This window comes from Tachypleus tridentatus, chromosome 2 (assembly GCF_004210375.1).
Source record: "Tachypleus tridentatus isolate NWPU-2018 chromosome 2, ASM421037v1, whole genome shotgun sequence".
Taxonomy (NCBI): domain Eukaryota; kingdom Metazoa; phylum Arthropoda; class Merostomata; order Xiphosura; family Limulidae; genus Tachypleus; species Tachypleus tridentatus.
In genome coordinates, this window is record NC_134826.1 from 150,794,359 (window position 1) to 150,855,859 (window position 61,501).

Genomic DNA, 61,501 nt, shown 5'->3' on the forward strand with positions numbered 1-61,501 from the left:
TGAGTAGCAGTGTATATATGTATTACTACTGTTTACTTGTAAATGTTATTATTATTCGTCAGAGAACGCAGAACAGTATATGAACAAATATATTTAGAAATAATAATTCCTAAAACTTAAACAATTTAACAAAATTCATTTGTAATTTCATTTCATACATGCTAAGCCTTGTTTATTTTTTTTTATGGGCAGGAAGAGAAATTAATTTTTGAATGTTTCAATGTGTGTGTTTTCTTCGAGTAAAGCCGCATCGGGCTATCTGCTGAGCCCACCGAGGGAAATCGAACCCCTGATTTTAGCGTTGTAAATCCGTAGACATACCGCTGTACTAGCAGGGGGCTGAATGTTTCAAAGACGCATTCCAAAAAAAAATTAAAGTTTTATGAATTTGCAACACAAATAAAATTAAACAACTTGATTTTTTATCATTTTATAACTACGCTACACGTAAGTTTTAAAAAATCTGTTCGGGTCAACGAGTGAGTCAACAAACTCAAACATTTCCGGTAAGGCTGTAGTTTTCTCCTTGAAACCAATGATTATTAGATTTATGTATTATGGGCTATGTAAACATGTATTTAAGAGAAACGGGCGTGAGAAGACAAAATGTTTATATAAAATGGAATAGTGGGTGGAGATAATTTGAATTTTTCATTTATTGACCACTATAGATATTGTATGTAGGCATAATAGTGTACGGACAATGTCTCACCGAAATGTTTTTAATATAGTCTTCCATTTTATTCATTTTTTTATTATTTCTTTGATGACGTCTTGATTGTTTATTAGTTTATAATTGTATGTTTCGTTTTTCAAAGTGAAAATCTAATGAAGTAGGTAATTTGGTAATTATAGCTTGTAATTTTCAATTATTACAAACAATTCTGCACTTTGTTGCATAAAATTGGCGTTTCATTAGAAAGACATTTTCAAACAATTTCCAGTTCAATGTACGAGACTAAAAATGATTGTTTTTTTTTTTAAATATATATTTTGTATCTTCCAGTTTTGTCTGAAACAAATTATGGAATATGTTGATTCACAGCAACTTTGAGAAACTGAAACATCATTCAAAAAACTTGAATATTTATGAAAATTGGAGAAATTCTGGTGGTCGACTTCACTTGATTACCGCATTCAAGTCTTATAGTTGCATACTTCGTCAAAGTAACATCAAATTTGTGCATAACTGTATTTATGAATAGCAATGCAACATTAAAAGTTAGTTTGTTTTAACGCGAGAATCGGTTATCACAGAGGTTACCTTTGTCCTGGATCCAGGCATAATATAATGTAAGCAGGTTAATAAAACAGGTGGACATGCAGTATGGCCCAAAGAAAAGGGCATGTAACATATTATATTTAATATTTTCTTATGAACTAAGGAATTGAAATGTATATAATTTTAAATTTTGATGGTAAGGTTGATTAATTAAATTTTGAAAATACTAAAATATTATGTATGCTCTTTGACCTGTCCTTTATGAACGGATTAATCTTGGAGCATGTGCTGTTTAAATAAGTTATATGACTCATTTCAGTTTGATAATTTCATACTGATACCAATTTTTCACAGCTTAATGAAGTAAATTATATTATGAGCTCAATATATTATTGTCAGTCTCTACTTAGGTGATAATGTTGTATAACAACTTCTAGTCCTTCAAACTTATCTTTATTCACTTCAGGAAATACAACTACACACAAATTACAACATTCTAATCACAACATTTTTCATTCCAAAAACATTAGTAGCTCTACCAGGTCTACCACTTTCAAAAGTTTATGGTCTTTTTCATAACAACAAATGTGTTAAAGATTATTTGAATGTGATGCAATTTTTGCACTTGATCTGTCACACCTAGCTCATGGCACCAATTAAAGAAAAATTTTGATTGAAAGCCTCCAGAAACTGGATTCAATACCTGTGGTGATTAGAGCACAGATAGCCACTGTTATAGCTTTGTGCTTAATTCCACACAAACAGACAAATACATGCAGAGGTAATAAAAATTCAAAAATCGATCAAACTCAGAGGTTTGAATTTTTTGATTGTGCTTATATCCTTGGTAAAAATGGTGACACTTATAGCAACTGATGTGTATAAATGATCATTTTGTCTTTAAAAAACTCGCAACATCATTTATGAATACACATTGCTGTAAAACTTTAAACATAATTGATAACTGCAAGCTTGACTAACAGGAAACCGGTTAAGCCCAGTCAGCTAAAAATATTATGTGGACTACCTGTTAGTTATAACTGTTCTTTTAGTTAAAAGAAAATTTTTGTAGGTAGTTAACTGTAAAATTAACCTTCATTAAACTGATTACTAGGCTGAGAATCAAAGTATGTAAAAATAGTTTTTTAATGTTGTATGAGACATTTAATTCCAAAATCTTATGTGTTTATTACACTAGTCTATGAAACATCACTGTCATTTAACCATGTTGTGATAACAGTTAAGCTTGATTAAATAATCGTAAAAATGTACGAGACTAATTACAGTTTCACAAGTTGAGATTTGTTTAATTTATACAAAGATAAATAAGTCATGAAATAAAGACTTCATTTGTCTGCAAGAGTTTCTGTCTTCATCAACACTACCTAAGAAGCAAGCCCACTTTTGGTTATACTGAATTTTGTTTTTAATGTGCCTTTACATTCTATCCAGCAATTTGTTATTAATGTGTTCAGAAACAAGGCTTAGTACAGTAGTAAGTAAAGAATAATAACTAAAACACATTTATAAAGTCAACATTTCATGGATCGAGAGATTATATTATTAAGGTCTGGAAAAACTATGTCTTAACTCATAACAATGTTTCATATTGTATGAAATGTTAATATTATACATCAAAAGTCTGTAAGCAACTTGAAAGTGGAAAGTGCAGGAAACTATTTTCTTCCATAATTTCTGGATGAAGATATGATTTTCCTATTACTTAGTCAACAACTCATGAGGTGAGCAAAAAAACCATGGACTGGAATAAGTGATGGTTAAGTGTACGTGAACCCTACATAAAGATTAAATACTGATCAGGTTTAAACCAAGATCCCCTAGATATTGGATATTCGTATCTTCAACATTGAAGAATCAAAGACTCTGTGATAGGTAACACATGGCTAGCTTACAGTGAGGTTAAATAAAGTGGGAGGTATCTAACTGGTGTTGTTTTTAGTAGTTATACAGACAGAACATACAAGTGTATTTGTTCTGATACTTTACTCTAATTGCAGCAAATCAAGTAAGTTTTAAAAACCTTTAGGAAAAAAGGTACCGATAAGGTACCATTGAAAAAGTATTAATTCAAAAAAGAAGTTTGAAGATCCTTCACTGAAAATACTTGTCCAACTCAGATGTAAGGCACAGACAAATGTGACCTCTGGTCTACACAGTAGGTGCTGCTGTTCTCTGTGCTAGACAAGAAATAAATGAGCAACTGGTTTTGTTGCTTCTCATGATTCTGACAAAAGTAATTTTATGTTCATATTATGTAAATATCTCATGTCTGGTCCATCAATTACTGTTTTCATACAAGCATTCAAAATGAAGTTACTAAAATCTGTGATTACTTACTCAGGTAATTCTTTTGAGCACTTAGAAATATGTTATTCTCAATGGTGGGATATATACTGGATGGATGGAACACAGAAATATTCACAGTATGTGTATTAGACTCTTGGAACTAAAGAGCTGTAAGCTAGAAAGCATGTGATGTTGTTGAAATTTGCACCTCTGGTTTGCCTAACTGGTTATGCAACTACTGAAACAGTCAGAACCAATTTGAAAAATATGGAATAAACATTTTTAAATTTCAAGGGGCAGGCATATGATGTGATAGCGTACATCAGTTCTGTGAACAATGGATAAGATGAAATCAAAAAATTGTTCACTTTACTCAGTTTTAAATATATTTGTATTATTTTAACTTGCCATTTGTGACACTTCACTTTGTCTGTCAAAAACACACTAGATACTTGTCAAGAACTGTATTTACAAAACTTAAGTCAGTGGTAAGAACCCTGTCCTACAGACAATGAGTTACAAACTGAAAGACTATGCTACAGTACTTATGACACCTTCAATAGTATGTTTTTCTTTGCTTTTTGTGCTGGAAGAAGTGTGCATGTGACTTGTGAAGTTTCTAATAAAATTTCATTCTTAGAGGGAAATAAAGAAAGAAATGTCAAAGCTCCTGCTTTATACTGATGAGTTTTCAACATCTTGATCCAGTGAGAAATACTCAAACCAGTTGAACCTTTGACTATTCTCTCCAAGAGGAAACGTTAAGTCTATCTTGTCGTTAAAAACATAGAAAATTTCATAATCAACAATTACAAAACATACAGAAAGAATATGCATAACAGTTATAATCAACTGGTGAATTCTGTCAAAGTTAGATTCAACAGTTTAAGCCAATAAAAATGATCCAGTATCCAAATTAAAATACAATTCATGAAATCAAGTATGCTTATGATAAGTTGTGCAGCCATATTAAAGAACCATAACTGAAATGTAAAGGAAGTGTAAGAAATATTACAAAGAAACAGCAGCATATCTTCCTAACCCTGCTGCCTTTGTGAGTGAACTAAGATGTTTGAAATGTTAGTGTCAGTATCTTAATGTAAGCTTTGTCCTTGTTTGTGGAACATTGTCTCTTCTCAAATATCAGGAACTTCTTTACAATTTGCTGTTTCTTTTTGTTAATGAGACTTCTGGCTGAGACAAACACTGACAATTGACCACCTAAGAAATCTTTGTGTCATCATGCAGTATTTCCATATGAGATATTTAAAACATTTGTACAGGTATATCCTCAATGAAGGACCTTTTAAAATGGAAAGTGTGTCAGAACTGTTTGCAGTTAAACATTTTTATCTGATCCCAATGTGACTTGACTTTTATTTTGCCAAGTAAAGATAACGGATACCAAGAACCTAGTAAATATGTGTACTGGTTCCCACCTATTAAAACTTCCTGGTAGAGCGCCTAAAATATTATCAATAATAAGATATTTCAACTTCAAATGCACTTTAAAACCATTTGCTTACATTTTCCTATTTCATATTAATATTGAAATGTTTTCATATTAATGAAAGATACCACAAGAAATTAATAAAATAATTAATAATAGCTAAATATTAAATCCCAAATAAGAAAATTATTGTGATATTTTGTTTCTTTCAACTTTGTACCTAATTAATTCTATTTAGTTTTCCTAAGTTAAATTAATCTAGAAATTTGGATTCAATCAGTTGATGCTTGAACGTGATAATTAAAATTTAGCAACTGTAAAAACAATTAATTTTAGTCTTGATTTATTGTTTGAGGATTAACATCACAGATTAAAATTTGCTTGTATTACTAAAATATTGGTAATTAGATTCATCATTAATCTATACTGCACTTTATCCAAGGTAATGATTTACATTAATTATTTGGATCTTTAAAACACATTCCATGAATAATGATAATGTTTCATAATTTTATTCTAATTTTTTTTATTACTTAAACACAACCTTTATTCTGTACTAATTTACAGTTTATTTGGTGAAAAACTTAGCTTTATCAAAATACATAGCAAACAGCAATAACCAAGGCAAATGCCTGTTAATTAACAAAAATTCAAACACTGTCAATAAGACATTGCAGTTAATCACAGTAATCACAATAAATATAAAATAACTAAAAATCTTGCATGTAATAACTCTCTAGCTTCTGAAAACTATCACTACATATTAGTTGAAATTAACAGCAGTACTGGATAGGTGAATATATCCACCCTTCTCAAAGTTGCAGGACACAAGTTAAATGTCATAAACGTGTGAGAAGAAATTGAACACCACAGCACGGCACAGCAGCAGGTGCAACTGGAGTTTAATCCACACAAACATCATTGTTTTCTTTCTGCAGAAGACAGAACCATAATAATTATTTTTAGCGTATTACAAGAAAGTTTTATGTAATTGGCACCATCAATCTCACTGAATTTTTTAAAATTAAAAAATGTATTTACCTCAGCATGTAAGTGTGTTTGTTTGTTTACAAATAAGGACAAAGCTACAGAATGAGTTATCTGTGCTGTGCCAAGGACAGGTATTGAAATTCGGTTTCTAGCAGTATGAGTCTGAAGACATACTGTTGTGCCACTGGGAGGCTCTCTGCATGTAATAAAGGTCAAAAGGATATTGCTACTGGTTTTTGTAGTAAAAGATATCAAAAGAAGGGATACATACAAGCAATAGTTCAAAGCTTCAAAATCTAACTAGTTTAAACCTACTTAAAGAGACAGAAAAATCTGATGGTGTAGATGAAATGGAAGCTATGAAAATTATAGTGAAGAAAGTGACTCCTACAAATTTTAGAAAATAGCGAGTTAATCAAAAACAGATGTAACCAATCAGCACATGGTAAAATATTGTACTGATCTAACAGACCAAAACAACAAACCTAACAATAATAATAATATTGTACTTTACCAAAGATGATTTTACTTCACATTCCTTATTATCATTCTTAATGGATTTTTAATCAAAGAAGTAATGAAATAACATTTCAGTTTTATCACTTGCATGAGGGATTTCAGAAAATAACAAAGATTATTAAGGTTATGATTTGGGATGTGACTGGAAATACCAACTTTTATTGGTTACATCATCAACATATCAATTATCATTGTAAAATTGGCAGTGTTAAAACTTGTTACTGTATTTCCATCCTTGTATTAAAACAATACAAAACACGTTTCACATCTTTTTTTTTGTGAGATCTGGAAGAAATTAAGAACTGTATATTCTTTAATTATGAAGCGGTTTCAAACTAACTGACTTTACCATTCACATAATATTTAAAATTTATTTGAAGTTCTGACAGTTTTATCACTTAATGTACTGAAAACAATTTCATGACATATAATATTTACAATAAAAGTAAATATAATAATACAACAGGCTAAAGAGTTGCCAAGTATCAGTTAATCGAATCAGAATATTGTCATTGACATCTCTGGATTAACTTGAAATGTGAATAAAAAAATCATAAGAGTTTATGAATACTCACTCATTCCAAAAATAAAATGCACAGTGTGATTCAGTATAAACATCCTGAATACAGTTATAATGCAACAAAGCATATGAAGACATGAAACAAAAATCTCACTTTATGTACTTTTAATTGTGTGTAGAAAAAACACAAAAACACTTTACCTCATTAGTTAATGGACAGGTAGCAGGAACAACTTTGCTAAAAGAAAAAAAAAATTACTACAACCTTATGTGAAACATGCTGTGTTATACAACATGACAGGATAAAACGTTTTTAATAATGTACTTAAACATTCGTAGGCAATAATTACATCATTTTTATAAAATGTATTTATCAGTTAACTTTACAACTACCAAGGAATGATGAATAAACTATTTAAACATATTCTAATGTAAGATGGATTTTCACTAAGTTATTTATTGCTTGTGTTGCAGAATTGTTAGTTAGACATAGTTCAATGGGCAAAAAATTTAAGTTCAAGTGGATGTAGACATACAAACTTTAAGCTGAGTAAAGTTGAATGGATGGTAACTAACTTGTAGAAACCCTAGCACAGAGGATGACATTTCAAAAGTGTTCCATCTTGGTCTTTTGGTTAGTATGTATAAGATGTTACAGGATTCTCTAGTGTACTGGGAGATTGTGGAGGATATTTGTAATTGGTTTGTTTATTTCTCATTCTGGTTGGTGGAAAGACTACATGAGGTTTCAACCAATGATGAACATAGACTGTTCATCTCTATTAATGTTTAGTGAAGACTTTATAGGGTTAATGAAGTGTTTCCCACCAATCAGAACCAAGGATAAGCAAACCAATCACCACACATATCTAACAAACATTGACTCACAGATGAAAACAGAAGACTTTCAAACTGTCATCATTTACATTGACATTTCTACAACAAAGAGTTGTCATCCATTCCAGTTTACACAATCAACACTCTACCAAAACAATATATCAAAGAAAACTTTAACCTACTGGCAACTTTAGATTTATTTCCTAAATTTATATGATGGTTATGAGGTTGGCTGAATCAAATGATCTCATACACAGTTATGGTAGAGAAAAATACGATAAAATATAAAGTTTTCCGAAAGAAAACAAAAAACATTTGCAGTTTTATACAAGATGTTTTAGAGCCTTTGGAAATGAAAATTAAATATTTTCAAATGAAGAAATGTATTTTTAATCTTAATATGAATAATATAAAATCAATTTAACTTCATACAATTATAAACAAATTTTTAGTGAAAATACTTACTTGAAATTTTATCATTTACTGAAAGTTTGTCAAATTTCCTAAAACTGTATTAACTACTTTCACAATTATTATACTTATAACTTGATAGTTACATGATGGTTACAAGGCCATGTAAAATATATGAACCTGTTGAGAAAGTGCTTACAGTATGTTGTAAATTACAAGTTATCGACCATGGTTATCCATGACAACAGTGTGGTTCAAACCTACAATTGTATCAGATACATTTTAAATCAGTCAGTGTATCAATGGGTACAAAATAAATCCCTCACATACAATCTGTATGTCCATTTTTATTGATTTCCTCACCATAACTCAGCAGTCACCAAAACAACCACATGTAATCACAGCCAACAGAGGCTTATGTCTACTTCTGCCTCTTCAGACAAAACAAAAACTTCCATCATGTCTGGATGATATATTTTCAATAAAATATCATGAAATTACACTCTGTACTACAAGATGAACTACTATCACAGACTGAGTTGACTTGGATGTTATACCTTGTACTGCTAGATGAACTTCTATCATAGATTGAGTTGACTTGGATGTTATACCTTGTTCTGCTGGATGAACTTCTATCATAGATTGAGTTGACTTGGATGTTATACCTTGTACTGCTAGATGAACTTCTATCATAGATTGAGTTGACTTGGATGTTATACCTTGTACTGTTAGATGAACTTCTATCATAGATTGAGTTGACTTGGATGTTATACCTTGTACTGTTAGATGAACTTCTATCATAGATTGAGTTGACTTGGATGATTGAGTAGATGAACTATGGATGATTATACCTTGTATCTGCTAGATGAACTTCTATCACAGATTGAGTTGACTTGGATGTTATACCTTGTTCTGCTCTATCATAGACAGAGTTGATGAACCTTGTTCTGCTAGATGAACTCATCATAGATTGAGTTGACTTGGATGTTATACCTTGTACTGCTAGATGAACTTCTATCACAGACAGAGTTGACTTGGATGTTATACCTTGTACTGCTAGATGAACTTCTATCATGTTAGATTGAGTTGACTGGATGTTATACCTTGTACTGTTAGATGAACTTCTATCATAGATTGAGTTGACTTGGATGTTATACCTTGTACTGTTAGATGAACTTCTATCATAGATTGAGTTGACTTGGATGTTATACCTTGTACTGCTAGATGAACTTCTATCACAGACAGAGTTGACATGGATTTATACCTTGACTAGATGAACTTCTATCACAGACAGATGTTATATACCTTGTACTGCTAGATGAACTTCTATCACAGACAGAGTTGACATGGATGTTATACCTTGTACTGCTAGATGAACTTCTATCACAGACAGAGTTGACATGGATGTTATACCTTGTACTGTTAGATGAACTTCTATCACAGATTGAGTTGACTTGGATGTTATACCTTGTTCTGCTGGATGAACTTCCATCACAGATTGAGTTGACTTGGATGTTATACCTTGTACTGTTAGATGAACTTCTATCATAGATTGAGTTGACTTGGATGTTATACCTTGTTCTGCTAGATGAACTTCTATCACAGATTGAGTTGACTTGGATGTTATACCTTGTTCTGCTGGATGAACTTCTATCATAGATTGAGTTGACTTGGATGTTATACCTTGTACTGCTAGATGAACTTCTATCATAGACTGAGTTGACTTGGATGTTATACCTTGTACTGCTAGATGAACTTCTATCACAGACAGAGTTGACTTGGATGTTATACCTTGTTCTGCTGGATGAACTTCTATCACAGATTGAGTTGACTTGGATGTTATACCTTGTACTGCTAGATGAACTTCCATCACAGATTGAGTTGACTTGGATGTTATACCTTGTTCTGCTGGATGAACTTCCATCACAGATTGAGTTGACTTGGATGTTATACCTTGTTCTGCTGGATGAACTTCTATCACAGATTGAGTTGACTTGGAAGTATCAATCTTAACCTTTGCAATAAAATATTATGATTCTTGACCACTGGTTATTTTATTTTAAATTATTAACCACTGGATTAAATCTGACTACTCCCACATATTGAGACTGAATTATTCAACTGAGGCCTTTAATGAAGTATTTGTTGGTCCAATTGCAAATGTGTATCCAGACAATGGAGAAAACATCTACAACTGCCACAGAATCGCAATCATGACAAGGTTTATTAACAAAGATCACCAAGAAAGTAGAGACATCTTCTGAGAAAAGTTATAGAGGTGAAACTGGAAAAAGTGTTGAACATGAAAAAACAACAAAATATGGAAACCAAAATAATGCCATTTTTCTTCCTATGAGAGATTCAGATTTAATTACATTAAAAGACAAAGGATTTTTTGAAACTGAGACACAAAGCCACGAGGCTCAGTAAATAATTACTTTAAAAGACACAAAGGTTTATTTGAAACCTCAATCACAACACCACTTGGCTCAATAAATAACTACTTTAAAAGACCCAAAGGTTTATTTGAAGCCTCAATCACAACACCACTTGGCTCAATAAATAAGTACTTTAAAAGACACAAAGATTTATTTAAAATGATGTCATGGATGTATGTTTCATTTGAAAGGCTGTTTTTCTATGGGTAAAATGTATATACACTTAAGAGGAATATCTTGTTCTACATATATGTTTTGCCATTGCTGTATTTTGAAAAAGTCAACATAGAACACGATTAAACATTGATAATTTATAGTGTACAGATAGTGATCACAAAATAAGTGAACAAACAAGGCTGGAAACAGTTTATTATTATTTAGTTTGATACTTCCATTATAACTTGGATATCAGTTTCATATTTTCTTTATATTTTTATGTTGTCATTTCCAGTCATTCAATATTTCTTTATTTCTGTTTGTTATCGAGTTAGTTTCTGGAGGTTTTGCCTTCATGTATATACCACAGGATCTTGCTTGTCACCTAGAAGAAATAACTATTGCTTCTTATAACTGGTAGTTTAAAATTTGATTCAACTATTGATGTTTAAGGTCTGGGTAACTGAATGTAGGAAACTTACTTGTGGGATGACTGAACATCCTTATTCTTTAACCTTCCACAATTAATGTAGGGTATATCTTTAAAAAGGTATATTCAGTTGTTTCTCTAAACGTTTCATGCAAGTTCAGCACATTTCTTATGACATTCATGTTAAAAGAATGTAAAAAGGTCATAGATTATAGCTGATCTTTTTGCCAAGTTATAGGTTACATACCACAACATTCGTTGATAGAGTTCATGTAAATATGGGCTTATTCTCTGTAAGGTTCCAAATTTCAAGGGGTGTTACAAAAAGCTGTACAGTTGTCATGAGATGGAAATGTATGAATGTTAAATATATTTATTCAGAATAACAGGTCACCTAAGGATTACGTCTGACAACATAAGTAGTATATTCACACAGCTGTCTCTCTTCTCTGAATTTATATTTTATCTTCTAGAAATATTTACAGATTCTTCTGTCCTACCAATAGCAGCCAGTGTAAAGTCACAAAGGTAAACAGAAGCCAATGAACAAAATGAGAAATAGATAATATGTGAATAATGTATTTTCTAGTTTATTTCACTTATTCACAGGCCTCATTTGTTTTCCTTTGCTGTTGGAGTATGAAATTATTGTGTGTGTAAAACTTGGTTTATGATATGTTTTTGACTTATCACAAACTTGTACTTTTATACAATAATTTGGAAGTGGTAACCATCGAGAAAATGACAAAAATTAGGAATGAAATAACAAACTGTTTTTAGAGCAAATACTTCTCTAAACTTTACAGTGAAAATATCTCTATATATGCATTAACACAAGAGAAAATGTGTTTAAAATTAATTAAATGTAACTCTTCAGATTTCACTGGATGTTACTATCTTCAAACTGCTTGTCATTGTTGTAATATAATGTAGGTTATAACCAAAAATGTTAAATAATGATGAGCAATAGGTAGCTTATTACATACAATTAAGATGAGATGTCTCAGAACAATGTATGTGTAACCAAAAATTTTTATTATAATTCCACTAAGGTTACAAACTTTCATTATATATATATATATATATATATATATGTATATATAACAATTTACATCTGCATAATTTTGTACCTTGAAAAATATATAAATATTTTATATACATATAAGTACTTTAAAATAATTTTTACCTTTTTGACCTTTTGTATCTTTTTATCACAACAAACAAGCATATTAGCAAAAGCACTAGTCCACCACATCCACAAGACAAGGCAACAAATGTTCCATCCTTCTTCACATGAGATATTGTTTGTGCTATGAAAACAGAACAGATACAATGTTATTCTCTTTTCTTAACAACTGTAAAACTGAAGTATTAATTTTGCTCCCTTGGGAATCATAAGATAGTTTTCTGAATGAATAAGATAACAAAACATATTACTTATTTATTTTCCTAAAGTAACATTTGTTTAATCAACAAGGATTCAGTGAGATTAGGTAAATTACTGGTTTTAAACAAAAATATATAAGTACCTTGATCTAATGTTGTATTATTTTGGATTATTTGTTGTTAATGGCAAAATTACACAAAGGGCTATCATTGTTGTGTCCACTGTGGGTATCAAAAGCATATTTTTAATGTTATAAGTTCTCAGCCTTACTGTTAAGCCAATGGTACTATATCTCATTGTCATTATTAGTAGACTTCTAAGCCTAGTTTTGGTCATTTGTTGAATTTTGCATTAATGCTAGGTTTTCTCTTGAATTAGAACTTAGCATTTTATGGAATATTTATATTTGTTGAGACTGCTGAGTTTAATTTTGAATTCTAATTTTATATTTTTCTGGTAGGCTATAAAACTGTATCATTGTTCTTATAGCTACATATTTAAGGTAGGCGTTGTGTTATATGATAGGGTGAAAGTTAACATTTTCATAATACTTGCCTCTGCTGACAATTATAGCTATTAATTGACCACCAGTGTTTCTTCTTTGTCTGAGCAACACTTGAGATCCAATGAAAACAAGGTAAGGAATTCTGAAATAAAAATGCTTACCCCTCTGAATAATTGTGCAGAAATAGCTAAGATAGTTAAGCACATGAAGAGACTGCCAGGTAAAGCAAATAATGTGAGATAAAAGTATTGAGGGAGGTCCACATACAAGTCTGCACAGTGACCTCCAGTACACAATATGACCAGGCTGTTAAGGACAAAGAAAACAGAGCTCAAAATAAAGTGCTGGCAACAATATGTTCAAGACCCTCCCTGAATATGAATAAGATCAAAATCTGATTGGACATAGAAAGTAGATGAACTATAGAAAACTGTGGAATCCATTTTTTGTCTCGCAGAGTACTGGATAAGAATAACTGGTGTGAGGACATAGAGAGAATGAGTAAATTGTCTATGAACAAACAGCACAAATCACTCCAACCAGTGATGTCTGCAGTTCAAAAGTTGCAAACAATAAACCTGCAGGTAAATGGGATAAAATAGGTGTATATAAAGAAAACATTACCTAAATCTACCTCTTAGGTAACTGAAATGGTCATTTGAGATCAATGCTCCAAAATGATGTGAAGTATCTGGACACAATAGAATGTAGTTGTGATAATTAAATGGTATTCAATAATGCTACCATAAACACTGGCAACTGTAGAAGTAAAACATCTGTAAAAGAGCCAACTAAAAAAAGATAAGTTATGGTAGACACCACTGATTGAAAAGTGTTTAACTTCCTCACTTCACAACTGGCAACTTCAAAGTAAGCAGAAACAGATACATCTTAACCATAGAAATTAAACCCAAAACGTGTGTGAAAGACAGTAAAACCTCTATTCCACAAGCTTTAGCTTCTGCATAGCTTGGTGCAACATATCCTATCAGGGTTGCCTCCACACAGAAAGCAAAAATGGAGTGGAAGAGTTGGACATATCAGAAGGGACTACAGAAACAGAAACTAGGGTGTAGCCACCAATATGTTACGATGAACAGGATCCTACAGTGGGTTGGAACAAATATTTTGTACCCCAGGTAGCGTATTAAGTGGTGAGAAGCATGAAAATGGTAATTATATCTTGTCCAGATGGAAAGTTTCTATTATCAAGGCCCAAAGATGAGGTACTGGAGACTAAACTGCTGGTAGCTGGGTGATCCAAGGAGAAGAAAGCCCACAAATTGGAGTTGCAACACATATTCTGTGTGGAGAACCTGTTTGGATTGAGACAATCTACTTGCTACTGCAAGCATTACCCATAGAACATGGCAAGTAAGAAAGGTGATAAGACTAATCCCAAGAACCAGAATTAAAAAATGAGGAACCCCAGACCACATGCCTCCTTGATGTGAAATATAAGACACAATCATGCAATAGACAGAGTGAAAACTGAGAATCTACCCTTTATGAAGCTCAAACCATGTTCTCATCTCAAAGACATGAAGGATTTGACTGATACCTGCATTCACAGAAGAGGGAGAACCATCTGTGTAATGGGAGAAAGAAAGGTAAGATATCTTTGCATCCTATTCTGAAGCAAAGAGCACTATGGGAGACAGCCAAGCATGAATAAGAAATGAGATAAAAATATAACAAACCTAGGCTGACAACATATTGAATTGGAGCAAGAAAAATGTTGCAGTCCCAACTGAGAAGCTGCCTAGGTTGTATTTAAAAGTAGAAGCAGGATGAAATAGCTTACAATTGAAGATATGTTGCTAGAAGTAACTAGTCATCCATGGAATGCTGTGGGCACTATAGAGTGGAATAAAGAGGATAAGAAGATCCATATCATGTAACAGAACCAATGTGAAGTACATGGAAGACTGAAGGAAAACCTGGAACTGCAGTTCCTGATCCATGTGCTCCACAAACACTGATAGTGGTTAACTACACTGTTAAGGCAAAGTGCAGATAAGAGCCAACAATAACCAACTTGGACATCTACAATCTCTTTAAAAAATCAACAAAGATTAAAGAATGATTAACTTGTGAACTACACAGAATTTAGGCATTAATACAGACAAGGAAGATTGATAACTGGACACCAATCTTCTGATTTCACAGGTCTAATACTAAAAGGAATAAAAACCTTAAAGAACTAGCCAACTCTCTCACTACCTCCAGACCAACCAGACTCAAATAACCCTACAACTAAGTTCCATATTTCAATGAACTGCAGGAGATGGAAACCCTCCAGGCTGGGTGGACAAATGGACGACTAATTGTGTAAGATTATCAAATGTTCAGAAAATTTTGGAAGCAAACCACTACAGCACTTGAAGGTATACAGTAATCACAGACACTGCTGGTGGTCTGACTAAACAATGGAAACCTGGGATACAGACAGAATCTACTCTGAGTACCAGTGTACTTAGGAGCAGATGTTAGAGATTGGTACTCATGAACGGAGAAGGTACGATGACTTCCCTCTAGGAATCAATGAATGTTTAGACTCTGACAGCAACTGGGAGGAATGTAGAAGCTGAAAACTGAACCAAGGTGCATGTTAACAATGGATGTAACTCATCCTCAATGAAACTGGTGATCCAGAGAGTCTTTTAACAAACAGAATTGAAAAACATAAGAAAATGTTGAAGCTAAATTGGGGACACAGACTCACACAAGTGATATGGGAAGTCCTTCTCAGAATCCTGAAACACAAGGAGCAGAAATTGAGAGAAGAAAACATGCATCAACAAGGTGATGTAAGTAGGAAAAACCATGAAGTGACAGCAATGTGCTGGATGAGGGCTACCTGTTCCTTCATGTGACAAACAAATAAACCTTTCAGCATGAACCACAATTTCCATGTATGTAGAAAACATTCTGCTCCCAGATCTTTCAGCCATCAAGTAAATTACAGGCTCAGAAGCAACTGGAATAAATACCAAAACATCACACACTTGAAGAACCAACAGAAGAAAAACAAATAAAAAATAGCATAACCCAACATATCCCAAGCATATCCTTCCTTTTTATTTAAAAAAGTATGATAATTACCAGTAACTGGAACAGCCAGCATCCTATGAGATAAAGTAAGTGTTTTGTTACAGCAAAGCAACTACAGGCCATCTGCCACATCAATCCTAGAGAACCAAATCCTGGTGCTAAAAGTCCTTAATCTTACTGCTGATCCACTATAGGGATGAAAATCCAACAGACTATCAGAATGCCCCCAAAAAAGTAAAGCTACAGTCTCCACAAAATGTCGATAATTACCCTAAACTGCAGGGTATGAGCCTTTTGAAGAAACACCACAGATCTAAATACATTTCACTACAAATGAGATCACTGACAGTTTCAACCAAGAGTGACCCCATTTCTGATTGTTGTTTAATGCTAGATATCAGAAGTAGAAGAGGAGATACCCAGTTGTCAGATACAATAATCCAGAAATTCAAACCATAATTTGGCTTGCCAATTGGAAGAAGAAAAAAATTATTATTATTACAGAATGAGCTGGATAACAAGATAACATTCAAAGTATATCTTAATTATTGTAAAACTGGGAAACCTGTAAGTGATGCTTTGTCAAAGAAAAGTGATAACATTATCTGAATTAAATGTTTATATACAGTACAAGGATAGAAGGCATGTTGATGTATGTGGAGACTATTATAAGACAAATTTTACAAAGAGCAGTTCAGTGCAGTATAACAGACAAGAACAAGCAAGAAGAAATCTGACTAATGCTGAGATGGACAAACAAGAAACCCTGGTAGTCGATTAGTACCAGTGAGTGTTAATGGAGGTAAATGTGTTTTGGAATTTAAATCTTTACTTAGTACACTTTCTTCAAGTTGTGTTCATGGTTATTTACTTGAATCTGTTATTGTTTCCTCACACACATCTATAGTGTTAAACACAAAGTATTACAATGCATTAAAATGCAACTTAACATCCATTATGTTCAGTTTGAATTGAATTTTTTATATAGATTTGTGGAGATCATGACTCGTTTATTGGTTTACTCAAATAGTATGTGTGTAATGATAACAAAAGAAACAAGGACAAAAAACCTTACTTTAGTATACGTTGTTATAAATTACCTTTGGTATTCTTTATTAAAACAAGGCTGTAAGGCAAAGCCTGTAACGTGTAACCTGCAACATCTGTGAGATTCAGTGTTTCACTATTAACCAGGTCAGACAGAATTCGTACAGCTTCGACTACTGAAGCTTCAAGATTTAAAGAATCGAAGACAGGAAGGATAGTAAACTGAAGTTTCATTGGATCTAGTAAAGAGATATTTGTGTATTAAATATAAGCTTGTAAAAGGTGCCGTATTAAATTAATGTATTTCTACCACAAAATATATGCTTTATATTTCCACAGTACATACATTGATTTCCAATACCATAAGCAATATTCATATAATACTTGAAAACACTGATTAACTACATGCTGAGTATTTCAGACAGTAATATACTTAGAAACTGTGCTATTAAAAAAGAACTACAATATATACACAAAAACAGTTGTATTGAGTCATCACTGAGAGTTGTAGGAAGACATTTGACAATGAAAAATACTTTAAGGATTTTTGTGTAAGTATGATATAGAAAAACTTCTAACTTGAAAGAGTTCAATGAGTTTGAATTTCTCTTGAACAGCTTATAACGATATCACTAAATAAAATACAGCATCATTATTAAATCTTATTCATAAAAGATTCGTTTCTGAAGACACCACTTCAACATGTTTTTGTAATTTTATGCAATACAAAATAACTAAATAAAGTTTATTTTAGCATTACAAATAAACGTAATGCATACATGAACAATTTTCTAAGAATGTTTGTCTGAATATGTGTGCTGTTGTCCATGTGTAACAGATAAAATGATTTTAGTAACAAGGTGGTTCTAAACAGTGTTTTAAATTGCACTTTAGTTCTGATAAACAATATAAGAAGTAGCAAAATAAAACTAACTAGTTAGAAGTGAAGTCAGAATTAAATTCACTATATTATAATATGTTGACAAAAACAACTGTCTGTCATTTATCTTAAATGATGTATGACAACTAATTTAAATAACAGAACACAATATGATGAAACAAGCAGTACAAAGTTATGAATCACTAGTGATAAGATGTTTAGTCTGTAATTATTTGACTATGTTTCATTCTCAATGTGTAACCCATCAGTTCGTGTCTGACTGAAGTTCATATCCATTATAATATTATTTTGTTCTAATATATCGTTTTATTTTATATGTATTACATTGTGTATGCTTTTGCTGTTGACCCTGTATTTAGTTTGAATTATAAAAATGCAAATAAACCATTATCTTGGATCAAAGAAAAGTATCTCTGTAACCTGGAATTTACATTATTTGAAAACGTATGAATCAAACTAACAAACACACAAATAAAAACAAGTGAGTACCATTAATAACATAGATTGCACTGCCCAAAAATCTCTCATTCTAAACTTCATAGATCATGGACTTACTTTTTAGCAGCCTAACATTGTCAATTCTTCTAGCATGTACTCCAATATTTGCTGCAAGCTGAATGTGGATGTGGTTTATAAACCCTTGCTGTTTTCTCATCTGACCATTTAAACTGAACATAGTCATCTGAACTCTAATTGGAGTAGTATCTGGATAATATAAATATGAAATACGTACTTGATAAATTATGGGAAACATAAAAAGTATTATGCTAACATAATGAATTTTATGTTTGTTACCAAAGCACTATGTTATCATAAAAGTGTACTTATCGTACTGAAACAAAAAGACCTTTTAAACTGCTGTAGGTTTTAAAATTGTAGGCTTTGAAAAACATTCCAATACTATGCTACTTAGTTAACTTTTAAAATAACTTATTGAAGAATGCCATGTCATTAGTTGACAGAGTTTTACATATTCAACAAGTCAGATACATAACATTAAGTAACTATTTTTTAAGAAGAATGTTTTGAGAAGTGCCTTTGTGTATTGTTGTTATACATCATGTTTCAAAACACTTCGTCTCCAACATATAATTCAGTATTAACTAATTGGACATCAAAAGTATTGATGTTCTATGGGAAGAGTCATGCCAAATATCCTAATCATTAGTGAAAGTGGAATATTGTTTAAAATGATTTGTATAGTGTCTGCTTTGGTATCAGTAATGAAAATAAAATTTAAAACCTAAAATACAGTTAAACACAGAGCAAATATAGTAAAGAAGTTGATTTTAAATGTCCAGATTTTAGGTGATAATTAAAGTCTTTACACAACAAATCAATTGGTTGGTGTTGATACCTGGATCAGATTTTGATAACTTGCAATCTTCATTGACTTCATAGGTGTGTGTACACCCTATGACAAACCTCGATGCAGTGAAAACAGGAAGGAGAAGATATAACCTGCTAATTACTTTGAACCAGAAATAAAAACACTTTTTGAGTGATGCTTGAATATTCCATGGCAAATAAAGCTGTGTATAAAATCGATTTATATTTGAAAAAAATTTAAGAAACAGTTGATGTATACATTGGGACATGACCTGAAGTGATGGTCACCAATACTTTTTTATTTTTCTGTAAAAATATCCATAACAGTAACACATAACTAAGACTTTTAAATCAAAAGAAAAAGACAACTTACTTTACTGAATTAACTGATCAACTACAAAATAATTTTCCAATTCAAACCAAAACTGAAACATTTACCCAAGTGTAGAATATTGAGTTAAAATGACTTCTTGATAAGTGTCAGATAGAATTACTTACAATAACAACAAAAACTAACCAGGATAAAGATACCATACTTTTGGTGATTAAAGGTATTTGAACTCAATAGTCATTTTGTGGTAAAATAAAAATATTTATTTATAGAAATAACAAAAATAAAAATGGTTGCCTACATGCAATGACAGACCTCACTCCATGTCATGTAAAATTCAGTCAGTAAAGAAAACTACAGTTCTGTATATTCAAATATCCTTTATAGCAGAATACATTACCTAACTAAAGAACAAAGGTTAGGAATACTAGATCAGATATTAACAGATAAGTTGAACAAAATATTCTCATAATGATTGAGGAAGATATGAAAATCAACAAGTTAAAAATACAACAAATGGTAGAGGAAATGATATGTGTGTATAATACACCATTATATGAAAGTGTATAATTAGCTGAAAGTACTTTTTAGATACACCTGACTGTTTCACTTTAAGTTTAATAGGAGCATTTATAATATGAACAGATTATACAGCATGGGTGTCATACTTAGCTATTTCTAGAAGTGAGATATCATGGTTAGTTTTATTTATGTAATCGTTTAAGAATCATACGGTGCGTAGTTCAACTGTTATGAAGTACCAAGTGTTTATAATCGTGAGATTATTGCATTATGTTGCTGAAACTTCCTGAGTTTCTTTTTGGTTTAATTGAAAATTATTGCATCAGAATTTCTAGTATTACACAGAATGGGCTGGACTTTTGCCAGTGTATAAATATGTGTAAAATAACCATCACTGAATTATATTTCCAGACTGTATTGTTTGAGAGTTTAGTTATAAAAAGTGTATGGAAGTAATTTTGAAAGTGAAATTATCATAAATTGTATTGTAATAACATAGTTGAGAACAATAATTTTTCTTATCAATTGTGTCCCAAAGTAATTGAACTGGCCTGTGTGGAAAAAGAGAGAATTATTTAAAGCTCTGGATAAAACTGTGGTAATCATCAGTGTAAAGAACATTTGTTTTATATGCTTGATTTGCTTTTAATATGTTATTTTAAAACAAGTAGATTTAGTGCCAAAAAGCCACAAACACTGACTGTAGAGAATCTGGCTTCACTAAGCCTGATACAATTAAAATACTAGAAATTTATTTAGCTAACAAAAAATATTTTAGTTTTAAAAAAATCCTGCCTTAAATAAAACTATTAAACTTTTTCAACAAAAACTAGGTAACAAATTGAGCCAAAAGAAGGTAAAAGTGTTACTTGATTGAGACATTTAAACTGACAGAAATAATTGTGAAAGTGACATAGAAATACCGACCAATAAGGAAAACTGTACACTTACACATTTTCAAAGCTCAAAAACAAACGTATATATAGATATATTTAAAAAAAAATGATGTCAACCTTCTGCCTACTTAAGAACTATTTTTTTACAAATAAAATTGTAATTTTCAGTCCACAGGAAAAAAAACAAAATTTAACTCAATGTGAAACAAACACATACCATTGTAATGTGTCAGTGTGTTCCAATCTTCTTGGGTAAACTCTTTATTTATACTGCTTTTCTTGTGAGTAAAGATTCTAAGTACATGAAAATGTCCAAAAAACAAAATTATAATTGCTAAAACAATACAAATCTTTAATTATAAAATTAAGGCAATTAACCACAGTTTATAAACATTTATTTGGATATGCTAATATAACAGCATGATATATTGACAAATACACAAGTTTTGATACATTGACAAAGACATTCAACACCTATATATGTATACGGTCCACAATGAATTCACAAATTAAATACAATTTATTGCTGTTGAAGTAACAGTATGGTTAGAAACATATTTATTAGTATTTCTAAAAAAATAACTATTCCAATAATGTATCCTCTTAAATGAGGATGAAAACTTGTATGAAATAAAGTTTTGGGAATATGTGTGAGAAATTCAAACGAATTGTTTAGGTATCTCAATGTAAAAATCAGGGTTATTTTTGTTATTATAATTTCTTTATTTTAAATAAGCAATAGATCCACTTATTTACAAGAAAAATTTTAATACTATGAAATTGTGAACACAAACTGTTCTCATCAACATGGTTCAAGTTAACAAGAACTGCTGGGTTCCATACGTATAAGAATTTGTTGAGACACAAAATTTTACCCCCAATAAATCAAATACACACTATAAAACCCACCATGTGTAAGGCAAGCACAGGTATTTTGCCTTGAACTTTGTACAATAACAGTGTACAGCTTGTACATAACTGTCCACAATCAACTTCTAACAAGTTTCATCGTCAAAGTGCACGTCACAACTTGTCACAGAATTACATATGAAATTTAAACTACTTTGTTATTAACATATGTGAAAAAACTCAGTTTCAGAACATAGATAATCAATGAAAGTTTAGTATTATTTAAATTTTTTAATTTTGTAAGGAAATTTGTTTTTACAAAATCTCAACCTCTCCTGGTATGAGAATTGTGAGTTTCTAATCTATGTCTTCCATCTTCTGTAATTCTTAAACACCCCTTCGAGAAATATAAAATTTAACGTACATTACTCATTATAATGTTTCATTTTGCTGGTAATACATAATTTACACATTCTTCAATCTTGTTTAGTTACAGAACAACAAAATACAAAATCAGAACTACCTTGCTTCCCCACCTGTCACAATGCTCAAAACTTACCAATAAGTCTCTCTGACATTTAATATTATTTATAATCAACAAAAAGTCAAAGTTTTATTTGTCAAATAACATATTATATTGTTTTCTGTTTAGAGAATTGTAAATTTTTTCCACTTTAAACTTTATTTCCACAAAAAAACACATTTATGAGTTTAGTTGAATTTTTAACAATTTTTATTGTACAATAAGAAAATCAACAAAACTGTAAGAGTTGTGCAACACTTTTTTATTTTTGTGAGTTATTATTATTTTTTATGTGATGCATTATTTAATTAAACAGAAATTATTGAATGCAGTATTACAATTAGGGTCAAAGTAGGATTGAGTTTCATTACTAGATGAGAGAAAAAGAAAAAAGACCCAGGTAAATATTTTCTTTCTTGTTTTTCAAGTGTATTTGTTATTTATTGTTACAAAAGTAAAGAAAATGAAAAACTTGACCCATTTTTAATTTAACTAAAGTAAAATATATCAATAATAATGCTTTTCTACAAGGAAAATTCTCATGTAACTCTTGCATTAATGTGATTCAATACCGTAGCATCAGGTACACATTTATTTTGTAATTTGTAATTAATATGATGTGAAAAGAAATTTCACTTGTTTCCAAAGGTAATAAAATTTAAATATAAATATGTGTATGCTGTTATAAGCTTTAGCTACTAAAATAAATAGTTGTGGTTTTTTGTCATAATTTGCAGTTATTCCAGAAAGAAGGAAGGATTTCCATACTATAACTTTTAATACATTTTGTAAATCTTCCCAAATTTAGAAAGTTTTCAGTAAACATTACAAGGCTTTTGTAGACACAAAGTCAGATTTATTATATAAGTATTTAATTAAACTGTTTTCCATAAGTATGTGGAAATAGAGTGTTCACTGCTCTAAGTGCAAAGCGAATTTCCTAATTAGATTAAAAATACTTTTCTTTATGAGAAAATTGTCAAAATTTACTTGTATAATCTCTGAAACTTTATACGTAAACATCAAATGTTTTTTCCAGTAAAACTTTATATTTTAATCTATTATTTTCTCTTCTTAAACTGTGTATGCACTGGGTCAATTTTAATAACCTTGTAACTACCGTTACTTATATGAAATAAATCTAAATTACTCTATTTACTTATATATTACTAAATTTATCCACTAAATTACTGTATCTACGTATATTTTTATGCTTTTTGAACTAATAATCCTGCTATGAAACTTTTATGTAAATTGCTCAATAAATATGTAGCTTACGTTAATTTATTGAATTAAGTAACACACATGCTGCTGGTAAACATATCTTGTGTAGGATTTTTATCACTTTTTTCTTATCTACTAAGTTTATAGTTTGGACATTTTAGCTACTACAGCCTATCAGTATCAAGGCCTTATACATCTACGTTGTAAATGTTTCTTCATTCAGTTGCTGAAATATTTCTCATATAATCTGTTAAGCCTGATGGATCAAATATACAAAAAACACATCTCCAGAAATTTTCTTCTTGTTTCTTAAATGGAGTAAATGTCTGAAGGAAATGTTGTACAGTTTGTTTTCATTTAGGTTTGTCACACAACGTGTTTAATTTCAATATGAGGATGACAGAAATCAGTGTTTTGTTTACTAAACATCAATTTTGTCATTTATACATGAAACCTAACATCATGGGTAAAATCGCCAGATCACACATTGCTATGTTTCAGGCACAGTCATCCTTAATTTTCAACTGTCTAACAGAATGAGAGAAACCAGTCAGCAGTACCTATTGCCTATGCAGCTATCCAAAACTAAACATTTGAGTTAACTACCACAGTTATGGTGTTCATACAATATGGAGTGTATTCAGTAACACTTTATATCTTGGGCCTTCAAACACATAAGATGTGACCATACTTGATCAACAAATATCAATATTGACCAAATCTTTCTTGTATCTTATTTATATTCATCAACATATTCAACACTACTTTCTAGTCTCTTCACTTTGATGTTTCAGTATCCTGTTTATTGTATTATTGTGAATAATAAACTGTTGTCTTTGGTTTCCCATGTATCATATCTTATTTGTTATCATATCTTAATAAACTGAAATATTTCACTAAGTTTCTAAAGCTTCGTTGAGTAAAGAATCTACGTTTTTCAGCTTAATCCCCAGAAATTTGATACTTACAGTTTATTACAGAAAGTTCAGCTAGAGAAAAAAACTTTCCAACATTTTCCAAAGGATAGGAATGTTGTATAGAGAAGTTGTACAAGTGAAAATGACTGATTAACCACAATTAAAACTGCATGTGTGTTACCTTTTGAACTTAGATAATACCATCAATGACAGAGGTTGGTATGCAAAATAACTTGAGTTATTTTTGTTTTAAATGCTTCATCTCATTTAGTATTTTAGTCAGTAATCAGAGGTTTTTTAAGTTATTAATCACATTACAATTATTAGTCTAATTGTTCGTTTTTATACATATTTTCTGCCAAAACCACTAATTTGTTATGAATATACTGTAACTAGAAAAAAGTATTGCTGCAGACAATGAAATCAGTCAGGTGAGATGAAATAATGAATAGAAATAAAACAACAGGATATTCTTTAATCTAGATTTATATATTTCATTCAGAATTTTTCATTTTCCAGTTTTCATGAACTATTTTCAGTGTGTTTGTTGACTTCTTTTTAAAAAGTTAACAGTACAAGTCAGTTCAATATGTAATGGGTTCATTTAATTTAGTAGGTACAAGAAAGTTACAGTTTTAGGTAGGTAAAAATAAAGTAAAGGTTTAAATATATTTCATTTTAGGAAAATAGGTTTACATAATCTTAACACTGAGTTCATAGAACCACATTGAGACTTAAAAGAAATATGGCTTCACCAAATGTAAGAAATGACAGAATCCCTATTTAAACACCTGCTAAGAACTCCATCAAATAGAACTGGTAATGGATAACAACAGGTTCCTGAACTGTATATTTACAAAGTTCGTATTTTGAATAACTTCCACATTAGTTTGTTTTACACAACTGGACAATCATCTGAAAAATGTGAAAAAGGATAAGAAAACATAAAATATTCTGTTTATTTCATTCTCCAAATATCCATTGATATGAATTCTTGAAAAACTCAATGGTATTAAAAACTAAGTCAAACACTATAGTAGAGTTAAATTCTGGTGGAAGACTGTTGCTTTAGCAGGATATTAGCTTGGGTATTACAAGCAACATCAGTGTGTTGCTCCATGAATAACTGAAGAGTTGGTCCATGTACTAATTACAATCATACAAAGAAGAAACTTTATATAATACATTGTTTATCTTGAAAAACTTATTACATTAAATTAACTTAATTTACTTAGTAAATGTAAGTTCTACCACCCAAGCAGTTGCCAGCCACATACATGAAACATGCCTTACACTTATGTATCCAACAGTAAGAGAACAAAAACTCTACTTGTAACATGCTACATGCAAGTACATTTCCTACCATTCAGACAGTGATCTTCTATCAGACTACAATGTAGCCTAATATGTTCACAGCCGTCAAAACCTTCGATAGGATCAAGTGTAAACCTGGCTTAATTCACACACAGAATCATAAACATAGAAAAATATAACAAGAATGAGACTTTTGTACCATTTTCCCTACAATATATAAAACTATGGATTATGAAGAGGCTTTTTGTGGACCAAATAATGTTTCACCAAGTATACACTAGTGCTTAATTCTTTTGCAAAACTAGCATTGTTTGCTCTGCCACAATTAGGATTATTACATGAAATGAGCCCTTGACTGCACATTGTGAGTATTATTCAATTACATATAAATCTATTGAAATGGACTCTAAGGCATCATGACAAGTACAGTAATTTTCAGGATGACACTAACAGTAACTCAGTAAGATATATTACACTTGTGTAAATTACCAGTCTCTCATGGAAAAGTATACTGGACTTAGCAGTAAAATGGTTTACTAATAGACTGTGATAATTCCCTACCTACTATATTCCGGTGAGTTGTGAGGCATCACTAAATATCTGTATGACTCGAATAATTATCCCAATAAACAGAAAGTAATGAAGTATAAGAAAATATGTGTATCAAGCAATGATGTTTATAGTACATTAACAGCTTCTAGAACTTACCAAGAAATACCGTATGATCAAATAATATCTAGTTTATGAAGAATTGACACTATGAAACACAACAGAAGAGTTATTTAAGACAGAGATTCAGAGATAGCCGCTGAAAAACAATGGGCTAAGCAAACTTAGATGCTGGAACCAGGAAGAACCTTGGATGGTAGATGGGTTATAGTTTCCAAGAGGATGATTAACTGATGAGCTTAGAAAACAAGTAGGAAACCTTGACTATTTGATGATGCATCAGTATGAACTATTGGTAACTAATGAGCTTAGAGGTTAGAAAACAAGTAGGAAACCTTGACTATTTGATGATGCATCAGAATGAACTATTGGTAACTAATGAGCTTAGAGCTTAGAAAACAAGTAGGAAACCTTGACTATTTGATGATGCTTCAGTATGAACTATTGGTAACTAATGAGCTTAGAGGTTAGAAAACAAGTAGGAAACCTTGACTATTTGATGATGCATCAGTATGAACTATTGGTAACTAATGAGCTTAGAGGTTAGAAAACAAGTAGGAAACCTTGACTATTTGATGATGCATCAGTATGAACTATTGGTAACTAATGAGCTTAGAGGTTAGAAAACAAGTAGGAAACCTTGACTATTTGATGATGCTTCAGTATGAACTATTGGTAACTAATGAGCTTGAGAAATCACAAATCTGATACCATAATACTATGATTTGGCCAACAATTCTCCTCTTCAGCTGGTATTAAAAGTTCTAGAACAGATGGCAGACAAGATCTTCAAAAACCTAGCAAACCCTCCACACTGATCTGATCATTCAAGAGGAAATAGAGATGTTTCTTACCATTAGTAGAAACGCCATTTCTCACCTAACCTCTTTGAAAGTATTATAATACCATTCATTCCTAAACATCAGTCATCATGTTAATAGAGTTAAAATGATTGCCCATGATAAATGTGAATAAAGATAAATTGTATATATATATGTGTGTGTGTGTGTGTGTGTAAATATTAATTGTTTGATGAGTTAACTAAAAAGTGTTATTGGAAGTCTTAGTCTCGAGACTCATTGTTTTAACTGTAAAGCCTAGAGTTAGTACCTGTGTGCTCCATTTGCCCACTGCATTCTTACTTCAAAAACATTTCATGTGACAGCAGGTAGTATTAGTCGAAATTCCAATGGCTAAGCTGAAACAACCCACTCAGCCTGCCTGCAAGTCAGCCCATGACCACATTACAGTTTCTAGTAACAAATCTTGTGACTACGAAATTCTTAATAGTTAAAGATCTTGAGAAAATTTTCCATAAAATGTCAAGTTTTTCATCTGTGTAGTCTGAAACCTAAATATCTGAGTCTGAAGCAGTTGTATGTCATCTATGGAAGGGCACTTTGTAAAAATATTACTAATACTAATACCAGGATATAACTCGCACACATGAACAGAACTATAAGAAACTTTCAAGCAGTACAATTCAGTTGAGTGAAGTTGAATAACCACATCACATTTTCTATTGAACCAACTATATGCATTAACTCTTTCACTATGGACTTTATTGATTTAACTGAGTCCATAACAAAAAACACTGACCTTTATAGTTTACATATTATAACTTCCAACATGTTTTGTGTATCTTAATGAAATTTTTCAAACCTTCAGTAATGATTTTGAGATATTTCCAGAAAACAAATTTCACCTTGACTATGTGAAGTGAAATTGTAGACTATTCTGTGTCAAAAGTGATCTCCATGTTAGGATCAAAATTAGTTTTATCAACTGAAAAAATCTCACATTTCATTAAAACCTCCTAAATGAATTTCAGACTTTTTCAATAAAACTTCATATCTTATTTGTTATCTTCTCTACTGTAACTTCTAACAGTACACATCTGTCTCTACACGATGTGTAATCACTTTATGATAAATGGTATCTGAAAAGCTAGTGGTAACCAAAATTTGCACATATGGAGGACACCATAAATCAGGTTATTATATGAGTCGAGGTAAGTTATTGCATCTGAACTGTGCAATCACTACGAGATTTTTCTCAATGATGGTATGTAGAAAATAATGTTTTATTGATGAAGTTAGGTTGACAGCTTTATTTGTTTAAAATGAGAGATCAGAGGGAAGGCAGTTATTTAATCAATACATCAACCACTATCAACTCTTGAGCCACTCCTTATCAACAAATTAAAATACTGACCAAACAGTAGAATGTGGCTCTCATTCTTATGACATACTCAGCATCACCAAGTGTGAAGACAATTTTGTTTTAACAGTTAATGAATTGTGAGCGTTACAGTTTGACACACTAACTACAGTAATATGAGAAATGGTCCAAACTGTCATAACAGTATCAGTATTTACTGATTTCTACCAAACAATAATCATTCTTGTTATCACAAAATGATTCTTGAAGTTAATGAAGGTATACTCTAAACAGAGTTGTCTTCAAAGTGGCTAAGAAGTGATCATCCTGACTTGTCAGAATCTAAATAAATCTCAGTATAACAGGACAAGTTGACAAGTACTTGTAGACAGTTTTATAACTTTCATCAATCTGTTTGATATTCTTTGAACTCATATTGAATAAAAATAATTGAAACTTGATTTAGATTTCTCTTTATGTGTTTCTCTCCCAATGCTTTGTCAAAGTATACACAAAATAGAATAATTATAATAGTAGAGATTAACAGTGAAAACGTTCTAAAATGTTCAGAACCAGTCAGAAGGCAAAAATAATTCATTTTAAATTGAAATTCAAGGTATAATTATATTATTAATATATTTTGTATCACATAACTGCAGCATAACTCAGTATTAGGTTTATGTACCACAATAAAGGAATAATGAACTAAAAACACAAAAATATTTATTCTTTCCATGATACACAGAAGAAATTAACTTACCCATAGAATCCTAGGGAGGTTATCATACAAGTAACATAACCCATGATTAGAGGGAACACTTTAATTTCATAATCTTCCCACACTTTACCATTCCATCTTGAACACTAAAAGGGATGAAATTCGACTTGAATCATATATACATTAAAGACATAATGCTTCTATAAAAATAGAACTTTTTAAAAATAATGGAAGTAATGAATAATATTAATGTGAAATTCATTTTGAAAATTTAATGCTGGGATGAAGAAGCTTGTTATGTAAGTAATGTCATTTTTATGAAAGTTCATTTTTTGAGCACCATATCCCCATTGTGACATAAGTTTTAAAGGGAGAATTCTGTTTGTATTTTATTTTGACAAAAAACAAAGGGGAATAATAATGAAATAACAATACTTATACCAAGTACCACAAAGTCAAATAAACTAAGTCCTGTTCCAAAATGAAAGTTTAATTTGCTATTTAACATATTGTTCTCAGTTTACACAGAATGAGACAAAATGATTTCAGTTTACTGACAGTAAATTTATTTATATTTTATTCAAAATTGTACTTTTGTACACAAATTAAAATAACTTGAGTGTCAATTCAAATTTTGTTCTGTGAGAATTACACTAAAAAGATCAACACATCACATTGAATGAGTTTAAATTTTAGTATTTGGATAATTTATACTTCAACAATTATTTTTATCTCTGTCTTTTTTTTAAATTATTTCATTTTCTAATTAATTCATTTTTGTCAATTTTAACTACAGTAACTACACATTAGTATGGTCTTAAGAGAGGTGTTTTCAAGTTTCTATTACTTGCATCTTAAAAAACTAATACCCCATCAAGTTTATGTGAAGCATCTTTGAACATAAGATATCTACACTTGTATTTGAAATTTATCTGCATTTGGCATCAAAGCTTTTGATTGTACTCTATGGGTGTATTGCTTCTAAAGTGATCAATTACATACTTAAACTAAAATTACATTTTTATACCTTATGCTTGTATTTTATGATGTGGTGTTTCAAATACATATTTACTCATATTTCTAATGGGTTTTCCCAGTATTCCTCCTCAATATATGAAGAAATGTTTTCATTATTTAAATGCTCCACAGTGGCACAGAAGTATCTCTGTAAACTAACAGTGCTGGAAACTGGGTTTTGACACCTGTGGTGGGCAGAGCACAGATAGCTCAATGTGCAGCTTTGTGCTTAATTCCCAACAAGACATTATTTAAATAAAACGGTTCAGTTGATTTCATAAAAAGCAAATAATACACATTTATCACTCTAAATAATTCTTCATACATCAACAGATATACTATCTACAGTTAAATGAAACCATATTTCATTGTCATTAAGAAAGTCTGTTTTAGCAAGAAACTACAATATCCTTTACAAGGAATCAAACCTTGGATTTCAGCATTGTTAGTTCAATAACTTACTGCTGCCTCATAGGAGACAAAAGAGAATTTCATTAAACTTTGTGTCATATTTGTAATTATCGTTATAAATCATGACACCTCTTTATGTGTTGGATTATTTGTAAATCTTAACACTAATTAATGTGTTGGATTATTTGTAATTATCTTTATAAACCTTGACACTAATTGATGTTATTAGGGTCAATCTGCATTGAAAGTCTGAATCATAAAATCTGAATCACCAAATACGTTTTCAAAAAATGTACCACATAAATTACTTTCTATGTTCATTTTATAAAATTAAAAAGAAAACCTGAGTCTCTTCTTGAGACAAGACATTACTTAATAAGAAACCATGTTTAATGTAGCCAGATTGTATACCTTTATACCATACGAGATTTTTATTTAAATAGCAATGATGAACTCAGTTAATCAATAATTTATATATCATTCTCAAACTCATTATATTTTAACTTTCAGAAAAGTGTTACTAAAAAGTATATATTAACTTTTACCTCTGGACAAACATTTAAAAGTTCACTATTTAGATAAAAGAAGCTTGAGTTTTAAATAGTTTTAGTCCTGAAGGATTAATCAAGATTTGACTTTAATAGTTATAATGACTACTTAATGCATCGGTAACTCATTTAAGGATATATGTGTTTAACAGACAATGTTAATAACAGTTATCCTCAAAATAACTGCAATCATCAAGTTCAGCCAGATAGGACAAAATCTGATTTCAAATACAGCTCTTTGAGCAGAAATAATGAACTATTACCTCTGTGATGTCATGTCCTCAAGATAGCAGCCTAAACTGAGCACAGAAAACAACATTAGATGATTTCTTATAAATCCAGTCCAAAGGGAAAAGACCAGCGTATTTCTATCCAGTACTACCATATAAAAGACCAGTGAATTTCTATCCAGTACTACCATATAAAAGACCAGCGTATTTCTAACCAGTACTACGATATAAAAGACCAGCGTATTTCTATCCAGTACTACCATATAAAAGACCAGCGTATTTCTATCCAGTACTACCATATAAAAGACCAGTCTATTTCTATCCAGAACAACGTTACAAGTCGTCATTCATGAATCTGTATTTATGTCATTAGCAAATGTCTGTAAATACATGTCAAATAAAGTATATTTCTTGTAAAAACCTCTGTTTCTTCAGTGTGTGTTTCTACATTACTAGTCTACTTCCAAATCATCGTATTCATCAAAACTACTTTTTCTTTTTGATTCCTCAAGTCATCATGGGTATTTCATTTGTAAAAATTATTTTTATGATTAGCACCATTGTGAAAAAAGTTGTAATTTTCCAATACTGGAAATGTATTTCTCATACTTACCTCCCTCACAAGATATTCTATTGTAATGTAATGGCTTTACTCGTGTCGTTCTGTTAATGGTTTCAGGAGGCCATATCATCCCATAAGATGATGGCTCAACTCCAGATGTTGTGCTTATCATACCAGGGGCCACATCTTCCTTTAATGTAATGGCTTTACTCGTGTCATTCTGTTAATGGTTTCAGGAGACCATATCATCCCATAAGATGATGGCTCAACTCCAGATGTTGTGCTTATCATACCAGGGGCCACATCGTCCTTTAATGTAATCGCTTTACTCATGTCGTTCTGTTAATGGTTTCAGGAGGCCATATCATCCCATAAGATGATGGCTCAACTCCAGATGTTGTGCTACCATACCAGGCGACCACATCGTCCTTTAATGTAATCGCTTTACCTGTGTCGTTCTGTTAATGGTTTCAGGAGGCCATATCATCCCATAAGATGATGGCTCAACTCCAGATGTTGTGCTTATCTTACCAGGGGCCGCATCGTCCTTTAATGTAATGGCTTTACTCGTGTCTTTCTGTTAATGGTTTCAGGAGGCCATATCATCCCATAACATGATGGCTCAACTCCAGATGTTGTGCTTATCATACCAGGGGGCCACATCGTCATTTAATGTAATGGCTTTACTCGTGTCGTTCTGTTAATGGTTTCAGGAGGCCATATCATCCCATAAGATGATGGCTCAACTCCAGATGTTGTGCTTATCATACCAGGGGGCCACATCGTCCTTTAATGTAATGGCTTTACTTGTGTCATTCTGTTAATGGTTTCAGGAGGCCATATCATCCCATAAGATGATGGCTCAACTCCAGATGTTGTGCTTATCATACTAGGGGGCCATATCGTCCTTTAATGTAATGGCTTTACTCGTGTCGTTCTGTTAATGGTTTGAGGAGGCCATATCATCCCATAAGATGATGGCTCAACTCCAGATGTTGTGCTTATCATATCAGGGGGCCACATCGTCCTTTAATGTAATGGCTTTACTCGTGTCGTTCTGTTAATGGTTTCAGGAGGCCATATAATCCCATAAGATGATGGCTCAACTCCAGATGTTGTGCTTATCATACCAGGGGACAACATCATTCTTTAATGTAATCGCTTTTCTCGTGTCTTTCTGTTAATGGTTTCAGGAGGCCATATCATCCCATAAGATGATGGCTCAACTCCAGATGTTGTGCTTCTCATATCAGGGGGCCACATCGTCCAGGAAGGAGATACTTAACTCCTCTTGAGGCCACATTTCATCTATACCACTAGAATGTCACTTCCTTCTATTCATTGAATGGTTCTAGCCCTTTCTCTGTGGAACTCATACACGAGGAAGCCTTCATGGTCAATCATCTCAATGGGTTGTATAATGGATTTAGTATTATATACCCTTCAAAAAAAGAAACGCAAAAGGGATATTTTTTATTTTAAAGAGAAATATATGTAATAACGTTACAAGCTCAGACTATGTGATGTTACACGTGTTAAGGCACTGATTGTCAGACCAAAATGACAATAAAAGTTGTGCACTTTAAAAACGGAGGAAAACAACGGATTTTTCGCCAAAACGCATTCGTGTCCAATGAATTTGTTTGAGAGATCTGCATGTTCTGCAAGTGTAACATGTGCAAAATCCCTATAAAAGTAACAGGTTCTCGGTTTCCATAGCTCAGGGTTAAGCCACCGACACGCAATACAGTTACGCCAAGACTGACTGAAGCACAACGCAACAACGCCATTGGTCGCTTTGAAGCAGGCGAATCTCGATCAGATGTTGCCAGAGCTGTAAATGTCCACCCAAGCACCATCACAAGGCTATGGAATCGTCACCAACAACATGGTTCAACTCCTGACCGTCCACGATCTGGCAGACCTCGTGTGACCACGCCCGCACAAGATCGCTACATCCGGTTACGTCACCTTCGGGATAGGACCACCACTGCGACACCTACTGCCTCAACCATACCAAGGCTGTGTAGGATTTCCAATCAGACCATACGCAACCGTCGACGAGATTCTTAGGCCCCATGTGCAACCCATCATGGTGAACGTCAACGACGTTTTTCAACATGACAACGCCCGCCCTCACACAGCCAGACTCACCACTGTCTTTTTGAGACACCACAACATCAACGTTTCTCCCCGGCCCTCCAAATCACCAGATTTAAACCCCATTGAACATCTTTGGGACGAGTTGGACCGACGTCTGAGACGGCAACAACCTCAACTGCAGACTCTACCTCAGCTTGCAGCAGCTTTGCAGGCTGAGTGGACAGCCATTCCACAGGATGTGATTCGTCATCTCATCGCTTCCATGAGCAGGAAATGCCAAGCAGTTATTGATGCTCATGGGGGCATACTCATTATTGACGTTGAGTGACGTTAAACTACAACTAGTGAGCGTGGACTTCGCCTTTGCAGACTTTGGACGTTCAGCAGTGAATGTGCAAAGTTTCACACATGTCATACAGAACTACCCAGAATAAACTTGTTAACAATTTGTCTCAAATTCCGCCTTTTGCGTTTCTTTTTTTGAAGAGTATATATTTATTTTAATATCCATTTTTGTTCCAGTTTAATATATACTTAGAAATGCATGTTAAATGTGCATTATGAAATCCTTGCCTATTCACTAAATTTTAAGAAGATTAATTAGCGTAAGAATCAATAATATAGTACGTATCCATGTAAAATACCATTCACTGGCAGTATTGTTGACAACTGAACTTTTAAGAATATTGCCTTAACGTTTATAAATCAATGTGAAGAGAGGCAGTACAATATCGGTGGTTTATTACAACTAGTAAAGTAAAAATATCAAAAGCTATAACTGTGATAAAAGCATAGTAATCAGAAAGCTACAGCTTTTTGACCAGAAACGTTTATAAATTTTGAGCATTATAAACCATTTAACTTCAGTGAATAAACTTTGAACTTTAGTATTTTTATGAAGATAAAGCATAACTTCAGCAGAAAAAACTCGCGTGTGAATAGACAACAGGTTACGTGTTAAGGGTACTGTACTGATGTCAACTTCAAAGTAATTTGCTTGTCGTGGACTGTCAATAAAATATTCAGTTCTAGACCAAATAAAAAACTCAATATTGTTTGTAACATTTCACACATAAATCATTATTTGTAATAACTGTTGTAATAAATATTATTATTGTTTTACATTAAGATATATTTGTTTTAAGAAAGATAATACATTTAACATGTATTGACATTTAACTAACTCCTAAATTAAAATTAAAATTTCTAGCTATTTGAAATCATAATATGTAATGGTTGGAACAGGAAAGTCAAAAGGTGGCAATCCAGTAGAAAGGCCAGTAACAATGAGTGACCACACAAACTTCTTCTGAAAAGTGGACCATGCTGAGATATTTACTCTAGAAGTGAAGGAAATACTGAGATGCTGAATCTGATGGGAGGAATCCTGGAACAACGTGGGAAAAATGAGGTAGGGTAGGGTAGACCAAATAAACCTAAAAGCAGACTCCATTAGTAACGGTAGAAGGTAAATGATCACAAAAGGGAGGATGATTGCCATAGGATAGTAAATCAGTTGTGTGTACCCTGAAAGGGAGCAGTATATGCTACATAACAACAAAGGGTCGTGACAAAACACATAAGCCAATCTGGATCCAGTCTAGGATAAAGATGGAATATAGAAGAAGATAAAATATGAGAAAAGAATGAATAACTCTCCCAAACTGCCAAGGGAGAATGTAATATTTGGTATAAAGGAGAGATAGTTAAGTTAAAAAGTGTACGTGCAATGTCAATGGTACACAAATCTGACCTAATGTCCACAGACTAAAAGGAGGAGGAAATACATTTTAAAGGGCAGATGAAACGATGAAAATGTGGTTAAAACAGAGGTAAAGTAAGGGCATGGGGACCACATTAATATTACATTCTGAAAGGGCTGGACATCTGGGAAGTCAGCACATCCAGAAAAAATGAAAGAGCATTGTAAGAACAGGGAAGATAAAAACCTTATGGAATCAGATAAAATAGAAAATATGAGATTAGGACCACCTAATATCAAGAAAGCAAGGAAATCAAAGATTTATGGTCAGAGAGCCAGGTGAGAAATGTTGCTACGAAAGCCATAGAAAGCTAGTCAACCGGAAACCTCCTGTTTGCACAAAACAGTGGAATACTATCCACTTACACTGGTATGCTACCATGAAAGTTGGCCATATGAAAGAAGACGACAAGAAGACAACCTGATATGTGAAGATGGACCATCTTGCCAATGATAAGGCAAAAGCCAGGCTTAAAGATGCAGGACGTGGGGAGTGGGGATGAAGAATGTGAGATTGAGGTTGATGAAGAAGGGAGGGAGAAAGTGTGAGAAAGGCAAATAGTGATAGCAGCACATGCTGTAGCCTTGGCAACCAATGTTGAGCTGGCCAATAGGGAACAATCAGGAGCATCAACAAAAGTGGAATGAACATGAAAAATTATCAAATGAAGCAATCAGATAAGAGAAACAACATAAAGATACTTGATATTTGTGTGACAAATTGTGGCAGAAGGCATTGACTGCCAAAGCCTGAAAGAATCTGATTGGTAGTGAGGCCCGTGAAAAAGACATCCAATTCAGGAAAACCTAACTGGTGATAAGGAACCCTGAAAATAAGTTGATCTAATGCCCTCTACATTGGATATATCTGGTCAGAGAGTGACACATAACCTTTGATGAGGTTGAATGCATCCAGCTCATGACACACAATGTGAAAAATGTGTAGTGCATGAGCCAGTATAATAGATCCAGTATTCAAAAAGATACATCTCTAGATTGGGTACTTCCTTAGTGATTGATGTGTGCTTCCATCACAGAATTTTCTGATAGATGAATCATCACTAAACAATGATGGGCAATAAGAAGGAAGTGATGCAATGCCTGACATAATAATGCTAGAAGTTGCAGAATGTTGACATGCAAGATGATTTCATCTGCAGATCAATGGTTCAAAGCTTTTTTGTGATTGACCCATGTTTCCCATTCCTGCATGGATGTGTCCTTGACAATATGTAGATCTGGATGCAGGAAAGGAAGCAACACACCAACTAATGTATGGATTTTGTCCAGACATCAATGTAAATTGTCTTGCAGGGAAGTAGCAAGAGAAACAGGGTACAAAGAGGATCCTAAGCAATTTTCCATCATTTGTGAAGCATCCATTGCTTGTATAAGCACAACCTAGAAAGACAGTCATGAAGGACCACATCATGAAAAGTGATATATATCTCATGAGTAGTAAGTGACTGAGCCAAGAGGACATGGTGAACCAAAAGTTTCATCAAACAAAAATATAAAAGAAAAAAGCAGAGTATGACTGATATTTGTCTGAAAATAGTCCCCAATATGGATAAGAAATTGATTGGATCTGAGGAATGACTTTTCCAATTTGATTAATGAATCCAACTGAGATGTCACAGAAAGAAGTTGTTGAGTATCAGTGACCAATTCTTGCTCAGAATATGCCAAAAAGGTGCCAGTCATTAATGTAATAATGAAAAAGCATCCTCAGAGCATGAAGATGTCATGCAAAAGCTTGACCATACAATAAAACACCTAGAGAACTGAGATAAGTCCAAAGTAAATGCTCAAAACTGGTAAACTACTCTGATATGGACAAATTGAAGGTAAGGTTGAGACTGATGTGCTGTTGGTATGTGTAGGTAAGCAATGGAGACATCCATTTATGTCATTCACAACTCTGGAAAAATGCCCATCCTTGGGAGAAAATAATTCATTGTGTACTTGGGGAATACAATGAAGTGGTTGAGGTGAGATAAATCAACGACCAGCCACCAATCTCCAGTTTTGTGGGGAAAATAAAAAGATAAAAATGCCCTTTCCTTCAAAGGATAGTGAATTGTTAACTGCAAAAATCAATTCTCAAACTGCTTCTGAAAGATGCTGATAAATCAAGGGATTTTGTGGAGGGAAGAAAATGGTGCAAAGAGAAATAGGAGTTAGGGAAAAAAAATGGATAATGAATCCTTCTGACATTATCCAGTTTGAGGAAGAGACAAATATCTGAGCTCTTACCTGAGAGGAACCCAAAGGGTAGTCACCTGTATGGTTGGTGACAAGGTGTTGCATCATTGAGAATAAGTTCCCTGATTAGAAGAAATGGGGATGGAAAACTTAAATTGGTGGCATATGATGCTCTGACTGAGAAAAATGGACTACAATAGTCATAAGGATTGATTGCTGTTAGACTAATGTCACCAGAGGCTTGATAGTTAATGGAGCCATACCAAAGAAAATTATGTTCCAGCTTTTTAGATACCAACACCAAAGAAATTATTTATTTAATGAAGGAGATGAAGAAGAAATGAAGGCTAAAGTGAAGAAGAGAACTGTAAACCCCTCATGATTTGTGTGGAGAGTCTCTGATAGCATGTATATGGAAGATGGATACCATAAGAGGTTGGTTAGGCTAAGATGTAAGTGAGAATATTTGGCATGGTTAAGAGCAACATTATATATAGAAGGCGTCCCATAAATAATTAATAATGAACCTAACAACTGGTGATCTAAAAAACACATAGTCCACATGATGATAGGAAAGGGCAAACCGATCAGAATTCCTCAGTGAAATGGTATACTGATCCCATTACTAAAGTGCAAGACATATTGATCCATATGCATCCATTGGAAGGGAGGAAAAACCAAATATGGTTGGGAAGCACTGTACAGATTGCCTATACCTGAGGTCTGAAAAAACAACTTCTCATTGGTGTACTCCCCTGAATCTGTAATGTGAATTTTGGTATTCATAGCACAAGAAAAGGTTAAAAAAAGTCAAAAGCAGAAACAGAATGACAAGAATGGACTGGTGTAAAATCAAATCAAAAGTAACTACTTCATGTAAAAAAATATTTGTCTTGTCACACTGGAAGCACCAGGTATACAAAATACTCCATCTGTGCTCGAGAGCTGTCTGACAAGAAGCGAAAGTTCCGTCCAGGAAGAAATATGCATCACTTGTATATGTAATGTTATTACTGGTTAACAAATGGCACATGATTATTTACAAAATAGACATATTAAAATAGAATAATTTGGAGCAAAAGACTTGTGGCATTCATAATGAAAAGGTTTGTGTATAGAGGGCAACATTAATAGCTAATTTTGTCAGTGGATGTAAATGTCAAATTGCAGTATATCTTTTTATATCATCCTCTACAGATGTTTCTTTCTCTTCCATGATGTTCTTGTCTCATACACCACTGTATGTCAGAGTAGAATGCCTTATACCTACTCAACAATTGTTTTGACCATATATAATAATTGGTTTGTTTTAATAAATGGCAAAAAACAAAGATACATTAATCACGTTTATTACAATAAGATGGTGGGGAACAAACATTTACATTTCCTCCTGAGTATTGTGTGCCATACTTATCATGTTAATGAGCTACGGATAAGCTTTTCAAAAGCATTGTTAGCTGATAATGAAAATACATACAGTTTCAACTGAATTTATAAGTGGCAAAGATACGTTCATTGACATTTTACAGGCAGAAGCTGCTACTGTAATCTTGGGTCAGAAATGATTGAAGCAGTTCAGAAAACTTATCTTGATATGGGCTATATTAACCAATTTAAGTTGGCTGAGGATTAGATACTAAATTGGCTAGAAATGATGTCATACTTGTGAATGAACTGACACATAAAATATAAGTTAAGTTTGCTATCTCTTATTGCTAAATTTGGAACCTTAATTTAATTTTAGTAACTGGTCTGGTAAGTTATGGATAGTAATATTTATGAAGAGGCTTAGCTAGTGATTCAATATTAATAATGATAGACATGGTTTTTAATTTGTTAAACATTATTCCTGGTAAATTGCAGTTATACAAGTCTTGTTTTTGAACATAAATAACATTATTTTTAGATGTCAACGAATCAGAAAGGCCTTGTCACATTTTGATCTGTTACCAGGAAATTTCACTCATAAAGTTTGAATTATGTGAAGCAATATAAATAAGTAAATATTCAGCTTACAAAGTTTTACTTATTTTATAAACAATCTGTAATACATACCTTACAATTTTTAAGATTTTCTTTTCTTCGAAATGATATATTCATCTGAAATTCTTCAGTCCAGATAATGTTTTTATTTCCTAAATACCTTGGTATTACACTAACTACTTCACTGACCAATTCACTATCAGATCTTGGGAAAAAATACATTGCAGCTTTTAAAGTAAAATAACGTATAGAGAAACAAATCATGTCGTTTGGATAAGTAGAAACCTTCATGCTCACCTGTAGAAGAAGAAAGGGAAGAATCTTGAATATATATATTTCTATAAAATTCTAAACACACACATAGTTCAATAACAGTTGTTGATTTATATATATATCTCCCTCATGTTCACATACATTTCAAGTCCTACTCACTTCTTGAAGTACAGTTAAACTCATGAAAGCTTGAAACAAGATATAGAGTAACAAATTTCAGCATCTTTTATTTGACAGATTAAAATACAATACATACTGTTACATTTTTACCACACAAACCTTTTATATATCAAAAGTTTTCCCATTAAACATACTGTGAGAGTAAAAAAAAAGTTAATGTATCGTTATCTTTAGTTTCTGTAAAGATTTAAATCACTAATCTACTTTTCTTGAAGCTAAATACTATAATAACCAAATTATGATATGATGCCATTAGTCACGTATACTTTAAACATTACTATCTATAGTAATACTATCTCTACAAAAACTAAAGATAACAATACATTATTAAATTGTTTTAACTGTCACATCGTTATTTTATCGATAAAAACTCCTGTTAAAGCACTTCTAATTACAACTGAAGTTATATGCATAATTTCTCAGTATGTGAAACAGGACAACTTTATAAAAGGTTTGTGTAGTAAAAAAATGTAACAGTATCTATTTTATTTTCCGAAATACTGATTGTTTTATTCCTCATATTTAAAATTAAAAGTGTAAGTTTTGATTTTACCACTGAAATTACTTAACTATGGTGATTATAAAGTTCAAGCAAATATCTGAAAATAATTTTAAAGTGAACCATGTAACATAAGGATGAGTTATTTATTATTAAAATGCAGTTGTTATGCTATTCTACGGCAATAAGTTGGAGTTAGAAATCGAAACATTAGAGGAAACGAAAGTTTGAAAAGATACAGTTAGGGATAAACATTAATTTTTCTCTTTCTTTCAAAGTTATTCATTGAGCTATTTGAATTATGTCTACTGTGGGGAGTTGAATTATAGTTGAATTAATGGGTGTCAGTCTGATCAGAAAGAAAAATGCAAAGACAAACAGGTAATACTATCTGAACTTCCAGGCTATCCATGATAGTGGCTGAAATTATTGACCTAGAAGATTAAAAACCAGCCACCAGAAAGTATTTCAACGTATCGTAAATTAATTTGCAGGAAATACAATGACTAGAACAGTGATTCTAGAACTTCTCTTTGACTGTTGCTGTCTCTATTTTATACTCAAATGAGACACGTTTCGAAAACTTAAGCCACCACCTCTTAAAATAACCATAAAACTATTAAATCTTGTTAAAATAAAATCTATGGCTGATTTTGACTGTATTGTTTCAGAAATCTCCTACTATGTTCACATGAGTAGAAGAGTATTGAAGTTCCATCACTTCCAATCAGATCAGGTAGATCAATTATCACAACTTTACTTCTTTCTGTAGCAAAAATTAATTTAAGGCTACGTAATTCTTCAAACTGACATTTTACTTTTGTACTCTTCATACAAATCCAATACTGTGGCTAGCTGAATCATCAATATTCATCTACAAAGGGAATGCTGTTAGAATGAGATATGGCTGTGCTATTTCACTCCACATACTGATAGTAACATGAATTGGAGAACTTTATCTCAGACGCTATACTTCTCTAAAGATAATGTGTCAGAGTTGTTTTCAACGCCCTCATTGATTTTGGGGAAGACTGGTTATGCTGTTGTTACAGGAAATATTATATCTCCTAAAATACTTGAGCCGAACAGCTAGTGTTTGTGTGTTTCATAAGTATAATTTATTGCTAATTTCATTTATAGTTGTGGTTAGGTCTCTAATATATCTAAGTGTATTGCTCCTTTATTTATTACAAGAAAAAGTACCTGTCCAAAATTGTGGGAAAAAAATTTAAATTAATCTATCAATTTAAATTACATTATGGACCTACTTATACCATCCACTGCATAAAGTAATTATCGAATTTTTCACTAATAATAAGAACTGGTAATTATGTGGTAAGTCTGCAGTTCTATTAAGTTATGTCACAATTAGAAACGTGAACAATAGTGTGATTAATTCCCAACAAGTTAATGCACAATATTGTGCTTCTGAAATAAAATATAACATCAACATGCCTGGTCTCCTGTCTTTTTTGAAAGTGAGTGTGTTGAGCTTTAGCTGCATGCACAATAAGCAGCCACTGTAAACAGAAGACAGACAACAGCTTGAACAGATACAACAGTTTGAAATATGTACAAGATCATGAACATTTGTTATAGGTATGGTTTTATATTGTCAGAACAACATGTATATGTTTAGAAGTAAACTAAATATTCAAACTAAATGAACTTCATGGATTATTATTAGAATGATGGCCAACAGTACCATCAAGAGTGAGTATATCTAACTGATAACACAACAGTAAGTATGAACATAGGTAAAAAACTGTTTGTTTCTTTGTTTTTTTAATTTTGTGCAAAACTCCACGAGGGCTATCTGTGATAGTTGTCCCTAATTTTCCAGTGTAAGGCTAGAGGGAAGACAGCTAGTCATCACCACCCACTGCCAACTCTTGGACTACTCTTTTACCAACAAACAGTGGAATTGACTATCACATTACAATGCCTCCACACCTAAAAGGGCGAGAATTTTTGGTGTGATGGGGATCTGAACCCACAACCCTCAGATTACGAGGTTAGTTCCTGAACCACCTGGCCATGTCAGGTGAAAAATAAACTGATTTAGTACACTAGTTAAAAGTCTGATTTTTAGTTACATTATAAGCAGATTGGAATTCTGGGTTTAATTTAATGCTGAGTTACTTACATTTTTGAAAGATAATCCCTTAAGATTTAATATATCACTTGATTTCTACCTGATTCTTTTGCATTTATCATTCAGTCACTGCTTTATTTATATATTAATATGGTGCATTTAAAACATTTTTAATTCATTCCCTTTAGGTAGCTATATTTTGTATCATACAAACATGGTTTGATGTATATGTTTTATCATTTTGTAGATTACATTTCTTCCATACTTCTTAGATTATCCTGAAATGGTTGTCCAAAAAAGACACATCCTTCATAGAATTCAAACTGATTAAACTATCAATAATAAAAATAACAGTTATTTATAGGTAGCGAAGTTAATAATTTATAAAATAATTCATTCATTTTCATCATTGTTCAGCTGTCACTAACATTCATGAAACAAATTGACATTTAATAGAAGCTTTCATAGAACGTACTTCAACCAAATAAGGAGATGGCTTAAGAGCAAAACATGCAAAGATGAATTTGGGTTTTCAAGTTTATGCCAAGCCAGACTATTTCCACATTAATACTAAATTCTAGCCAATTTGAAATTAATTATTCAGAACGTCTTGAAATAAAAAATATAACACCTACTGAAAAAACAACAAAGTGCCCATAGGTTGTAACTTCTTTTTTCTCCTGTTTTAAACAAGGCAGTCATTGTTCCACACACTGTCTTCTTAACTAATTTTTCTTAAAACACCAAGTGCAGCATCTCCAAACAAGCCATGACTTTTCCAGGATACAGCAAAAAGTACTTCAAGGTAATGATTGGTTATTAAGCATACAGTACTGTGTAAAAAGTGTTAGGACACATGAATATTTTACCACCACTCTTTCCATTTTATGGTACTAATTTATCCATGCTATTACAGAATGTAAATTTCAACACTATAGTTATGCTTCACTGATCCATGTTCAGAACTGAATGAGTCAGGGTGAGAATAGTTGTCATTCTTTAGAATTCCCATGTATTGATACCAAAGTCTTTAATACTATATATTAAGTTTTGTTGTCACGTTACAGCCCAAACACATAGAAAATTGTCAGTAGAACAGATAATTTATATAAAAGCATTACATGATGTTAGTTGGGCTCGCCAACAAATTGCTGCAAACCTTAAATGCTTCCCAAACACTGTGACATACACCCTAGAATGTGAGACAAAAGACTGATAAATTTGAAAAGAGGAAAGGAAGAGGCAGAACACCTTAAGTAAATAATACTAATGTTATGTATCTTCGATTATGCAGCTTCTAGGACAGAAGGAAGACTACCACTGATCTCAATGACGAGATGAATGATCATGTACCAGATAAGAGAAAAGTGTTCAGATCTTTGATATCAAGACAACTTGATGAGAATGGAATATTTGGTCGTGAAGCAGTTAAGAAACCTTTAATATTTAAATATTGTCAATAAAGTGAAACTTACTGAAAAGTACAAACACTGGACTGAAGATGATTGGAAAATTGTATTATGAACAGATGAGTCCGAGTTTAAAATATCTGGTTCAAAGTATACGTTGTACATCCAATGCAAGAAAGGTGAAAGATAACTCAATGCATAGCATCTTCCATGAAGCATGGGAGAAACAGTGAGATGGTTTTGGTGTGTTTTTCTGCTCAGGCAGTAGGAGATATTTGCAGAATAGATAGAATAATGGGCCAGCACAAGTACCATGAGATACTAATCCACCATGGTATACCAAGTGGTTTGCGTATTATTGGCAAAGGATTGTACTACCAGTAACTTACTGACCACAAACACTCATCCAATCTATGCAGATATAACTCAGCTAAGAAAGAAGCTGCAGTCATTGAAATGATCAACTGCCCCCACAAAGCCTTGATGCATGAAAACTTGACAATCCAAAAGTTATTTTCAAAGAAACTTTATGGGAGTGTATCATATAAATTTGGAGTAAAATATCAAAGGACATTATGATTAAATATGTTTCAATGATGCCTCAAAGACTGTCTACAGTTATTAAAACAAAATGGGGACACACAAAATATTATCTGTTTGATAAATGCAAGCATTTCCATCAAGTTTCTGTTGTACTAAATATGAAGATTAATACAATGTTGATGTTTCACCTGTGATTTACCTTCCACTGTTCTATTAAAGTAGCCTGAAATATATTTTTTGACTTTGTCTTTAGAGTTTTGCACAGCACTTTATATGACGTGCTTTTTCACTGCTGAGAAAACTTTAATGTGAACAACCACTACTAGAACTACCTTGAAAACTGTACAAGGGATATTTTTGTTGTCTTCTCACATCGTCAGGTTCACGATGACCGAAGAAGGTCGAAACGTTGTTTGCTCTTCTATGTAAAAGTGTTTTCTCAGCCCAAACGAGCCGTTTTTGCATATAAATTAAAAGAATAGTAAGAGAAGGAGGAGATAGATGGCGCAGTATGTCAGCGTATATCATCAGGTCTAACCGATGTACTCCCAGACCAGGGCCAGTTTAAGTTCCACCACTGTAAAGGGACGATTACAGTCATAGAGACAATCAGCTCGAAAGGACAGAGGTGTTTGCTCTGCCCAAGTCTTGATGGCTAAGAAGGTAGTGGAAGAAGCAGGTGTGCTAGATACCCGACAGAAGCTTTCACCTTGAGTATTGGCGATTCTCAGAGTATTAGCCACTTCCTGGCTATCAGAAAGAAAGATCGAGAGGGGGACAGAATGATATTGCCCACTAACCTTTCGAATCTTGTCCCAATAGACTTTGGAACTGTTGATAGAAGATATCCTTGTTGTAAACTTAATCCAGGATTCCTTCTGACTTTCACGTCTTATCCACCAAGCATGTGCACAGGCCTTTTGGAAAGTGATGCAGTGTGAGAGTTGGGATACCTACGACAAGTGTCCCAGGCCCATTGTTGATCCTTCTATGCCATGTGGCATGGAAGATTCCCCCAGCAGACGAGGATATCGTGGAAGAAGTGTTGAGGTTTTAGGAATACATTGATCAGCTGCTTGTACAATACAGTCAGTTATTGCTGCCACACAGTCGTCTACTGATGGCTGAGAGATGATGGCAGGATCAAGTTCTGCAAGAGCAGTGAAATAGGGCCAGTTTCCCTGATTCAGCTTCCAACGGGGCATGCGGGTTGGGTGGCATCGACCACAGCTAGTCTCTCTAAAAATTATAGGAAAATGATTACTGCCTCGTGGATTATTGTCAACCCTCCATGATAAATGGGAGAATAATGAAGGGGAGCAAATATACATCAATAACAATAACAGCACTTCCCCAGAGGGAATGACGTCCATTAAAGACTTCCAGGATAAAAAGGGAGATGACAACTGTTCAATGAGAACATGAAGATCTGATTGATCATACGTCTCTCCAGGTGACAGGTAGAAAGGACAAACATTAATGGTAAGACCCAAGGGAACACGGATGGCTATGGTCTCCAAGTGAGTGACAAAGACAGGGTGAGCACATGCTGATCAATCAAGAGTGCCACTCCTCCATTCACTCGTCCATCACACAGCCTGTCACTTTTGTACAATGAAAACAGCTGAAAGGTGACTGTATTGGCAGCTTTTAGAAATGTTTCATATAATGAAAGACATATTGGATGATAGGAAGCAATCAGTTTTGATGTCATCCAGATTAGAACGTAAACATAGACTGTTCCATTGTATCAAGGCAGCCATTTTTAAACATATGTGTAGGCGAATTGGGTGGAGAACACTTCTGTTTACAACCACGTCCCCTTTCCTCACTGTCCTTATTTGAAGGAGGTCTATCGACCTCTATGTACCCTGCCCTGGGTAGATTGAGCAGGTCTTTGCTGTTGGCAGGGGATTCCAGTGACTGAAGACGCGAACGAATGGTTGTTTTGCATCTTGGGGTCGGAGAAGGTGATGTATCCGAGGAAATGCCTGTACCCAGAACCAAGGAAGTAGCTCTTGAGGTTGTTGAAATGTATGGAAGGGACAGATATGGGTGTTGAAGTTGATTCATCAATTTTTTTTACCATGGAGGTCAAAAGGCTTTTCATTTGTTTTGAGAATGATTTTCTTGTAGGCACAGAGAGATCTGTCTGCACTCCCAATTTAGTTGTGGAACGAAGAGCAGCAGCATATGTCTGAGATGAAGCAGTGGACAGCAATTTTCAAGCCTCAGGATAATTAGTGTTATGAATCATTTCCAAATGCTGCAATTCTTTTTCTTCCAACAGTTTAAGACAAGAACGAAAGTAGGACGGGTAAGAGCCATTGCAATTGATGCAATGAAGGTCCATTTCACACTGATAGGCATCATGATCCTTGCCATCAAAACGAGCACATGTCAGAGACCCACAACATTACGTCTTTCAGTGACCAAACCTCTGGAGACGTCGAAGAGGGTTTGGAATGTACGTCCATACCTTGCAATGGTGGTAGGTGCACGTGGTGATGTAAATGTCAAAACTAGGATACTGGTCAGCAAAGTAATTCCATCTTTGCAAGTGGAGATACACCTCACTGCAAAAGCTCCTTGAGTGGAGAAACAAGCAAGAATCTCTGGCTTCGGGATGTTCTTCAAATCCCTCTCAGCAATAACTTTTCGTGATGAATTCAAATTAGCATGAAGTTTAACCTCAATATATATATCCCCAATTGCCTTTAAATTCAAGAGGAGTTCACTGTGTTCAGATGTGGATGTTTCCATTAATATGTCACCAGATCGAAGCTTCTTTATTGACTTTGGAGAGCCAGTAAGTCCATACAGTCCCTTCTGAATAAAAAAGGGGAACATTTGCCTTTAAGGTTTGTCTGAAAAAGAATGTAGGATAAGAAAATGAGGTACAACAGTGGTAGAATGTTGAAGATTGCTGCTCAGAAACTTCAAGATATAGTCGTTTTCCTATGGAGTGTTTTTTTCATTATTTTATTTAAATTTTTAGTTGGAGGATCCATAATAAAAAAGGAAATTACGGTGCCTATTGACCCCGCTCATCATGGAGTCCTACGAGTGGACGCATTACAATGTCAAACAACGACACCAGCGTTTCATGAGCACTATATCCAATCGCCAGCATCTGATACAACATCCACAACATCTGTTGAGAACTTACAGCACGTGGTACTTGGATGATACCAGCTGACTGGCCCAAGGAGAGCCATCCCAAGGCTGCTGGTCTACAGGAATTCAAGGCCAAGTTGGTGCATTAGGGTTGGACCCCTCAACCACCAGGATCCTTTCCTAGAAACATGTGGGATGATGTTTAGATACCAGAGGAGGTAAACTGAAGGTACAGAACCTTCCCTGGGAGGTCCCTAGCCACGTACAAGCATATTAGGAGATGAGGAACAAACAGTAAGTGATATTGAAGTGTAAAAGAACTCAGACCTGCATCTGAGACCTCACAAACCCGCCCAGAAAGTTCCGTAAAGTCTGTGCACGAATTTCCAGTTAGTTGATATAGATATTTTAAATGGCTAAATTAAAAGGCATATAATAAATCATAACACGCAAATTTTGTATCAAGCACAACAAACAAAATTCAATAACTGCAGTCAAGTCAAGCATCAAAACTAGCACAATAATGCTTCATGCATATAATAATGACCACAAGGTAATAGTTGAGACTGTGATTCCTGAATTTCAGAAAGTTGTAGAAAATCTCACTTCAAGAACTAGAATACTGCAATTACCAAATATGAGAGTCTGCAAAAGATACAAGAAAAACTCAGTTATCTGTATGAGTTTGATCTGAAAACAGGGAAAAATGTAACATACTGTTCAGATAAATCTGCATGCAAACTGTTCAAAAAAGTATTTGCATTATTTATTAAGAACTTGCTTATAAACTGTTGAGATATCCATATGTAAGCATTTTATGTGATGAGAGCACTGAAATTGGAAATAAGAAAAGTTTGCTATGCACAGTAAGATTTTGGACCAATTGTCATTCAGGCCCACAACTAACTTTTACATTTTAAAATTATTTCTTTAATACAATTAACTTTATTTCAAGTTTATGTTTGATTTACCCATAACTTTGTCTATTGCATTGAAGAAACTGTAATACCAACAGCGTTAATTGTGATTCAGTTGTTATAATCATGTCTCACACCTGCTTTCAGCATCTTTCTCAATGGTTCTAGCACAGACACATTTGAACATTAGTGTAGAAATATTAGTATGAAAGTACACATTTGCTGTTGTGTGATTAGTACTTGAATACAATTTATTTGATCTTTCAAACACGTTTATTTTACACATGTTCTTGCCTGTGGCTTCACAATGCAAAGAACAACTTTAACTGCCATTACTTGTGAATGTGTGTCAAAGTATACAGCAAATAAAGTTTGCTGAACCGATTGGTGTATGGTATATAGGCGCAGATAGCTAGTTGCTTTGCACCATAAAATACCAAACCGACCAACATGGTATATATACAGTGAGAAGAGTTTACCAAAGGAAACACATGTCATAAGTATTCCAACTCCTGCTGTTGCAGTGTACAATGTATATGTTCTGATGAAGTTTTCATAAGTATTCCAACTCCTGGTGTGGCAGTGTACAATGTATATGTTCTGATGAAGTTTTCATAAGTATTCCAACTCCTGCTGTGGCAGTGTACAATGTATATGTTGTGCTGAAGTTTTCATAAGTATTCTAACTCCTGCTGTGGCAGTGTACAATGTATATGTTCTGATGCAGTTTTCATAAGTATTCCAACTCCTGCTGTGGCAGTGTACAATGTATACGTTCTGCTGAAGTTTCCGAGAACCTTCCTCTTTTTCTTTTTTTAATGTGAGTGTGTTTTATCATTCACAAACAATATATGTTATTCATTTGTTTTTGCATGCATTGTAAATATATTCAGGCTTCCTACATGACTAACAACTTATTTAGTTACAAGGATGAGGAAGCCAATTGAACCAAAAGCTGAACCCAGCTGATAAATACTTGAGGATAAATATCAAGAACAGAGGAATATTTCCAGATAATAAAAAGACAGGAACAATAATCAGGAAAGGAAGTCATGCAGACAATATCATTACAAAGGGCATGTGTGGGATACAGAAACCTATTCAGATCAGATTGGGAATAAAGGTCGGGAAACCTCCAAAAAGGAGCTGTCAAAGTCTTGGGTAGGAAATATTGAACAGGATAAAGAATGTATGTGGTGTGGTATTGAATGCAAAAGAAGTTAATGGCAAATACATCATACCAATAATGTCCTCAGGCAAATAGGGGTAGGAAGAAAGTGTTAAGAAGTGAAACAAAGAACAGTAAAGCAGTAAAGTTCTACATTTACATCCCAACCCAGGTAGGCACTTGAGAAGGAGGTAAATGAATCTGGAATGAATACAACAAGAGATAGAGAGCAGGGGAGATAAACACAAAACTGTATCAGGAAAACAGAAGATTTGGAATAAGATTGCTTGATATTCTTTGATGGATAAGACTGAAATCCCATGATTGAACAGCTAAGTGATTAGATCTCTGATAACAAACAGTGGGTCAAGAAGAGGAAAAACTCAAAGATATTAAGATTCATGTTTAATGTATTATGATCCATGTTTAAGATATTAGGGTCTGTGTTTAAGATATCAGAATCCATGCTGAGCAATTTGCTTCACAATTGTTCAAGAGTGTCAGAACGGGGAGGGTTGGAAAAATAAACATGGAGACGAAGAACTATTGTGCAACAGATAAGAAGACAGATCAAAGGTAATTGATTAAAAATGGATAAAACATCGCATACCTAAGAAATAATGTATAAAAATGTGTATTAGACCTAGCTGATTCGGCAGGTGAAGAACAGGAAGACATGGTAAAATCTAGTGGTGGAAAAAGCTATGAAAATCTCCCTTGGCTCAAACAGGTTATAGCTTGGTCAAAAGGAAGCAAGGCAAGCGCTCAGAAGAAAAAGGTTGACCCATGTAATGACCAATCTGATGGTGGATAATAACAGATTAATTCAAATATTTTACCCCACTTGCAGCCTGTCAAATAATGATAGTAGAAGGTGCGATACAACAAGTGTTAACCTGAACCTCAGTATTTATTGTAGAAATATATATTAAACAAAATTGTTTGATGTAAAACATGCGAATGTCAGAAAAATTTAAAACTTGGAAATGATGTTAAAGAAATATACATCTTCTACACATATAAAGAAAATTAATGAATAAATCCCATTTGGAATCCCAAATACAAGTCACACCAAAAATGTCAAAACAAAACAAAAGGTCTAAACACGAGTACTGCCAGACAAGAAATGATAGTTCAGTAGAATTGAGTGAAGGGTGTCGCATGCATTTTGAGAGTATGTCATATTCTTATTGGTGGATGATGCATGCATGAAGATTTGCAGGAGACATTCACAGAACTAAGTGATTTCCAATGGATGGAGATTAATAGTTTGTCCCACGGGTATTTTTTTTTCTTTTGCATATAGAAGGCAGCAATGAATGAGACTAGTGATTTATGTAGAAGGAGATAATGTATCTTATCAGAATTACATATCAAACTTGTAGCTCACATTGCGTTATTTAACTGAGGTGCTTATATGGGTTGCTTTTGGGTATAAAAGATCGGAGAAAGCAAGACCAATGTGTTAGGGATGATAAATATGTTTTGGATTGTCAGAGTTCTCATAATAGAGGAAATTCAGGAATTTGTTTTTAATATTATTTTATAAGATTGAGATTTTAAACTTGTATACCATTAAAATTTGGATTATTAGCTCTTTTTATACCAAAGTTATTTATATACTTAAGTGACTTAAATAAATTTGACTCACTAAAAACCTTGTGCAAATGCAGCAAAAAACGTCTGTAGAAAATGTTATAATGAGTAACAATTTTCATAGAAGGAAAGAAAAACAATGTTTGTCATAAATGGTTGTATAAATAAAAATTTTTTAAAATTACATTTTTAATTGTTTGTTTTACGACTGAAAGAAAGATTTCTAGATATGTAATTTTATAGTAAACAAATGACAGAAAAGAAAAATAAAACCAACTGTTTCCAAAATGAAATGAGCACTCACAAGAAGTGAGTATGAAGTGTCACCAGACCAATAGAATTTTACATTTTCTTGCTTGTCAGTGCTACTCTTTCCTCTTTCTGGTTGAAGATGAAAAAATGAATTAAGTGTTGAGAGAGGCAGAGCTTGACAAGTTCCTTTCGAAATAATATTTGCCCTAGGAAGATCAAAATTTCTTAACTCAGGTGAAGCAATGAAATGCCACATAATTTCGTATTCCACTCCTTCCCGAAATTTATTTGTCTGTAATGAAAACAATTGTTTATATAGGTATATTATCCAAGTGTGTTGAAAACACATTACATTATAATGTAATGTAACAGAAAATTTGTGTGTCAGTTTGTCAGTTATAACCACTGTTTACATTTTGACAGAGTAATCCCTATACAAAATAAACTGACAATGTTTACAATATACTATTAAAGGTATTCCAAAATAATCATTGAAGCCTATATTTTGATAGTAAAGTTTAAAAAGACTTACATACATGCATGTATATATAAATATGCCCCTAGTGGCTCAGCGGTATGTCTGTGGACTTACGATGCTAAAAACCGGGTTTTGATACCCGTGGTGGGCAGAACATAGATAGCCCACTGTGTAGCTTTGTGCATAATTTAAAACAACAACAACAATATATAATTATAGTTAAAATATTTCCAACAGCAGTTAAAGAAAGTGAGAAACAAAAATAATAATGTACATATTAAAACAAAAACTAGGCACCTTAAAATAATGTATAAAATATACAGAATGATCAAAAATTATATTACCCACTTTAAGTTTATTACTTAAGTAACTTGAAACCATGCATCTTTCAACATCTTGTAGCCCAAATGATACATTTCTAACTGTCTGTGTTTTTTCCCTCCAGTCAGTAGTGTTACCTCATAAAACAGCAACTATCAAAGAAATGGTTCATTATGTTGTTAATAAAAGCTGTTTGTGTGTAGCTACAAGATGTTCGAATTTACTTATTAGTGTATCTTTAGTTATTTAATTTCTAAATTTTGAAATAGAAAAGATAATTTTGGACTACCCTCTGGAGTATTCTTAGGCCTATCACTATTGTAACTAATGTTATCCTTTTGAATGGTTAATTTCTGGTTAACATAAAATAAAATAATAAAATCATAATATAGCTGAGAGAAGCAGAATACTTTGTTATAACATTTTTATAACATAAAGTGAGCCCACTTCATTTACCTTAAAATACAATTTAATAGTATTTATGTCTTATATACGATAAGGAAACATAATACTTAACATAACATGATCACATTTCCTTGCAGCATAAAGCAAGAAGTAAGAATATTTATTTAATGAAATATAACAGACAACAATGCTTTCCCACAAAGCAGAACAGTGTCTGAGAAAGTTTCTGGGTGACAAATGTAGATCAATCAAGAAGGAATGTTTATGAGAAAGTCAGAATTACAAGTAATTAATTTTTTCTTAAACCAAGGTTCTCCTTAATATATAATAACAAAGAGGTCAATTATTTAATACAGACACATAAAATCGATGTTTCCATATAGTTTATTATAATATTTTTACACAACATATAACAATAACTATAAATTATACTTCCTAGTGTAAAATAATATATAAAACCTTTTGTGTGAAAGATGAATTCATCAATAATTAATTACGTTCCTGAGTAATCATTATTACAAAAACAAATATCCGTTGATAATGCTGAACAATAACTGGGAAGGTTTCCATGAAACATAAAATAACAAGATGATTCTGTAAATAGTATTTTTTTCTCGTGCACAATAATGTGTAAGAATATTTATGCAATACATATGTAAAAGTAAAAATGTTTGTGTAATGTACAATACACATTAGAAATGTTTTTATGTAACACAGAACAACTTGTAGCAATACTTCAGTTAATAAAAAGTAATAGTTATGAAATTTTGTTAACAACATAAAATATTGGCATCCTCCCAAGTAACTAAGCACTTAGTCCAATTTTAACATATGAAAAATTGTGTTTCAATACTTACAGTGGGCAATGCACAGATAGCCCTGCCCTGGATTAACCATTAGGAAAACAAACACGTGCTTAGAGAACCAAGGGAAGGAAGCCAACACAGTGTTTTTCACATAGCTATCTTGCCCTAAACTTTTTCACTGCCACACTCAGCTTCAGTAGATCTTTTTATTTTTGTAATTGTGTTCGAATTTACTCTGCATTGTTAACAAAAAACGTTTCTTTTTTTTTGCTCGGTGAGTGACTAAAGTTTCGAAAAACTACTAAACTGTGTATCTGAAGTAAGAAATCATTGATTTAGGAAAGATTACTGTAAAGAGTAGTACAGAATGTTGATACAACTTCAAGTGAAAGTTGATCTATGTTATGATGTCTGACCTTCAAGATAAAATATTTTTCCCAATTATTCCTTCTCTTGTGGCTATTTATAAGAAATTATAGACAGTCAACTTTTTGTTTTACCTTTCACAGCTCTACTCAGTTGCATCTGCAGAAGAATAAGAGAAAATACCACAGAAGCACAAGTTAAACGAAATGGTGACAGATGTGTACAGTGATGTAACTGGTTTTCGGTCAAATTGCATCAGACTTCGACATGTACGACAACATGATTCTTAATGTTGTTATGTATACATTATACTACTAGTAGTAGTACAGTACTGTGGCACCGTGGTCATACAAAGATACAGTAGAGAACCGACAAATCAACAAAATCAATTTAGGATTGTCTGAAAAAGAGCATGAATTGAACAAGTTCACGTGAGGAAGTCTAGTACAGAGTACTAGATTTAACGTCAGTGGCCTCAGTTGCAATGTATTAGCATTAGACCTAACGTTAGTGTTGTTATCTGAGAACTGAGCAACAATAACGTAAGGCCTAAATACTGTAACTAGTTTAGTGTAAGTACACTGGAAATGCTACTGCAGCCTAGAATAATTAAGTGTACTATTCCCAACTTAAGGCCATCTTTTTTAATTTGCCTTCACATCCAGACAGGCAGATAAAGTTTCAGACATATGCCTATTTTGTTGATGTATGGTTTGTTGGCTCATCTGAAGTCCCCAGGTCAAACTGAGCTCGAAGTTAAGGTGACAACTCATTCTTCAAATACGTGATTAGGATTAAGGAACTCTGGTCTAGGTCTAACCCAGTATTTAGTAGTTCAATGTGCAGTACAGTTTACAATTGATTATATGTCATGTATGTGTACCAGTACAGAATGATCACTGTGTATATAGGCTACTAAAATATGTATTGTTGATCACAAATTGTTTGGGAATACGTTATGGTTCACAATGGATTTACATATTACCATTAACATTGCTTCTTACATACAGCTACCATAGCAACAACCTTAATGAAACCTTTGCAGTGACTCAAAACTAATTCTCCTAAAATGGATTGAAGCCAGTCTCAAATGGTTTCAATCCAATCAGAATGCAGCAAATGAATAAAGGTATTTATGAATTCATGTTCATGTGCTGATGGACTTAGATCAGAGGATAACTTTCTGACAATCATTGTCTAAATGTGGACCCAGAGTTTAGTATGTTTGATTGTCTTACCAACGTTTTTCTTTATGAATTTCAGTGATATTTAATCATTATAACTATATATAATCCATATTCTTTTTGTTTTGTTTTTAGTTTTGTTTCTCTATTTTTCAGACTGCAAGATGAAATGTGTTCAATTAAGTGGTGCACAAAAAAGAAAACTTGCAAAAAAAGAACCAACAAAAGCCTTTGGATTAAGTAGCCAAGACAGGAAAGCTGATTAATTTTTTTTCACTCAACTTACACAACACGATTTTCCAAATCAAAACCCATCTCCTCCATCAGAAATCACTTGTTCTGCATCTGACTCTGACAAGATTGAAGTTGAACTAATCTCCACACCTACAAGTACCACTTTTTCCCCTTCAAGGTCAGAACATCATGATGACGTTGAGGTGTCACAGGCTAGCTCAACTCGAACAAATTTCACAACTTGTCTCACTTTGTCTGTAAATTATCCTGATATCTCTAGTGTTAATGCACACAAGACAGTGTGAAGATGAAATAATTACTCAAAATGAAAATCTACTGGATTATGGTAAAATGCTTCAGTCTACAAAAGATGAAGAAACTAAAGAAAATGATTCAGAGTTGTGGCTCAATTTCTCTGCTGATTATGCAGCATAGTGGATTATTTGTGTAACAACTGACTGTCGACACCACAATGGACCATTTAGCAAATCTTGCTGGACTTTCAATAGTGATAAACAAATGAGATACTGTTTGCAAAAACTTTTCTTTGGGGTAATATTTTAGAAGCTTTAGAATGTCCAGTTTAAGACCGGTCACAAAAAGGGAGACACTAGAAGAGAAGCAGACAACTTTTAAAATAAGATGCAGAAGCTAGAATTTGTTTTTATGTTGACCATGTAAGACGAGATTTTGTAAAAGTTTCATAAGGCAAGTCAAGTTCTGCAAAATGAGGATTAGAACTTTAAAACACATGTAGATCTGTACGGGTCATTTACTGACCAACTCCGTACTTTTAGGGATGACTTTGAAAGATTTGAAGCAGTTGCAAAGGAAATACTAGCAGACATTGATTTCAATGTAGCTCAAACTCACAAACATGTAATAAACGTGTCAGAAGGAAGGTACTCGATGATGGAGATGCACAAAAAAGTAGATCTGAATGCCAGAGATAAATTTCGTATCACCACCTTCTACACAATTGTTCACAAACTAGAAACCCAGATGAGAAGAAGAGGAGAGGTGAACAAAGAAACAACAAACAGATTTCTTTTCCCAACTGATGTGACAAATGATGTCACTTCATCTGCTGAAACTGAAAGGTACTCTTAGTGTTCCAAAAGCTAACTGATGCTTATCCAGAGGACTTGGACACTAATTTCTCTGCAAAGCTTCAGCAGTTTCATTCATATATGCACCATAAGTTCAGTGCAACAAAAATTGTAAAAAACAGATTCAGTCATGCTGAACTTTATATAATAATTTAAGACAAAATTGAGTGTGCGTTTCCAAATGCAAACATTGCATTGCATATATTTTTAACATTAATGGTCACAAATTGCACAGCTGAGCATTCATTTTCTCAACTCAAGCATATTAAAAACCCGAACAGAACAACCATGTGACAAAACAGGCTGGATGCCTTGTCTCTGCTAAGTTTAGAAGCAGATTTGTTACACCAAATGAGTTATGAGAACTTGATCAAAGACCTTGCAATTAAAAAATTAATGTCTTAATAACTTTTCATATAACAATGGAGGGGACCGAGGGGGCACCATTGTTGGGCTGTGCTAAGGGCATCAGTTGCCCTTAATCAGGCCCTGACACAGCCCATTATATAGTTCTGTGCTTAAAATTCAACAAAAAAATTTAAACATCAATAAAGCTGTTCTGTGTGACAAAATAATGAGTAAAAACATTCCTATTACAGAAGTAAGAATTAAACGCTACATGTAAGTTGTTTCTGTTTAAATAGTTTTGTTCCTTTTTTATTACGCACCAAGCTACACAATGTGCCATTTCTACCATGTAACAAGTACCAAAATCCACTTTTTAATACATGCCATCACTGCTAAACCACTTGTGGGCTTAGTGAGATAGATAAAAAGAAACAATATTTCTGTTGAATGTAAAAGAATAATTATGTATTACATAGAATAACTTATTAGTGTTTTTGTTTAAAATACAGTAATGAATGAGAAGGTTCAGTATAACAGTTAACGAGTATCAGGAATAAAATAACTTGTGGTGTCTGTTTCTGAAAGATTAACATGTAAATATGTTTCTGTGGAACACAGAAATGTGACTGAGAATATTTATGTAACACAAAGTGACAGGGAAAAAAGCTTCTGTGTAATAGGGATAAATTAGGAATAATTTTACTCTGTGTAACAGTGAAAAATGAGAAACAATTCTTTACATAACAGAGTAATGAACAAGAATTATTCTGTGTGATATATATTATGAGGTAAAAATGTTTATAGTTAACATAAATTAGTGAATACACTTTTCTATGACATAAATTATAGTCTGTTTAGCACAAAACTACACAATTAGCTGTCGGTCCACAGAAGGGAATGGAGCAACCAATATTTGCGCTACAAGTCCTTAGAGTTATCACTGATCCATTGGGGAAGAAACTATTAATTTAAATTCAACACAGCACTGTTGTAAACAATATTTTGATGTAAAAAAGAAAAACAAACAACAAAATTATTCTAGAATATTGATTAAATGGTAAGAATACTTTATTATGATAAACATATAAGAATATTTATTTGTAATGCAAAATTATGTGTTAGACATTTATTGGTAAAATAAATGCTTGGTTATAACATAGGATAACAGGAAAAAATGTTTCTGTGTAACCTAGACTAATGACATCACGTCATAATTTAAGTGATCTATAATAACAAACAAAAATGTTTCTTTTTAACACAGACATAATAAGAATAACAGTAATGAATGTTTCTCCTGAAGCAAGAATTACAAGAATAAAGATTTCTGGGTAAAGAAAACTGACAATTAAAAACCTAGTTGTGAAACACACAAAAAACTGTATAATATAGAATAAACTTACTTTAATATAAAGTTAAATGATGAATAGTAGTTTTGTACATGAAAGAGAATGACAAATAAGTATGTTAATGTGTAACATATACTAAAAAATAATACGTATTTTGGATGCAATAATAGGAAGTGTTTATATTTCTCTGTAGCAGGAATTAGCAAGTAAAAATGTTTCTGTGACAGATATAATTATGTACAAAATCAGCTTTTCTTGTGTAACAAATAAAAGTGTATCTCTCTATCACAGATTAAGCTGATTTCTTATGTTACAGAAATGTAAAATACAAACACTGTAGTGTAAAAACTTACTTGATATTCCTCTATTGTGGATTTCCAAACAGCCGACATTAAATAGTTCCCAGCATTTCTACTGTAGTGGATAGTGCTCTCAAACAAATAACTATAAAGCTGTAGTAGATAAAAATGGTAATTCTCATACATATAGTCACTCTTATCAGTTACTCTCAGTCCATCATTTTCTAACCCTGTATGAGTATCACCCAAGTCCCACTGTAATTGATGCACTGCTTCTTCTATCAAACCGATAGCCTAAAAAGCAAATATATTTGTTTAATATATTACAGTTTACTTATGTACTATTATGCTATAATAAATAAGCATGATTGTTTGAGGTTATATTCATATACGACATTAGATACGATTCTTTTTATATTCATATACAAATATCTATTACTGTGCATTATTACAAGGATCTTTAGAAATCTGAAACACAGAATAAAGCAAAACATTAATATAGAACATAAAATTATTCTTTAATAATAATAAATCATTGTGTTAAACATTCTTTTCTCAACTGGTAATACCTATAGTTTGGAGCAACTACATATCTGTGGATAGCTCACAATTACTTTTTTTTTTTCCTGTAGACCTAAAAGAAACACAGAAATTCTTAAATAAATGTTTACAATTATTATTCAAATGAAAACATCATATAAAAAAAGACATAGGTAAATTATACAATTTAGGAATTTTCACAGATGAAATTGGTTTCTGTCAATGATAATATGGCAATTCTTCAAATGCAGCAAATGCTAAAACTTGATATTAAAAGTGGTGAAAATAATATAATAATTTAATTGTTATAAAAAACACAAACAATATCGTGATGAATTAAAACAGTGTATTAAAACAAGAACCATTTTCATTTTAACATATCTTTGACGATTTGATCAATGTCTCAATGTAACTCTTCATATGAAATTTTTATAAGTTGTTACTTCATCATCATCCTCGCTGGATATACAGCTTTCCACAATACCAATTACTGTATATGTTATCTTCATAAGATATAATTTGTTGAAGCTCTAGTTAGCAAAATGTATTATTAGACATAATTGGTAAAATCTATATATAATAATAAAATCAACCAATGGTAATCATGTAACTGAATATGAACTGCTCCATGAAGATTAAAACAGAATAATAATTTAATGGAATATATGTCACTTTGCTGACATTGAAAAACTATTACTCATTCAAAGAATATAACACATTAAAAAAGGATAAACAACTGGCTAACCTCTTATGTGTTTGGATTTTTTTCAAAATTAGCTACAAAAGTAAATTTTTTATTTCACTTTTGATAGTCTATACTAAAATATCCAATTGAAACAAAAGATTTGGTGATGTGTTATTGTACTTCTGAACAAAATATGCTGGATAAATAAATGTTTTTTATTATTTAGGTAATATTACAATAAAGATTAATAATATTATTCTCCAGTGTTCATGATATATAATTTAGAATAAATCTCGCAGAGGTAAGCACAAACAGCATTACCAATGCCATCCCAGCTAATACTGATTGTAATACATGTTTACATATGAATAGATTTGAACACGTAATTAAATATATAACAATAAATAACTTGCTTGAATTAACTTGGGCAAATATCTTTTGAAACATTGAGGACGTGTAAGTTATCTTGGGCAAATCCTAGAAGAAGTTAAAATAATTTTTAAAAGTTGCACAACATGTCAAAAGGAGGAGATGCAACCTTAACAATGTAGGGACAACATTGAGACTGAGTTATTTCCTTGCAGCTAAAGATATAGAAGATTTTGATGACATAAACTGAAACTAGTTTCTACTGAAAAACGACAGGAATAATAGTTTTCAGGTACAACTAAGTAAGAAAAGAAACTGCAATTAAACACACTTAGTTTTTGATTAAGTTATCTAACTAACTTCTATCAAACTAAATATAATGTAAGCCTAGAAATATTCATGATTAATAGAAATAAAAAAGTACAAGACAAGCATAATATGTGAAGTGCAAACTAATTCATTTGAAACTAAATACAAAAGGGTACTCTGCTATTATTGCTAAAAGTACTTTGGTA

The 61,501-nt window shown here is 32.6% G+C and overlaps 1 protein-coding gene and 1 long non-coding RNA gene across 8 annotated transcripts; one reads left to right on the forward strand and one right to left on the reverse strand.

Moving 5' to 3' along the window:
* Window positions 1-250: 250 nt before the first annotated feature.
* LOC143245363 (uncharacterized) lies at window positions 251-18,581 on the forward strand. Its single transcript, XR_013025603.1, has 3 exons — window positions 251-506; window positions 1,007-1,344; window positions 17,421-18,581. It is a non-coding gene; the product is annotated as an uncharacterized LOC143245363 (long non-coding RNA).
* On the reverse strand, window positions 5,525-60,057 carry LOC143245361 (uncharacterized). Of its 7 annotated transcripts, XR_013025599.1 has the most exons (13): window positions 59,962-59,982; window positions 59,447-59,686; window positions 52,549-52,788; window positions 40,520-40,744; window positions 29,669-29,772; window positions 21,470-21,546; window positions 19,532-19,645; window positions 18,730-18,879; window positions 17,327-17,512; window positions 12,467-12,590; window positions 7,210-7,246; window positions 6,021-6,165; window positions 5,525-5,911 (listed from the first exon to the last, which is right to left on the reverse strand). XR_013025599.1 is itself a non-coding variant. In XM_076491606.1 (12 exons), exons 2-12 carry the CDS (start codon window positions 59,576-59,578, stop codon window positions 5,882-5,884), a joined length of 1,419 nt encoding a protein of 472 aa, XP_076347721.1. In that variant the 5' UTR covers window positions 59,579-59,686; window positions 59,962-59,981; the 3' UTR covers window positions 5,525-5,881. The 7 variants fall into 7 exon arrangements, 3 of the variants coding, with proteins under 3 accessions (XP_076347721.1, XP_076347723.1, XP_076347722.1); XR_013025601.1 differs by lacking the exon at window positions 17,327-17,512 and having other exon boundaries at window positions 59,962-60,057; XR_013025602.1 differs by lacking the exon at window positions 52,549-52,788.
* Between the last annotated feature and the right edge of the window lie 1,444 nt (window positions 60,058-61,501).

Coding starts and splice junctions, on each gene's coding strand:
- LOC143245361 (XM_076491606.1), bottom strand. CDS start 59,578: ATGTATGAGAATTACCATTTTTATCTACTACAGCTTTATAGTTATTTG. Junction 19,646..21,469: donor CACACTGACACATTACAATG/GTATGTGTTTGT, acceptor TCTGGTTCAAAG/TAATTAGCAGGTTATATCTT. Junction 12,591..17,326: donor TTTAATAAAGAATACCAAAG/GTAATTTATAAC, acceptor CTGTTTTCATAG/CACAAACAATATCTCATGTG.